This window comes from Lepisma saccharinum, chromosome 1, assembly GCF_977018435.1.
Source record: "Lepisma saccharinum chromosome 1, izLepSacc3.1, whole genome shotgun sequence".
In the NCBI taxonomy this organism is placed as follows: Eukaryota; Metazoa; Arthropoda; class Insecta; order Zygentoma; family Lepismatidae; genus Lepisma; species Lepisma saccharinum.
Window position 1 is genome coordinate 75325759 of NC_139229.1, and position 72089 is coordinate 75397847.

Sequence of the window (72089 nt, forward strand, 5' to 3'; positions counted from 1 at the left end):
TGGTGCGTCAAAAGCGGAAATGTCCGTTCTTGGCCGAAACTTGAGCAAACGTTCTGCTGGACTACATCCGTGCACTGGAGTATTCCTTAATCTGCCTAAAAGCTCAAGAACGAACTTGTCCATCTCTCTCAACGTGATGTATGAACGATTCGAAAAGTTCTTTTGTAGTAAGTTCTTCACCACCCCAACATTCCTTTCAGCTAGACCATTCGATTGAGGGGTGTACGGAGCTGAGTGAAGAAGCTTGATGTTCTTCTTTGAGCAATAAGAATTGAAGTCTGAAGATGCAAATGGTTGGCCATTATCTGTAACATATGTTTTCGGATATCCAAAGCATGAGGAAAATTCATCTAAATGACCAATCATGGTGTCAAATCGCATATTCTTCACTCTCCACACAGATATCCAATGAGAGTAAGCGTCAACTAGCAACAAGAAATCCATGTCTGAGAAATGGAAGAAATCAAGATGAACACGCTCAAAAGGCTGCGATGCAATAGGCCACGTTTCGAATGCGGTACCTGGTACATTGGGCCTGTTATTGTATCGCAAACATGTGTCACACGAAGATGTAACCCTTTCAATATCTTCATTCATCGTGTTCCAGAAGAACGATGAACGAGCTATTTCCTTCATTTTGCATGTTCCCTGGTGGAATTTGTGTAATAGAGACAGGACACTTTGTATACAAGATTCAGGTACAACTAGTCTTTCGCCCACGAAAATACATCCCTTCTGTATGTGGACATCATATCGCCTGTCGAATATTTTCCTGATAGGATGACTTTTTGTTCTCCCTATGGATTGTGGCCATCTCCTTTGAACATATTCGAAGACTTTAGAAAGCTCAGGATCACGTTGTGATTCCAGCGAAATGCGCGTCAACACCGAAGATTCAATAAGATTAAGGACAACTGGCTCAGCTGTCAACTGACATGCGAAATCATCATGATAATCATGAACTGGATCATCTGCAACACAAATTCTAGATAGAGCATCAGCCAACTCAACATGCGGCGTGTAAACAGTTCTGAAGTCATATTCTTCCAATACTAACTTCCATCTGTTGATTCTGCTGATGGCTAAAGCAGGCAAGTTACTTCTAGGATCCAACAGGTGAGATAAAGGTTTCGAGTCGGTGAACGCGACAAAATGTCGTCCAATAAGATACTTGTGAAAGTATTTGACTCCACGGACTAATGCAAGTGATTCCCTTTCCAATTGAGTGTAGTTCCTTTCCGCAGCGGATAAAGTACCAGCCATACACATGATAGGCTTTAGGACTCCGTTTATCTTGTGCATTATGGCTGCTCCCGTAGCGGTAGGAGATGCATCCGACATGAGGTATAAGTCTTTATCAGGATCATATACTGTGCGTACTAAGTCCTTAGATAGCAGATCCTTGACATCCTGGAATTCCTTCTGATGAACATCTGTCCATGACCAGCGCACCCCATTCTTCAACAAATCATATAAACTGGCAACACAGTCAGCTAGGTTTGGCAGGTACGAAGCGTAATACGTGACCATACCGAGAAATGACTTCAATTCGCCGACATTAGTGGGTGGCTTACATTGAATTATTTTATCAATGTTTTCTTTCAGAGGACGAATTCCCTCCTGTGAAAGAGAATGTCCCAGATACTTCACATTTTGCACAAAGAACACAGACTTTTGTTCATTTATGCGGACGCCATAATCGGAGAAAAGATTTAGCACCTTTCGTGCGTTATCATAGCACTCCTCAAGAGTAACTCCTCCCACCAAAATGTCGTCTTGGAAAATGGAAACCTTGTCTACACCCATCAATATCTGCTCCATCGTGGCTTGAAAAATTGCACTGGCAGAGTTTACTCCGAAGGGAAGCTTCAACTGTCTGAATAACCCGAATTCCGTGTTGAAGACAAGGATCTTCTGAGCCTGTAGAGATAGGCGTAACTGAAGGTAAGCCCTTCGAAGGTCAAATGAAACGAACCAACTACAACCAACCATCTTGTTGAAAAGGTCCTCTATTTTAGGTAATGGATGTCCCATCTTCCTGAGTTGCGGATTAACAGTGTTCTTGTAGGATACACATAATCTTAATTCACCGTTTTTCTTACGAACAACAACAAGAGGAGAAGCCCACGATGATGATTTGATAGGTTCAATAACTCCGTCACTAACCAACTTCTGTAATTCATCCTTGACTGGTTCCTTAAGCGAGTACGGGACGTCGTAATATCTCTTGAACACTGGTGTAGCATCGTCTTTCAATGGCAAGTCTATCTCGAAGCGCTTGATCGACTTGGACATGTCACCATCAAAAGGTATAGGAAAATCTTTCCTTAGATTCGTAACCAGTTCCTTTATTGCAGATGATTCAACAGTAGTTGCAACCATCCGAGGAACATGTGAAACAAAAATGTTTCGCCATTCAGGCATGAAAATATCAATCCAAGATAAACCCATAATCGAACGATTCAATTTTGTCTTTACAACAATCATATCTAAGTTATGTTTCATTCCTTGAAATACAACTTCAACGTTAACTTTTCCTAAAACACCAAGATTATTACCATTTGCTGCTTTCAAGATGATAGGAAAATTGTGTATAGTGCAACCTCGCAATGAAGACTCAAATTGTCTACTGTCAATTAAAGTATAAACAGAACCTGTATCCACTAGGAATGGAATCTTAGAATTGTTGACTTGTAAGTCGATAAACAACGATCCCTGTGTATGCCAAACAGATTCACTTTCTTTAGTAACGAAAGTAGTGAAAATTTCTGGACACTGAGCGTTACATTGGATACCAGCGGCGCTGTAATCAACAAATTCGCTCTCAGATTTTTCTTCTTGAATATCTGCAAATTTGTGATCTATGGGAATGCACGGCACATTAAAATCTGAAAAATCAATGGATGATTCTTGGTTTACATGTTTGAAATTGCTGTGATTGTTAGGTACAATCGTAGGTTTTGAATTAGCCGGAACATTGATAGATTTTTCATTGATACGTGTGTTAAGCACAATGTTAGTGCCAGAAACCAATTTGCTTTTACTAGAATTGTTAAATTCTCTCTTCTTGCAGGCAGTCAAGAAATGATTTTTCTTTTTACAATATTTGCAAGTAGCCCCAAAAGCTGGGCATTTCCCGTTAGGATGAAAAGAATTACAATTACCACACGGTTTACCAGAATCATTGTTTGATTTGTTACCAATATCCCTTGAATCAGTTCTATTTTGTCTGATGTTCATTTGGAATTTGTCCTTGTACCTGTTTTGTATTTGCGAAGTGACTTCAGTTGGAGTTTCAGAATATTCCACAGCATTCTTTGAGCGACTTTGATTAATAATTCCCTCATTTAATTCTAGCTCATTGAGATACATGGCCGTATCTATAGCCTTTTTCAAGGTCAAATCAGGATCTGATAACAGTCTGTTTCTAACGCGCACACTTCTCATACCAAGAATAAATACGTCGCGACACATTGAGTCGATGAGATCACCAAAATCACATTTTGAAGCTTGTTCTTTGATTTGCACAATGAAATCCGGAATGTTATGATTTTCTTTCTGTTTAATAAGAAAGAACTTATGCCTTTCAAGCACGAGATTTTTCTTGGGCTCATAATGGCGGATCAACATTTGTTGAATTTGAGTAAGACTGAGCTCTGATATTGATTTAGGTTGTATGAGATTGTACAAATCAGCATACGTTCTGTGCCCTATTGCAGCTAATAGAACATGCTTAGCCTTATCATCGGGAATGTCTGAAGCTTTGCAGAAATGCTCGAATCTATCGAAGTATTGTTTAATACTTTCCTGCTCCCTGCAGAATTCAGAAAATTGAGACAGCTTTTGCATTGTGTACAGACAGCTTGAAGAACAATGAAAATAAATATGTAGACTTACGAGAAATAGGTATCAAATAAAGTTTCCAAGATCCTCGTCGCCATTGTTGAGTTTCGGGTTCTTTCAGTTCTTCAATTTCACAAGAAATGGAGTCAGGAATAAAACAGTATAAGCAACACGAACGTAAATGTATAATTTAGGAACACAGTAACATAATCAGCACAATAACTTACATTGTGACATGAAGATACAAAGTTGCGTCGCACAGAACGGCTATATCATATTGGACATGTTTTACAGGAAGGACGCACAGACTAAACACCAACAACATTTAATAATCAGGTCTGGCGTTCGAGTTCAATCAGCATACGACACTATCTCTCTCAACGTGATGTATGAATGATTCGAAAAGTTCTTGGAAATAATTCAATAAAAAGTTACATCACATGAAAAATTCTAAAGTGCTCGTGCTCACAAAACTATTCGCATCATACAAGGAGTGCAAAGAAAACTGGCAAGTGTGACATTCCTTTGCGTGGACAGTACAATCATTTAATTTTTTTTTTTTAAAAAAATGTAAATTAGCAAAAATTAATGCTGAAAAGGTCAGAATCATCGGTTTGATTATTACCACTCGGTCAAGAAAAATATACGTGATGAACTGGAGGTTTCTTATCATTTAGTGAGAGTAGGAACTTAGTGAAAGAAAAAGGATTTCTGCATGATTTAACAAAGGGAATCAATCACTAGGAAACTGGAGCTGACAACCAACTGGACGTGGGTACCAAATAAATCAAACCCTTTGCAATGAGACTTTGCAAATCTTTAATTGTTATACCTTGTAACTTTAATTTCTGGTAAGTCAAGTATTAAAATCCTATGTTACTATATTTTCTGAATTTTTTATAACCCAACTTTAAAAAAGAAAAAGAAAAGACTCCATTTTTCTAGGTATACATGTAGCTTAACGTTACTTATCAACGTCACAAATTAGGTCACATATGTTACCTCATATTGACCAAAACGAGTTGAATCTAAAAGGTGAGATTTTTACTGTGAGTCAGGTTTATGCAGGGCTTCCCTTGTGCCAAACTTCAGAATTTTTCAAGAGGACTCATCTGAGATATTTAACCCCGAAAACTGTCAAGATTCCATGAACGGCCATATTTGAGCCCATGCTGTAAAAAAGGAAGCACTGATATTTTATTGACAGACACCCTGCAGATAGGTCGGCACATAAAATAAAATTCAAGCCATAAACTAAAAATCCAAATTTTTAACTATTGTTACCCAAATTTCCACCATAATTTTCATACTTAGGATGCAACTTTAAGCAAAAAAAATACATATCACATAAAGTATGCTTTATTACCTACAAAATGAAATTTGTTTCAGGTCTCTAGCTCTAATGGTTTTTGAGATATTAAGGTTTCCATAAACTGCTACATGAGCAAAAAAAGCCCTGCGCCATGTTGGAAAAATGGCTGCCCCAGGAAAACTAAAGACAATACTTTTTTTGGGACATTGGTTTCGATATCTAGAAACATGTACAAATGTATGTACTAAAAATTATTTTTTTCTAAAATGGTCATGCAACCACCATTGGATGGTTTGGTATGGAATGACCAATTGGTATAAAAATAAGCTTGTTGTGCTTGGCAGAATTCAAATGAAGTGCGCAGTAACAGGTAAAACAAAGGGAAATGGTCACCAGACTTTCATTTGTGTGCACGTTCTGGTGACATCTGTCCTATCGTGAAGGAAAATCCCAAGTGGCAAGTTGGTGTAGTGGGTAAGGGAAGCAGCTTGGAGTGAGGGTATAGTTTTATGTCGTGAGTTCGAGTCCTACTGCTGACTTTTATTTTGTTATCGTTCATTTACCACGATTTTGAGATTGATTATGTATTTATTTAAAATTTATTAAAAATTGTTGCATTTTTATATCATCGGATAGATATAGTGTGTAAAAGTTGAATACAAAATGTGAATGTTCAATGAAAAATATAGAGCTGTAAATCGAACATCAACAAAATCAAAGCAGGATAAGCGCAGCACAGCTGTTGAGTGCCATGTGTGCAAAAATGTGTTTAAATCATCTGGTGTCCGTTTGCGCCGAACCACATGTCCATTTTCCCCGAACCCCATGTCCGTTTGCCCCGAACATTCATGGCAAACACTGCAACACCATGTGATTGATCGGACTTTTTTAAGACAGACGTTCCTAATTTTAAATACTATATTCTATTATGTGTTTATTGAATGTTAACACCCTATGTGCCAATCATTATTTTCAGTTTTCAATGTGCTTAGGGTGTCTGTTTGTCCCATCCTTACCCTATTTAGTGTATTCATACAGGTCTGTTTCCTGAACTGTTCAAGTATGCCAATATTGTACCGATCCATCCATCTGAAGACAAAAACTCTGTACAATGTTATAGACCAATGTCTACTGTTAGTTATTTCTTTGTTTCATTAATTTTTCTTTCCTTTTTTCATAGATGATCTCTCTGACAGACTGTCTTCTCTCCCTATAAATGCACTTATGTTTGCCGATGATAAACTCTTGAAGGAAATCTCATGATTTAGTAATCTACTATAACATTTTGTAATTTTAAAGCATCTGAACCACCTTTTATTTCCCTAAAAAAACGTTTAGGTTATCAGCATGTAACAAACAACAACACTATACATAATATCATGAATAAAAATTGTAAATACGAGTAAAATTGGTCCAAGAGGAGATTGTTGTGGCACTCCACAAGTTATTTTTGCTATCTCAGAGGTGATTTGTCCAATTTTAACTCTAAACGTAATATTCACTAACTCTCAAATCATTTCAAACATCTGGGTGATATTCCAAGAAATATCCAGTTTATGCAAAAGCGCTTTTAATAATAGTAGTAGTAGTAGAATCAGGAGTAGAAAAATACAGGGTGCCTAATCGCCATGAGGCCTGAAAATGTTCACCTGTCGCCTGAATTTTCAAATTCAGTTGTAAAAAGGGGTATTTGTTTTATATTTCGAGTTCGCTTATGGAAATTTCCATTACCTTTTTTTAATGACGAGTACAGTATGTGTTTCTTAACGTTTGTGTGGTTTCTGTGTCACAAGTATCATTAAATCGGAATAATGAACATGTCATTATTAATGTTTGCAATTTTGTTAGCCGAATTTTATAATCTGAAGCGATGTGGTAGAGAAAGCCACCTCCGGCGTAAGAATTAATAACTTTTAATTAAATCTTATACTAATAAAAAAGTATTGTGCCCCCCTGTGCTTTCCACTACGCCATGAAGGCATATAGGGGGTGTGAAGTTAGGCCCCACACATTCTTGATCACTACCAAAGGTGGGGGTGATGTGATCAGCACCACGCCTCTGGCTTCCTTTACCACCAAGAGTTTCCTCCAGGTACCAACTTTTATACGACGCTGGCTGGGCGCCGGAGCCGCTGGGACAGGTAGAAAAGTTCCGGTTATCCCCCGCCGGGGATCGAGCCCGGGTCTCTCGCTTGGTAGTCAGACGCCTTAACGACTTTTCTTTTTAAAGGAAGACCCCTTCCCTTCCCCATACATCGAATTCATACATGTCAATTTCATTCAATTCTCATTATTCATCAGGACAGACGAACACAAACAACCATGTCCGTTCCGCTGCACTAACCAGTCTGCCACGGAGTTCGACAAGACTGAACCTACGCGACTCGCGTAATCTTGTATTAATTAATAAATTAAATGTTTTAAAATGTGAAGCTTCATTTTGTTTGCATTCATAACTTTATTAGACTGTAGGCTCCCCCTCCCAAATACAACCTATCTCCTTAGAAAAAGGGAAAAAAAGAAAAAGTCACATATGACTGTGTCTGAATAATTTTAGCTTTTTCCTACCCCTCAGGAAAAGATCCGATATTCTTGCATCCCTCCCGCCTCCCACGCCAAAAGCAAAATGCGAACTCTAATGGATCACCTACCTTTGTCAATTACAGGTCCAGTTCTTCATCTGCATGATTCACGGGGCGAACACCGTCACATATGACTGTGGCTATCCCAAGAGCCAAGCCATCCTCATGATCACGGCCACTTGCCTCCTGACAGCGCTCTTCATGAACTTCTACGTCAAAACCTACTGGAAGACACAGAGAGAAGATGTTGTTCAACACAAACTTAAAATATCATAACACTAAGTTATTATTACTCTACACATATGTATTAATACATACTTGTACAGTATTGCGCACACACATACAAAATACAAGGGAGTGTCTGGGAGAACTGTCAATCTTAGAGACTAAATATTTACAAGGGAACAGTGTGGAAAATTTGGTGGTACTACAGAAGCTGGCAAAGCTGTTGGTTATTAATATTACTCTTATATTTCAATATAATGCTATAATTGTATGTGAAGTGCAAAATTGGTGCTCAATTGTTAAGAACAGATTATATTTTGTTAATAAAATGCTTTGTGAAAGTGGCGATTTACTTCCTTGTGTGAGCAAGCAAGTGAAAGCCTTGTAGTTTCAATGGATGGAATTTCCTCTGTATGTATGCTATTAACTAGTGATTTCAGCTTATTTACTGTCCTGGTACTTTAGTAGTATAAGAACTACCTCCTATTAGTACGCTATACGTACCTAATCTAATTCAACCTAACCTAACCTTCATATCTAATTATAACGCTATATGAACCTAACCTAACTTATTAGATATGAAGGTTAGGTTAGGTTGAGTTAGGTTAGGTACGTATATCGTACTAATTGGAGGTAACCCGTATAATACTAAAGTACCACTGTCCTTTCCAGGCTAACTCCACTGTGCAGTCAAGTTGAAAGTGCGTGTACTCGAATTGTCCTTCACAATATTTGTCTAGTTGGGTTGGTGTAAGGGGTGAACCTTTCTCAAGTCACCCAAGTGTAAACCTCACTTCCACTCCATCCCAGGAATCTGAAGACTTTGGCCGCGCATAACGTTAGAGAAGGAGAGAAAGCGAGTGGGCGGAGTGAAGCAGTACACGCTGCGGCAAAGACTGACAACTGCAGTCGCTCTTCCCCCTCCACGCTATCACTTTCCTTAGCCCGGGTTCATTGGTCAAGTCACCACTTCCGCAGAGACTTGCTTTCGTTCGCTCGCTCTAGAGATTACCGAGACAGAGTATAGTACTGTAACTAACGAGGCTCTGGCGCCTGTACCTGCAGCCAATAACGTCCTCTTGCGAATTGTGTTGCGTCGTCCATGTGTTAGAGATTGTTTCCTTATCCACTTCATCAAACTTCCATTCATCATCATCTTCGCAATTAGCCGAAAGGTAAAGGCAAAGATCTCCGTCCATTAGCACCTTGCCATGAAGGCACATTTAGGGGATATGGGGATAGGACCCCACACATTCCCGGCAATTTTGGACGTGGTGTGATCAGTACCACGCTCTGACCACCTATACCACCAAGGGTTGCCCCCAAGGGAGCGTCAAGTATCTGAGCGCTCAGCGAACAACGTGATCGCTCAGCTGCTTGACGGTCAAATAAGCGTTGCTCGGCGAGCGCTGCTCACTTGATCGCTGAGCGGACTTGAACCTTGCTCGCCACAGGTTTAAGGCACAGAATACAGCGTTTCTGCGTTTCGATCTCGTGAGGAAAAGAGTAAAACTGTGCGAGGATGGTGAGCTGGCGGCCAATGAGATAAAAATATTTATGATGAACGACTTGCGATATGGTGTAATTAAAGAGGAAGTTCAAGTAGTAACAGAAGGGAATATATGCTAATATCAAATTAAATCAAATGTTGTTTATTCCAAATATACACCGTAGTTTCGGAAAGTTGTGCAAGGGTGTGCAAATGAAATATCGACAGTTTTGTCCATATCAATTATTTATTTCCATAAATAACAGCTTCTCAAACTGAAATCTTGTCCACTCGACGCAGCCCCATTGATCACAGATTATTCAAAGGCACTGATATTTTGATCAATGAGCACACAGCGTCAAGTAAATGATCTGTCTGCTCAATAAGCGAAAATCTTGCTCAGCGAGCGCCGCTCATATACTCGCGCTTTAGGTACCCATTGATTTGAGGCTGGGTGAGCCCCAGAGTCGCTTTATGCGGGGACAAGGCCGGAAAAATTCCAAGCTTAGATCATCCATCCCGGGTCTCCCACGTGGCAGTCGAACGCCCAAGATCACTGCAGCTCTAAAAGTGGCAGAAAAGAGAAATCAATTTATTTATTAATTGTCTCCTTTGTTTTGTTTAATGTGAAGTTCTATAATTGAAACAAACCCTTAGCAAGGCGCACCCCAACATCCATAATACTACAAATCGAGGTCCAAGTATCTTCGAACTTGACTGTACGCCGAATGGTGTAACAAGCTTTTAAGGATCCATGCCTTATTAACTGTTATTATTTATGTCTGGAATACCGCCAATGCCTAATCCATTGCCCCACAACTCACAACAGAAAAAAAAATAAAGAAAATCTGTCCACCACTTTTTCCTTAAGCCATAATTTTCCGCCTCTAATAACAACAGAAGCCACGTCAATATACGTGTCCAGGAAGAGCAGCCAATGTTGCAATGGCATTGAAATCCCCATTCTTCTTGTTCAATGTGAAGATCTCTTCTGGAAGGTTTTCCCCCATTTCCTGCAGTTTCTCCAGGGCAGTGAACTCGCATGACGTCACGACCTTGACAGAGAAAGCCAACGAACCATTTCCTCGAAAACGAACCGTTGTGGCCAAGAGGTTTATGTAATTCCATGTGAAATCAATCATCCACGGCCATAATGTAGTCGCCGTGTAATCAAGGCCCCACAGGTTTGATTTCCGGTGCTCGCGCATTGAGCAGCGAGTGAGATTCCTCTATAAACTTGTGGAAATTTCAATGCAGGGACTGTCTGATCGATGTGGTTTATTTTACTTCGCTTTTCTGCCACTTTTGGCTAATTGTGAAGATGAGGATGATATGGTGGAATTCATGAAAATACACTAACAAAGAATACCTATGCACAGGCCAGGATTCGAACCAGGGACGAAGGACCAAATGCTTGGGAATTTGAAATGTTCATAAATGAGTTAAGTAAAGGAAAAAAATTGAGGTTTCAAGTCCACTCGATGCAAAGATAGGCTAATACGACCTACAGTTTAAAGTAGGACCCAAAGCACCATATTCCTCTTTCAAACCCGGGCCCCTTGATTACAAGGCAACGACGATACCACCAAGCCATCTGCGAAATCCAGTAAAGACAGACAAAGATAAAGACTTTGATTGTGTAAGTGGGAAGTCTCCCATTAAGTGATTACTAAATCCATGACGAAGGAGCCAGCTATACTTTGGGACACGAAATAAGGCGGTTGGCAGAAAATGAGCTATTGCCACATCGGTGGTAACTGGATTTGGTCGAACGTTTACGACAATGTATCTTCTCTTATGCAGCCAGTACTTGTCAGATATCTTATACAAAAATGCTATCAATATTTATTGGGAAGTTCAAGGTATAACAACGGTCTATTCCTCATTGGATAGAAAGTTGACGCATTGACTAGGCAACGCTGTGTGGTGAACGTAATCATCATCAGATAATTTTATCCTGGTTCACTTCCCGCCACTGAGTGGTCCGTCGTCTGCTGAGAAGCCTTACCATCGTGTGAGTGATTGCATCCAATGGCAGGTACGCTTTAGATGCAGTGCTGTGTTCCGTGGTACCGGAGCAACTGTCTCACTTATCGCACACTTCTCAAACACCCCTTTTTTGGCGAAGCCCCGCCCTTCGTTTTCTGACGGCAGGCAAAATGCATTCATTGTTGGGTTAGGCATGTTAGATTAAGGGCTCTTAACATAAATAATGTATTTCTGGTCAACTCCCGCTCTTCGATTCATGATGTCATAAAAATTGCAGTGTACGTACAAACGCTGGTCAAAGTGTGTTGCCTCCTCTGGTGATTATTTTGAAGGTAATTTGTTATTTTAGGAAATAAAACAAGTAAAGTTCGGTTTTTTTATGGGCGAATCTTGTATTTATGCTAAAAGTCCACAACCTAACATGCCTAACCTATAGGTTGTTATAACAACGACAGCAAGCAGAAGACGAAGGGCGGGGCTTGACCAAAAAGGTGTTTTGGAAGTGTGCGATAAGTGAGACACCCAAAGCACTAGGTGAATTTGAAACTGGGGCCTCCCCGATGGCGCAGTCCCGATTAGCCTTACTGTGCATAAAGTGGACTTAAAACACCAACTCAAACCAAATAAAACCGAATTTCAAAATGCGGTTGCCACATTTGCAGTGAGGGCAAGGGAAGGCCACATACATGGAGAACGCGCCAACAGAGCTTCTGTTGTCTGCTTCTATTGAAATCAAATTGTGTAACGCCCACGGCAGGGAATCGCGAGGAACCGAAGCGGGGATTTCTGTGCCAGAAGTCTGCAGGTTATGTTAAAGGTTGTCGCCCACATAGACGCCGGAAACGGGTCTGTTGCGTTCTGTTGCCGTGTTTCCCTGCGTCCTAGTAGGCAGGGCCGGATTACCCTATGGGCAGCTGGGGTAATTGCCCCGGGGCCCACACCAAAAGGAAGCCGTGAAGGACCTCCACCAAAAAAAAAAATTTAACCAGCTGGCTATGCTTATGAAAAAGTACATAAGAAGTTGTATTTTAAAAATAATAAACTTCAATATTGTCGTATGTCTACACTCTTCTTGAACCAATTGTAGCACAGCTGTCAGTCGATCTGTTTGTATGCCCCGTGACAGGTTACGTTTGCAGCAACTTTTCGCATATAGCCATGTGCTGTCATCTTGTGACCTCTTTACGGACTACGTTGTTTCATTGCTATAAATATACATCTCTAATATTAGATAATTTTCTATTTTCCTCCGAAACCTGACGTGATAAAAAAAAAAAGGATTTCGGTTTTGGATTCGAATTACTAAAGAACAACCATCAGCCTCCAGTCAGCAAAATGGACGTAGACGTAATTACAAGTGTATATATTTTGGTTATTGCGTTTTAGTTCCTTTGCTGTTGAATTGACGTGGATTGCCAGCGGCGACGTGTGAACGTTTTACTTGAAATTCACTTAGCTTCAGGGTATATGTTGAAATGTTGCACGAATGACTACTGATTCTAAAATCAGGTCTACCATTTCAACTGCTGAAAATTGGTGGTTAACATATTGAGCTAATAAAGCTCCTAGTAAAAAAATAATAATAATAGGGGGCCCTCACAAACCATTTTGCCCAGGGGCCTCCACAAACCTTGATACGGCCCTCCTAGTAGGAGATATACTTTAATCACTTGTGCATATCATTATTAGTAATATGTGGAATACATTCCATTCGATTCACATGATTCCTTCATGTTGATGTAATTTTTACAAACAGCAGCGTATGTACGGGGAGAACCGACTGATGCATTTTTTTTATTCATTCGGAAGACACAGCTTCGCAGTACATGTTGCGAGATTCAATTGTTGTCAAGATTCCTTTTTTGCTTTCCAGTAAAATGGACACGAAAGAAACTATGACGTAACGTTACGTAAAGGAAACAAAAAGACACCACTTTTTTAAAGAGCTGGTGAAAGTAGATAATTTTCTCTTCCTTTCGTTAATAATTATGTACTGTTTATCCCAAGGTCAAACATGATCATGGGCATTGCTTCATGTGTTTGCAAATCCTTGATTTATGTGGCGTAGTAAGGAGATGAATGGACCGATCTGCAAACCATGTAGGACACTAAGAAAATATATTTTATAAACTGATCTCTCTCTCTCGTATTCTTCTTCAGTCCATCTCGTTTCTTTCTCTTTACTACTCTCTTCCCCTATTTTTCTTTTGCATGACTCATCGCACTAAACTCAAACACCATTTTGGTCAGTCGCCGTATTTAGTTTTCTGACCGGCGCAATGCTGTTGTGGGTAGGATAGGCTTGTTACGTTTAAATCTCCTAGCATAAATATACTGCAACGAAAGTATTTAGAAAGGCTTCAGAGGACCAAATACGGGGCTTGACCAAGAAGGTGTTTGAGTTTGGTGCGAAAAGTAGGGCTAGTATTTCTCGTCACTCTAAACTTCTCTACGCCAGTCTTCCTTCTCACCTTGTCTTCTTTGCACTCTGCTCAACTTCCGTGGCGGAGTGGTTATAACAGCGCGCACATCAGCGAACACGGGTTCGAATCCCGGCCTGTGCTCAACTTACTTTCCACTACTTTACCTCGCCGACGAGTCACGTGCTGAGGAAGGTAAAACCAACTATTCAAGAAACCATCCCTAACAATACAAATCAAGAGGTTCCCGGCTCGATACCCGATGGAGGCACATGGCATAGTGGTTCGGATCCCACTTTAAACTGTAAGTCAAGTCCCGATTAGCCTTTCTGTGCATAAAGTGGACTTAAAACAACAATTCTACAACCAAACTGTAACTCAGTTACATTTTGAACCAAACAACTGTAACTCAATTACTTTTTGAACCAAATAATAGTAACTCAGGTAGTTTTTGAACCAAATAACAGAACTCAGTTACTTTTTGAACCAAATAACTGTAACTCAGTTACTTTTGAACCTAATAACAGTAACTCAGTTACATTTTAAACCAACTAACTGTAACGAAGTTACTTTTTGAACCAAATAATAGTAACTAAGTTACTTTTTGAACCAACTAACTGTAACTTGAGTTACTGTTACAAAGAAACTTCCTGAATACTGCCAAAATAATAGGCATCTTAACTTTTAAACCACACTTTAGAAGAGCACTAACCTAGTGAGTTCAAGAACACACAAATTTAATTACAGTCACAGATAATCAGGAAGGAAGCAAGACAACAACGTCGCCATCATTTTCAAGCCAATTCAATAATTAACTCCCAGAAAGAATTCGTGAAAAGTTACCGGCTTGTTCAACTCTACAATCTTAACTCGTTAACCTTGAAGCATCGTGGGAGTAACAAAGGAAATTTACAGGAAGTACTTAAAGTTCTTTTGTGGCCTCTTCTTACACACGCGACTTCTAATGGTATTATTAAACTCCTTCTACACCTGAACGATAGTGTAAACAAAACAGTAACAAACACCATCTTATAACACCGGTGTCAATTGAGGTGCTAGGTCACCTTTGAAATACTACTGAACTTTCGTAGAAAAACAGGACTTCCTAGTGCTTTGCAATACAGGGTGGCCACAAAGTCCCTTTACCCCTATAATACGCAAACAAAATTAGTAGTTTTTATTGATAACAGACAATGAATTTACTAAAGACCTCTGTGATATAAACCATTAAGTATCCAAGGGATCAGTCTGTGCACCATCATTCTCATGGCAAAGGATAATACGCAGCCAGGTTCTGTGCGACATTTTGCGAAGCAATGCTGGCGTTATATGAGTGAAAACCCGTCTCAAAGCTTCTTTCAGTTCGTCAGTGGTACTGTACGGTTTAAAACGGAAACAAATATATACTTTTATTATACTTTACATAGGGGTAACGGGACTTTGCGGCCACAATGTAGAAGAAACATTATAATTAAGCTTACAAAAAAACAAACTATGAACTGTCATAAACTTGCATTATCTTCTTACACTTTGCCTGGGTATTAAGCTAAAAGTTCTAATTTAGTTTATACTACATATACTATACATATGTATATGTATATTACATATAAATATACACCAGAATTTCATTTCCTAAACCGCGACTAGACTGGTAGGTCAATAAGAGACAAGTAACAGGCATGGTTTTTTTTTTTTTTTTTTTTTTTTACATGTGGCACCGTATGGAGATATGGAGCGTGTATCACGTATTCGCAAACTCGAATTTTCAATTGAATGTAGTTTTCTTGGAGTAATACCCTAAACATTACAATCATGCATGTTACTTATCTTTGGACTTTTGAGTTCGCTCATTTCTTTATTTTGTCAACTATGTTCTGTGTCACAGACAACCAGTATCAGAAGGACAAGTGTATAGACTAACCTGTAGATATAATCTGACAACGAGATTTACAATTGCCGAAGGTTAAGAAGAAATTTTTTGAAAGAGTGGAAAATATGGTGTAATAATTCAGTAGAAAATGTCTGTGAAAGCTTATGTTGAACACACTAGGAAAAAACCTTGGTTTTTATAATTGTAAAGGACTGAGTAATTCAATTATTTGAATAAATAGACTAAGAAACAGTCATGCTAAAACTTATCATCCATCATGTATTTAAAATACACATTTTAAAATCTCCAAATTGTGACAGTGGTAATTTAAGGGTTAATGCTCATCATATTATTGTTGAATGTCCTATTTACTCAGAGAATGGAAATACTTTATACAAAACATTATCAAAACGTAATGTGTCTTTTCCCATAAATTGACTTCATTACTGTATAGTGGAATGCATAAATATTAACAAGCAAATTCTCCATCACCATATCTCTTCTCTTTGTTTTATGCAACATGAACTTCAAAAGGTGTAACAAAGCGCCCAAAAAAACGTTGACAATCTTTGTACAGTAGGATTCATGAGTATTACCGTGCAAATTGTCATGACTATTTTCATTAATTTTTCTCTTACATCCTGTGTTTTTGAGCGATGGATTTTTATATATGCTGGTGCAGAAGTTGTCAACAGCTTGTTTTGATTTTTTTTTAAATTCTTCAAGCTCTTATTGGGTCAAATAAAGTGCACGAACATGGTGATGGACAATTTGCAACGGTAATACTCATGGATCCCACTTTACCAGTATACATAAAAACCATGTTTGTAAAAACACGTAGGTTGGAGGACAAAAATTAACGAGAAAATGATCATAAACAATTTAGCGAACAACACTTGTGCATCCAACTTGTGCGTCAGTTACAAACATGGTCAGCCATGGACGTATCATCGCATTTGTCCTATCCCCATGTCATAATCGCGATTAACCCAATTGGTAGAAAAGTGACTTAAATATCATAAACAGAAACAGAGACATACGTATTTTTTACACAGTAAACTACAGTATCGTTCTGGAGCCATTTATTGCTGGGAATAAGTTGCCAATTTCATTTTAAGATGGAAAATACTTTACTTATCGGAGATTTTACAAGATTGTCAGATTCTTATTATTAAAATAACATTTGTTTTAACTTTACATCTTAACCCTTCCCTAATATTACGCCCTTGGTCACTATAGCTTATTCTGTGTTGGGCGTAATATTACGCCCGCAAACATCTCTGACTGAAGTAACCTGTGTTGAACGGAATAATACGATTTTTGTATTTTGTATGTTGGTGAAACATATGTTTTGCTATTGAAGAAACAACGACCTTTTATTTAGTCACAATATTCAGTGCCGACAAAGAAGAAGAAGAAGAAGAAAAAGAAGAAGTAGTAGTTCAGAGGAAAGTAAACGACCTTTTATTTAGTCACAATATTCAGTGCCGACAAAGAAGAAGAAGAAGAAAAAGAAGAAGAAGAAAAAGAAGAAGTAGTAGTTCAGAGGAAAGTAAACTGTTTTTGTGTTATGCTGACAACTAATTAATAAAATAATTGATAATATGCTTGTAATAAAAAAATTAAAAACCATTGATTTAAGAACTTATTAGTTACCACTAAGTCCACAACTTACTATTCTACTTAAACTACTTAAATAATTTAAATTCAATGAAACATTGGAGAACAAAAAATAATTAAAAAATTTAATGGAAATAAATGACAAAATAATAATAAATATTCACGAATATTACTTCTTCAACAAGAAAATACACCAGAAAAATATATTCCATGCTGAGTATAAGAATATAAATATAAAGTGTATCCAGCACTTAAAAAAGAAAGTAATGAAACACATACAAAACTAAAGTATGATCACCCAATAATTCTATTTAATAAACTAATCTCACCCAACAAATTAATAGAGGGTGGAGCGGCCATATTAGTAATTCTTAATATAAATCATCATAAGGATAATCTAGGAATATAATTAATTATTCCCTTATTAATTAATATACTACGACTACCTAATCGTTCATAAGTAATATTTACTAGACAAAATATTCCAGAAGAACAAAGACCATGTGCTACTATTAGGGTAAGCCCACCATTTATTCCCCACGCCCCTATAGTTATAATTCCTATTAAAACAAGACCTATGTGTGCTACAGATGAATATGCAACCAAGGCCTTTAAATCAATTTGACGTATACAAACAAGACTAATTATTCAAATACCAACAATTCTAATACTAAATCAAAAAATATTATATTTAACAGCTAATCTCTCAATACAAGAAATAATTCGCAAAATACCATATCCACCAAGCCTTAATAAAATTCCAGCCAAAATTATAGAACCACTAACTGGAGCCTCCACATGAGCCCTAGGTAGTCATAAATGAACCAAAAATATAGGTATTTTTACCAAAAAAGCAAATATTATTCTAACATATCAAATAAAATAATTTATATTAATATTAATATATCTAAATATATATATATATATATAGACCCCCACCCTATAATTTAATATAAAAATACCAACCAAAAGGGGTAAAGAAGCAAGTAATGTGTAAAAAAGCAAATATACCCCTGCTTGTACTCGCTCTGGTTGATATCCCCACCCCAAAATTAGAAATAAGGTAGGCACCAATGATCCTTCAAAAAATAAATAATAAAAAAAAAATATTCTTATAAAAGTTAATATTAACAGTAATAATAAAATAATTAACAAAAATATAAATCTACAAGGATAAAAATAAATAGATATAATACTATATCTAGCTACTATTATTAAAAAAATAATTCAAATACTAAGAAAAATTAAAGAATAAGATATTACATCCAGGCCAATAAAATAACCAGCCCCTCATACCCCTATACCAACCCACACTATTAATAAAAACAAAAAACAACCAAAAATAATAGAAATTTGGACCACCATTCACAAAGAACTATTAAATCTCAAAAGGATTAAAAATACAAAATAAAAAATATATTTTAACATTTCAATAATACAAAAGAATTAAAATAATCATTACCATGAGTACGAGTAACTGATACTATAACAGATAAGCCAAGGGCCCCTTCACATACACAAAATGAAATAAATAATAAACAAAAATAAGACTCCTCCTGATTATTAATAAAATAATAAGTTATATATAAATATAAGGATAATACAATGAATTCAAGTCTTAATAGAGTTACTAATAAATGCCTGCGTTGAGAAATAAAACATAAAAATCTAATAAATAAAATAATTAGTATAAATAATACTCTTAACATAAGTTTTTATAGTTTAATCAAAACAATGGTCTTGTAAATCATAAATGAATTAATAATTCTAAAAACATCAAGGAAGATATAATTATATCATCAAAAGCTCCGAATTATTGATGATGCTAATGCTTGAATTAGGAAGTACTTAAGTGATGCTTCTGTATTTCGTTGATTATTTGGTGTAGAAATTAATGGAATAAAAGATGTTAAATTAATTTCTAAGCCTATTCAGGCTCCATATCATGAGGTGGAAGAAATAGAAAGGAGGGTTCCTATTGTGAGGGTCAATAGGAATATTATTTTTTGGGGGGTTGTGAGCATTAAAAAGGGAAGGATTAATTATAAACCTTCATATGTGGGGTATGAGCCCTCTAGCTTAATTAGCTTACCTTTTTATTATATTTTGGTGTATGATGTACAATGGGGTTTGATACCAATGGAGAAAGTTTAATTCTTTCAATTATAAAAAATGAATTTTAAAATAATAAGAACATGTTAAATTTCATGTATACTTTACCCTATCATGGTAATCCTTTTTCAGACATCTTATTTATAAAAAAATTATAATAGTGGGTTAATAATATTATTTATTGGACTTTTATTTTTATGATTAATAAGTAAAACATATTTATTAAATAATATAAAATACTTGAGAATTGTTTTTAATTTTATCTATTTTTTTTTTAGTTTTTGTAGTCTAACTTAAAGTAATTGACTTAATTAATATGTCATTTTAAAACTTATTGAGTTTAGAGAAAAAATAAGTTAATATATCTATATAGAACACAATTTTGAGGGAAAAAAAATTGTGTTCTATATAGAACGGGAAAGTGAGTAAAAAATTAAATGGGGGGAAATTTTCGTGAGATAATTCCTAATTATAATTTAATTTAATTTAATACATATTATATAATAATAAAGAACCTCTCTTTATATTTTAAGGTTAAAGTTTTATTCTAGCTTAAATTTCCTTAGTTAAATTTTACATATGTATTTGTTAAAGAGAGGTAAAATTTCTATAAATTTTTTATGGGTTGAAATGGTGTATTTGAATTTAGTTCGCAGTGTGTGGGTTTGTTTAATTTTAATGTAAATTAGATTACAGGATTTTAAATTTTAACATTTATTTTGTCCGGCTAAATTCGTGCCAGCTGCCGCGGTTAGACGTGGGGACATAAGTGGAAAGTTGTTGGCTTAATTGTGGTAATAATTGATTTTTGGTTGTTTATATTTTATTTATTAGGTGAAATTTTTAATATAATTTGTTCTTTATTTTTATTAATTCTATAAAGGTAATGTATTAAACTAGGATTAGATACCCTATTATTATCATTGTAAATTTGGTCTGAGTAGTATTAGTTATGATCTTGAAACTCAAAGAATTTGGCAGTGCTTTATTCTATTTAGAGGAACCTGTCCCGTAATCGATATTCCACGTTTTATTTGGCCTATTATTGTAAATATCAGTTTGTATACCGCCGTAATTTGAATATTTAAATATATATATATTCTTTTTTTCTATTGAAATATATTTCAGGTCAAGGTGCAGCTTATTAGTAGGGGGAGAATGGGTTACATTGTGTTGATTTGGATAATATATTGAAAATATATTTGAAATTGGATTTAATTGTAATTTTGTTTTAGAATAGCATTTTGTTTTATTAGCTCTAGGGTATGCACACATCGCCCGTCGCTCTCATTTATATAGGTGAGATAAGTCGTAACATAGTAGGTGTACCGGAAGGTGTGCCTGGTTTGACTAGTATCAAAATATTTCTGTTAGAATATTCATTTACATTGAGTAATTAGTCGTGCAATTCGACATATTTTGATAGAAATTTTATTACTATTTAAATTTTGTTTATAAATTGATTATATATGAAAAGTAATTTTATTGGGGTTGGTTGTATATATTTAGTATATATAAATTAGTTTGTTATAGGTTATTAGTACAGTGTTGGGATTTATTAAATATATGAAATATTAATTTTTATTATAGGAGATGTTAATAATCGTACCTTTTGTATCAGGGAGGATTAAATTTTAATTGAATATTCTGTTTTCTCGAAAGGTGAGGAGCTAGTAGGTTAATTTTAAGGTAAAAGTGTTATATTTTTCTGTTAAAATTGCTATTTGTAATAAAATGTTATTCGACTTGTCTTATATCTAGTTATTGGGGAATTATATTTAATATAGTTTTACATTTTAATATTTTTATATTAATATATATATTATAATATTAATGTTTAGTTATGACCAGGGGGATGTGCTTCTGGTCAATATGTTGGTTATAACTTTATAATAAACTTATTATATTTGTTGGTTTGGAGATTGCTAGTTTTTGTAATTTTGTTATAATTTATGTGGAATTTTATTAAAAAATTAGTTTGGTTTTACTTGTTTACCTAATTATATGTTTTAATTATTTTTATTTAGAAATTATGATTCTATTAGTATATTTATTTAATTAATTAGAGGAATTAGGCAAAATTTATTCTCGCCTGTTTATCAAAAACATCTTTTCATGATTTTATATGAAGTATAACCTGCCCAATGACGATTGTTTAATGGCCGCGGTATTTTGACCGTGCGAAGGTAGCATAATCATTAGTCTTTTAATTGGGGGCTAGAATGAATGGTTGGACGAGGAATAGACTGTCTTTAATTAATTAGTATATAATTTTACTTTAAAGTGAAAAGGCTTTATTTTTTTAAGGGGACGATAAGACCATATAGATCTTTATATTATTTTAATAATATTTTGATTAGTAATATAATTATATATGTTATTAAATGATATTTTGTTGGGGTGATGGGAAGATAATAATTAACTCTTTTTTATTTAATATTCAATAATTTTTGTTATTTGGATCCATTTTTAGTGATTTAAAGAATAAGTTACCTTAGGGATAACAGCGTAATCTTTCTTGAGAGATCATATCGACAGGAGGGGTTGCGACCTCGATGTTGGATTAAGATATCATTTGGATGTAGCATTTCAAATTTGATGGTCTGTTCGACCTTTAATTTCTTACATGATCTGAGTTCAAACCGGCGTGAGCCAGGTTGGTTTCTATCTCTTAATATTTAAAGTGTTTCAGTACGAAAGGACCAAATACTTATATTATATATAATAATATTGATTAATAATAATTACTATTATGGTAAGTAGAAGTGCATTGAATTTAGAATTCAAAAATAAAGATAAATTTCTTTTTGTATTAAATGATATTAGACTTATTTATTGGAATTATTTCTTTTATTATTTTACTTGTATGTGTTTTAATTAGAGTTGCTTTTTTTACTTTATTTGAGCGTAGGGTTTTAGGGTATATTCAGATTCGTAGGGGTCCTAATCGGGTTGGGATTTGTGGTATTTTTCAGCCTTTTGCTGATGCAGTTAAATTATTTACTAGGGAGCAGACACTACCTACTTTGAGAAATTATTATCCATACTATATATCTCCAGATTTTAGTTTATTTTTGTCCTTGTTTATTTGGGTTGTTTTTCCATATCATACTTTGTTATTTAATTTTTATTTGGGGGTATTTTTCTTTTTATGTTGTATGAGAATGGGGGTATATAGAGTAATATCTGCCGGGTGATCATCTAATTCTAATTATGCATTGCTTGGAGGTCTTCGAGCAGTTGCTCAAACTATTTGCTATGAGGTTAGATTGGTGTTAATTTTATTATCTTTTATTTTTTTAATTGGTGGTTATAATTTACTTTTATTTAGTATTTTTCAGGATTATTTATGATTTATTTTTATTGCCTTGCCGCTGGCCTTAGCCTGATTGAGTTCTTGTTTAGCTTAAACTAATCGAACTCCGTTTGATTTTGCTGAAGGAGAGTCTGAACTTGTTTCTGGGTTTAATGTTGAGTATAGTGCTGGTGGGTTTGCTTTAATTTTTATATCTGAATATGGTAGTATTTTATTTATAAGTGTTTTATTTAGAATTTTGTTGTTGGGTGGATACCATTTTTCTTATTTCTTTTACTTGAGGATTATTTTTTTAGGATTTATTTATATTTGAGTTCGAGGTACACTACCACGATTTCGTTATGATAGGCTTATGTATTTAGCTTGAAGGAGTTTTCTTCCGGTTTCTTTAAATTATTTTTTTTTGTTGTTGGCTTTAGGGGGTTAGTCATTATGTGTGCCGCGTTTAGTCAGTTGCTTTATGTACATTCTTTTGGTGTTGCGTTATTTGAACTGTTGGTGATTTATTTTTTGTTTTTGAGTTTCTGAGTTTCCAATAGTATCTATTAGTATTGTCAAACAGGATTGCGAAATATTTTTTCCCTCATCCCTCATACCTATTCAGGATATTGCAATGAAACTTGGCGGTTCAAGGTAGATTACAATCGGGTACCTATATCCAGGGCCGGACCAGAGGGTCCCAAAGTTACCAAAAGGGATTTTTCGGAGGGAAATTTCCCGAATTATCCCCGATTTCCCTTTCCTCATACTTGATGTACACATGTGCGTGATACCATTTGAAAGCCTGTTCTATTCTGAAGAGAAAGACGTATGAACCATGATACTCGGATGAATTGTGCTGAAGCAGTAGCTACTTAAAAATATTACTACGCAAACTAAAAAAAAAAATACACAGAACAGGAAACCATTTTGTCAGAAAATTTCACAGGGAAGGGGTTTGTTCACGCGCTAAAATGAAGAGGGATTCAAAAATACAAGTCATTGTATACATACAACCAATTTTCTTTTCTGAATTGAAACGTTCCATAATATTCCCGGTAATAAAGTTCTAATAAAAATGGTAAAAGGTTGCTTTTTCACTCTACATGCACGTGACAGGTTCCTGCCATCATCATCTTAATCATCATCATAAGAGACATAAACTGCACCCACGTATTTTACTCTCTTGAAATGTCCCAAGAATAGTTTCAGTTCTTCCTCAATGTCGATGAGTAAGCCCGTAAACAATTCAAAGATTTCCAGTGCAGGATTTTCTATGGCTCCGTATATTCTTTGCCAGAAATCACCGCTTCTCTCCACTAAATCGTTCAATTCTAATTATTTTCAAGTTCGGAGCATTTTCGAAAATCCTGGTTACCGCTTCCCCTGTCACGCGGCCATCGAGGTACACCTGAAGTAGGTGTTGCATTGAAGATCCACTCGTTATAGCTCGTCCCCAAACGAAATATGTATATGTCAGGGAAAGGATTGCCAATAGGGGCAGGTGAGAATACGAGATAGGTCGAACGACGTAGTTTCATCAGAGGATCTCTCTCAATCTCTCCCTTATTTCTGGCGACAATTCACGGATATGTATATTATCTGTGAACGCAGCACTATAAGAGAAAATTACAGGTGCCTCAAGATGTTTCAGTGGATTTGACAGGATAAGGGGCAACGAGTTCCTGCCCCTGTCGTTGCAACGTAACCTACGAAGTTTTGGGAAAAGACGGTTTACCATCCTTAGCAACTCTTCTTGCTCTAAAGGCACAACAACAGATTGAATGATGGAAGCTAAAATCCGATCTCAGAATTGATGCCGGCTGTCAGGTCATCGTCGTTGCACAACTTCTTAAATTCTGTGAATTGCAGCACTTCTAAGTTCGGGATCAGTTCTAGTAATGCCATAGCTGTTTTGGGCGGAATATAAAATCGTGCTACTGAATTTTCATCAACCTTCCGAACCCCATAAGAAGTTAACGATCTTAGTGAGTTACATATTGGGCTTCTTTTTCTTTCAAAGTTTTCCACCGCTTCTCCACGTGGGATCAGTTCCTCCAACGGCAAGAAGATGCCTGGGATTCTCCACAAAGTGCTCTCCCACGTTTGGTCCTCACGTCTAGCACCAGGCGGTAACCGCACTACGTTTTGAGTCAGGAGTTGAATCTCTTTCTCTGTAAATGGAGAAGAGACTACGCTGAGATCCTTAAGAGAGAAGCAATGCTCGCCGATGAGTTGCAGCACGGTCTCATCGCAGAAAGCCGATGAAGATAATATAACTAAATTTTGGGCAGCAACAAACGTTCGTCTCAGATGATCATGTTGGTTATCATTTGGCTGAAATTTCCTGCGTGCGTACCGGTATTCAGGCAAAATCAAAGTACGTAGGCTTCTTCCCTCAGCAGAGACAAGTCGCAGCAGGTCTTCAAATCGCACCTTACTTCCAGTTTCCTCACTCCTTCAGTAAACAACACCTGTGTTGAGAACAAGCACAAAGCAGAATCTTCATTTGAGCCATGATTTAATAACCTAAGCCGTTCGCGACATGTGACCGGGAGCTGAGACAAGAAGTCCTTCCACGATTTCTTGGACTCGGCCAAATTGAAAACTTTACCAGACGCGCAGATGAGCAAGCGCTCTAGTCTCGAGTAACAAACCTCCTGAAGGTCGTTTGGCTCTGATTCAGGCACCTTGTGCATCACGAACGAGTCGTCAATGTCATGTTTTAGTTCCATTTCCAAAATTCTGAGAAAAGAACAGAAAACGTTTTGTACAGAATTTAATTTATGTAATTTGGAAAAATTGGCCAACAGTGTAATTTTGAATTGGATTCTTGATTTAATGGTGCTTGTCGGGATGTAAAGAGTTCAAGTATGGTCCACCATGCGGAATGTGAAGACCGTAAAGAACCCCAACGTTCTTTTCTCTCAAAGCCATTTACCAGTTAAAATTCTTTCGATTGCTTTATGGTTGTCAGTATTAGATGTTCATCAGACGGTTATCTGTGTCATCCTAAGGTTCTATACCTTATTGAGGCACATAGTGGTTCAGACGCCAATGTAGGTCCAGTCCCGATTATTACAAAGTGATCTTAATACTCAACTCTACTGAAGCGTGGTATGCTAACACCATTGAAGTTAAACACTGGCCAAAGTGTGGTGTGAACCTCCAGGAGCAGCCGAATGTGTTATTTTAACCTCATTTCGAGGGGCGTAAGGTGGTGACATTTTCCAAAGACAAGCATGCATCAACCTCCCTTCCACGTAGTACATGACGACTAGCGAGTCTCTGGCGTCTGGACTCACAGTCAGTATAATCCTCTATTGTGTCGTCCCTGTATGATTGTGATTGTGCTATCATCCATCTCATCTTATAGCCATCCCAATCTTCGCGATTACCCAAAGGTGGCAGAAAAGAGAATAAGAATTAATCAATCAACTAATCTTTTACGGTTTTCCTGAAGATCAATGCCTAAGTGTTGCTCAGAAAAATTTATAAAAAAAGGTGAAATTTGGCGAAATATCGGGAAAATTTTGGACCGCAATTATGAAAATAACACTAAACATTTTGCTTACCAAGCCCATTTTCGCTGGTAAGCTCCCGGTGACCGGGCCAATTTTGAGGAAATTACAGGGTTACCATCAAACGACTATAACTTGGTGACTAATTGCAGTAGATGGATAATTTATATAGCATTCTAAGCGGAATGAACCATAAAATCGAACGATATAAAATTTATGCGCATTCGGTGTATTTGTGGGGGTGAGGTGGCGGGAGAAACTTATAAATTCCAATATTTCTTCCCCCCGCGCCTCTGGCAACAAAGTACTCATTCTATACTTATTTTCCCTCCCTCTTCTTACTCTGTTTCTCTATCTTATTCTTTACATTTCTCTCTTTCTCGATCTAATTTTGCTTTGTTTTTATATCTCATTCTATCTCTCTCTATCGCTGTTTCTCTACCCCATTCTATCTATTTCATCTTCATCTGATTCTATGTATCTCTCTTTTTGGCCTGTTTCTCCATCTTATTCTATCTTTCAATGCCTTTCTCTCTCATCTTGTTATGTTTCTATATCTCATTCTTTCTATTTCTTTGTCTACAAATTCTCTCTCTTCCCCAGTTTTTCTTACTATCCACTGTGTCATTTTCTGTCTCGCTTTCTATCTTCTGTCTTTCGTTTTATTTTATCCCTCTGATTCTCTTTCTGCTTTGCATTCCGTTCCTTCAACTTTCTCAGTTACTTTTACTACTTTAACTGATTCTGAAAATTTCTCGTGAGGGATAATTGGAGTAGGGTGGAATAAGATTGTTTCCCTTGGGCTACAGTCCACCTCCTCCCCCTTTATCTCAGTTTGACACGCCCTGAGACTAAATAAAGAGCAAAAGCACAGACACACTTGTTTCGTGGTAAATTCCCATGTCGTGATGGAACATCCGTTTCTCTTATATAATGAAACGGCCCAGAGAACATGAAAGAAAGATGAAAAGTTGTACCCAGTAACCTCACATTAACTACAAAGAACGACACATAAACGTACAGCGAGGAAAACAACATAAGCGGTTTCATGTCAACAGGCATATTATGGAAAACTAAGTATGCTGACCAAGGCAGTAATTTAATTTATTAAAAACATAAACTAAACGTAACGTTTCAACCTTCTAGCAAGGTCTTCATCAGACTCTGTATCAAGTACAAAAAAGTACAGAGTCTGATGAAGACCTTGCGAGAAGGTTGAAACGTTACGTTTAGTTTATGTTTTTAATAAAATAAATTACTGCCTTGGTCAGCATACTTAGTTTTTCATTATCATGGAAACAAGGCTTAATGGTGTTATAATAGGCATATTATGGAGACAAAGATTCCTTCTGCTGCGTTGTTCTCCATCTTCTCATGAACCCATCGTCGTAAATTTTCTGTACGCTAACCAACACTCTATCAATAGCACCATGTTTTCTTTTTTCCAGTCAGTCTGTTTCCTTCCTCAGCACCTGAAAATGCATGTTAATTTCTCTCATAATAGTTTCATTTTCTATTAATAGAAACCACGTATGTCACAAATAGACGCATTCTTTCTGTGAAAAATCCCATGTTTCGCACATCGTGCTTCTCCATTTACTGTTATTTGGACATTCACTTGGAAGTTAAAACTTAGCTTTGTGTGTTTGTTTTCACGTGCATGTGTGTGAGAAGAATGGTGTGAACCTGTGTTCGATGTTTTTGTGGGCATTATTTTCTTTCAAAGCATTAATATAATTGTAAAATATGGAATTTACTGTAATGCAAGGAGTGAAAATATAAACCCAGTCCGTCAGGTTTGTTCCCAAACAACATTAAATAATGGAACGTAACGTGGACCGAGTATTATTCCATGTCGAGAACACGAGACATTACGATCGACAATCTTCATCTCGTATTTCTCTTTGGCATCACTACTCAATTTACAGAGATGTATAGCTGTGACTGGTATACAAGCCGCAGAATTGCAATGCTGGTTGGGTTGTCTAGTCACAAGGCGCTTGGTGGTCAGACATGGATGACTTGCTTCAGTGCTTCTTCAATAGGGTCGTTACAACCCAGAAGTGTCCGTGACTGTACATACAGCGGGTCTGGTCAAACCGCCTTATATCTGGATGCGCGTTCTCGTACGAGCGTGTGGACTGCACAGCGAGCAGCGATACTGTAACCTTGTTAGAAGGGCGGAAAGGAGGCTTCGTCGGTCACGTTCGTGCACTGGAAACCCTCTGGTCGTCTGATTCATGAGCAACAGTGCAGTGTAGCACCACAGATCTTTATCTGTGGTAGCACTGTAATCATCGTAGAAAGAACAGGAGGTGGTTCTGTGAAAATGAGGGGTACGTTCCCTCAAAACTCATGCGGGAATCTCGCACCGCATGGAGCGGTCGGTGGCATTCACAAGTGCTCATGTGTCGCTCAAGGCTGGTGTAAAGCTACACGCCCTAAACAAAGGCTCGATAACCGAATTTCCTCTAAACCTTTCCTCCTAAGGATCAAACACCATACTCTGGAAAGTAGTTGACCTTGGATGTGAATTTCTGCTAACGGCAAAAAAGAAATTAACAACACTCATCTCAACCGAAGATCGGCATCTCCACCCCCCAACATAGGTTCATAGAATTTTCCTGGTCGGAACAGTATTAAGTTCTTAAAAGAGAATTGCGTTTCCATTTTGTAATTTATGCTCCGCCACGGGCATTTAACATCCTTAAAATATGATTTACAATTTGTTTCACATGAAAGAAATTGCAATGTTAGACTATAATCAGAGGATTGTTGAAAATACACCTCACTGTAGAGTCACAGACACTTCCGGGTTGTAATGATGCAATTGAAGGTCAATGAGGTTGTTATAACCCAGAAGTGTCTGTGGCTGTACCATGACCATAATTTCGACATTCTCTCACAGGTAAGAGGTTGGATGTGTGATTATAATCGTTACTATAAATAGTATTAGTGTAAATAATTTCGGGCACATCTTCAGGTAAAATTTTGTTTTGATATTTGCATTATAATTACGTGATCCAGTCGATTATTTATTGCGCAATAATAAAAAGTTTAATTGTTTCACTAAACATAAATTACATAAAATCGAATGTTGCAACGAAAATGTGTTGAATTTAATGTTCAGATCTTCACTACCCAGTGGTAATTAGAACGTGTTGCAAAACCAGAGGTCTTGGGTTCGAATCTTCCAAGGTTTCGCATCATGTTCATCATTATTCTGACCTTCGCGGCAGAGTTTATAGCACAGCGTGCCACGACATCAAGAGCCCCGGGTTCGAACCCCGGCCTGAGCATGAGTGTTCTTTGTGAGTGTTCCTTCACCAATTTAATCATATCATCATTCATCCTCATTTTTGCGATTAGCCAAAAGTGGCAGAATATGGCAGTTTAATTTCGGGAAAGCAAGCTGTGGATGGTCTACATTTCGTGCATTGTGGTGTTTTGTTTACTGCCACTTTGTCTAATCGCGAAGATAAGGATGAGTGATGTTCTGATGAACTTAAAGAAGTGACACTCACAAAGAACACTCATGAACAGGCCGGGATTCGAACCCGAGACTCATGGCGTCGTAGCGCCATGTTCTAACCACTCCGCCACTGAAGTCGTATATTGTGGTGTTTTGTTGGGGAAATTTGTTTCAGCTAGCACACATTCATTTCTACCTTTACTTGGAATGCCATTGTAATGCAATTTAATTTTGCAAGCTTCAAACACATTGCTGCAACATAGAACAGTCGTTTTTACGAACCCAAATCCCATAGTTACGAAATTACATTAAACCATGGTCGTCGCCAGAAATTTTTACAGGGGGAGTCGGGCAAATGATTAAAGATGAATATTAGACAAATAATAAGTATTATTTCCACGGTTATAACTATTATTATACAATAATAAATATTATGAACTAACAAAAATAAATTGTATTCGAAATAATAACAATAATAATTATTATTATTATATAAATGCAGACTCGATCCACCATACGAGTGAATACTAGCACAACTCTTTTCCATTATTTCTTTTGCAATTTATGAAGTTAGTATCTGAAATGCATTTTGAACTTTTGCAAGTCTCGTTCAAGAAAAGACTTTAAATGTTAGAGGAAATTGTTTTCCATAAAGTTCGTTGTGTGACCTCTCACCAACAACTGTATTTATTGGAATTTTGAAAACTGTGAAACCATTTGTTCTTTGGATGAAATGGTAGAATATAACCTTGTTCCTGTATTTTTCACTCAATGTTTTCCACCCAATGCATTTCTACTTTGATTATTCTGTTCGAATACTAACTAAATGAACTTCAGTTCTGTTCGTAACAATAAGAGTAACAAACGTTCAGCTTTCTTGTATCTTTAAATGAACGATGTCAATTTCCAGGGGGGGTCCACCGACCCGTAACCCATGATTGCAACTGCTAAGATATAACATTTTCAGTATACGCACATAAATGCCCACACAATATTAGTATCTTAAACATATGTTTATAGACGTTGCTTCATTTATTACCGTCCATGGAATAATTAACACATTTTGCCTTTTTGCTATCGTTATGGTAATGCAAAACATGCTGCAACATTTCGCAAGTTCCAACAGCTGATCGAGACCTCGCCGTATCGACTGCACCATTAACCTATATACACCATATAATAAACAGTGGGTTGTCCAGTGTACTTCGTTTACGTATAAAGTGGCACTCAAGTTGAGGCGGGACTGTCCCACTTAACACTGAACAACTGCAAGATGGTGTTAAGTGTGACTAATTCGGACAACAGGTAAGAAATTTGGCAACAACTTTGGCTTTGTATCATTCACTTTAATTTAACGCAGAAAGTACGTTTTCTTGTCCAAATAATGAACTCATTTAAATTATCGTCAGTTTCCTTAACTGCTAAATTAAGAAATAGGATGGATCAGGATACGCTTCAAGCTTGTGTGAGGGGGAGGAGGAACCCAGAGAAAGTTTCATAGATGATGTCAGCCGGCTCCTGTGGCGGAGTGGTAGCACATCGCGCTACGACGCCAATGGTCCCGGGTTAGAATCGCGGCCTGGACATGGATGTTTGTGAGTGTCCATTCATCAATTTCATCATATCATGACTCATCCCCATCTTCGCAAATTAGCTAAAAGTGGCACACAGGCGAAGTAAAATAAGCAAATCAATCAATATTTCATTGATTCTCATAATCTCATTCTTAAAATGATAGTTATTTAAACCTAATTACACTAAATCGTATCAATCCCTAAGATCAATCTGTTAAGATATAACAGATCCCCTCATTCTTTAGAATGACACGAAATATAATTTAATTACATATCAGGAGTAAGGGGCAATTTTAAAATATTAGTATTGCTATCATAATTGTATGCCTATGGCATCCCCATTCCGTGAAGTTTGATGTCCCCCCCGGAGGACTCGCCTTATTTCTATTCTACAAGCGTCTGGCCTCGTGCTTACCTCGATTTTCAAAATGTATTCTCAGCCTCTGTACAACCCCTAATGTCAGAACCGAGAGCTATTTTATTATCTGTCCACTGTGAGAACAAAGTCGATGATAGCAAATGCAAGTGGCTTGCGAGAAATTCTATTGGTGTTCCCATGGCAACTGTGCAGGTATCTTGCGCGTAGGAATATAGTTCATGTGACAAAAGCCATACCACTCAACGTACCTTCTATACAGGGTAAGTCAAAATGATGGACCCGATTTCAGACATTTATTCTGTGAAATATAATAAACAAATGTTATTGTGAGAGATGTGCTAAGAAAGGTAAACTGTCAAAGTTTTTTTCAAACAAATCACAAGTGTTGTATGTTAGCACCTCGTGTAACACGACACACATCAATCCGATAGTCTATCTCCTGCCAAACCTTGTGTAGCATGTTGCGGTCAATATCAGCAATGGCTGCTGTGATGCGGGCACGCAGGTCATCCAATGTTGTTGGAAGTGGTGGTAGGTAATCATGATCTTGACAAAACCCCACACGAAGAAATCACATGGGTCAAGTCGGGGGAACGAGGTGGCCAATGAAAGAGAGGTCGATCCTCCGTAGATGCACGGCCTATCCAACGTTGTTCCAATGCCCCATTGAGAAGGTCCCGAACGCTGCCATGGTAATGCGCAGCGGCACCATCCAATTGGAGAATGAAATCTGCGCTATCCTCTGCAAGCTGTGGAAGGAGCCATAGTTGCAGCATATCAAGGAAAACAAGTCCTGTCACAGTACGTTCATGGAAGAAAAAGGGCCCATAAATCTTTTCATGGGAAATGGCACAAAAGGCATTCACTTTGGGAGAATCGCGTTCGCGTTCCACAAATTCATGGGGGTTAGCAGTTCCCCAAATCCTTACGTTGTGTCTATTCACTTTCCCTGAAAGGTGAAAAGTTGCTTCATCACTGTAAATTAACCTCTCAGAGAACCCATCCGTTTCCATTAATGCGAGGAAATCAGCACAGAAGGACACGCGCAAAGAATAATCAGTGTCTTTTAAGGCTTGAACTAGTTGCAAACGGTAGGGTTTCATTTGTAAACGTTTCTGCAGAACCCGCCAGACAGTTTTCTGTGGAAGTTGAAGTTCTCTCGCTGCCCGGTAGGTGGACTTCTGTGAACTCCGCACGAAACGTGTGCGCGCTCTTCCCCAGTCGACGGACGGCCAGTCGATTTTCGTTTACAGATGCAGCTCGAATCTCTGACATGTTCATACCACTTACGAATGGCCTTCCCCGTAGGTGGTTCTCTCCGATATTTGGTAGAGAAATGTCGTTGCACACTAATCACAGACTGGTTCACATGATAATCAAGCACACAGAAAGATCTCTGTTCTCCAGTCAACGCCATTTTCCTGCTCGCTGCTGACTCCTAGCGGTACAAAGTGGAAACACTGCGTGGAAACTTAACTTTGAAAGTTAACCTTTCGAAGAGCATGTCTCAAAATAACATATGTTTATTAGATTTCACAGAATAAATTTCTGTAATCGGGTTCATCATTTTGACTTACCCTGTATATATACAGAACCATCTGTTGCAAGACTACGATCAATATATTCATGAGCGAATAACACCGCAACTAACACATAACAAAGGAACTAATTTTTTCTTGGGTTATCCGAATGGCAGCTATTTACCCGTAAGAATGTAGTGCATGTGATAAAGCCTTACTACTCAACATGCCTGCTATATTGAAGTTGTGGTACTACAGACATTCCACGGTGGAATGAGTTGTTCGACTCTGGCTAATATGTTCATGGGCAAAAGAACATCAGTCATAGCAAAGGAACTATTTCTTTTGAGAATCCTATCGGTTGCCCTAATGGCAGACGTGCAGAAATCTTGCGCGTAGGAGTAGCTATAGTGCATGAGCAATACCACTCAACGTAGCTACTGTATTGATGTTGCGTGACCTTGAGGTGTGCAGCTACAACCAATGTATTCATGGGCAAAATAACACCAGAACTAACATGTAGGAAAGAGACTATATTTCTGAAGTCACGTGGTGTTGTTTACATTAATATCGTTTTTGCAGTGGATGCATAATCCGATACTTAGCTAACCAACTAAAATTGCCAACCACCTGTGGAGAATGGAAAGAGATTTTACCAGTGAGCTCCAACAGACCTTGTGAAAAGTTGGCTCTACTGATACTGCCAGTTCGTGACACCAGTGCTTGACGGAAGGGTAGAACGTTGTTCTTTATTACCATGCTTTTGTTGTGTGGCAATCGACAGTCGGATGGACAGTTTCGAAACGAAAACCTGCTAACCCTCAAGCAGCCACGCTCCGCGGAAGGTCGATGTCCCGAAGATCACCTGATTGATAGAGACATTGTGTGGGAGCTATCCACAGAAACGCTAATCGGGACTGGACCTACAGTTTAATGTGTGATCCGAATAGAGCGACCACACGTCCCGGTCATCCCGTCCATATTATTAAAAAGCCACTATTTGTCCAGTTTTATAAAAGTCATCTTGAAAACAAAGTCTAAATTTCCGACATATTTTATGCTAAGAAAGATGCATTAATTTGTATGTCCTCCGTTATTTGTAGAGTAGTGAATAAGCATAAAGTTTCTTTACGGAATTGCAAAAATAATTTAAATTTCCTGCGTCTTGACACAAACCCAAATGAAAAATCTAGGGTTGTGTCTCTGATATGGAGGGAAAGGTTTTCGGTGAGATTTATGCTGAGTTGGTGTTTTAAGCACAGCAAGGCTAATCGGGACTGGACCTTCAGTTTAAAGTGGGATACAAACCACTATGTGTCTCCTCTGGGAATCGAACCCGGGACAAGGCGACGACGATACCATTGCGCCACCGGGGAGGCTTTCGGGGAGTTTATAAACGATTGATAAAGAATAAACCTTCTCTCAAGAAGATTGGGTCTTCTTCTAAATACTTCTGGCATTACTCAACTTCAGCATAGGACTAACATCAAAGGGTGATCAGCAGGGAGCGGAAGTTGATGAAATGTCATCTTTCTTGTGTCGGGGGAAACCACCAGTTGCCCGTCTGGGGCAAACTCAGATTTAAGATCAGATAAGGAGAGGCTGGAAATACCCTAACCAGACCCTGTTTCCATTGGAAATCCTGGTTGCATAATTTAATTGAATGTGCATGTGGTATCATTTGGTGCCTTTTTTTTAAAGCAAGATTGCATTTTGTTTAATTTCCTTTTCATTTCAATTTTTGATCTGGAACTAACAAATGTAATAGTCATTTTTTGCATTTTCTACGTCATTTTTCCCCATTTTTTAGGACATTCTATAGGTCATATACCTATATTTTTACGTCATCATCTTCCGCTCCCAAGTGATCAGAAAGGACGAGAAACGCTGTTTAAATTATACGGAGATTTTAAGACAACGGGACAATTCATTCATTGTTTATGATGTATCATTTATGTAATCCATCCTTTAATAAATAGCAACAGTACGTTAATAATAACGATAATTTTATAACTAGACCTAACCGATTTTTCAGGAAGGCGATTGTAAACTGAGCTCCTTGGGATGTCCCGTTTTTTGGGTCAAAATATTATGGTTGCCCTAGGGGAAGAGGGGCGTTTAGTTTAGCAAATTTGGGGTATGGTTATGGACTTACCTGCTCGTTGCAACATACTTCGTAAGATTAACTCTTGTTGATGTTACACGCTAAAAGTGTTGGCTATATAAAGTTTATAATCTAATGTGTTATTGTGTTAAATGAAAATAGTGTTTATTAAAAAGGTTTAAACTTGTAATTCAGCTAATGTTATTTATGTTAATTATTATTTATATAGTTAGTTATTTATATTAATGTTAATGTTATCTAACTCAAATGCAAATACACGAAAATACATCGAAAATACGTTAAGTAGCTATTATATTTGAATGGTGAGATGGGCCATTAATAAGAAGCCTATTGATTTTTTTCGCTATATTGTTCTACTGATTAACATAGCACGGTACGAGATCATATAGTTCCTCTCCTGGTATTCTAGCTTATAGCCCACTCAATAATAATTATCATTTTTGTAATTGCTTTCTTTAAAAACAAATGTTTATATTTGGTAACGCTGCTTTCCTACCTCTGATGGTAAATTGCAGCTATGTGGTTGAATGAATATGAAACATGCATGATGCTGTTTGACTGACTTGATTAATTTTAATTCGCTTTTCTGACACTTTTTGCTAATCGCGAAGATGAGGATGAGTACACTCACAAAGAACACCCATGCCCGGCCCGGGATTCGAACCCGGGACCTTTGGCGTCGTAGCGTTCTGTGTTAATTACTCCGCCACGGAGCTCATCACATGCATGATGTAGTTGGTAGTCTATCCCCGGGCCGATCTCCGTGGTGGAGTGGTTAGCACAGCGCAGATTTACGACAGTAGTCCTGTGTTCGAATTCTGGCGGTGATGTGGTTTCATGTAATCGTTAACATTGAAGCAACAATTATGCGGCATTTCTCCATTGTGTATCGAACTCGAGACCCTTTGATTACAAGGCGATGACATTACCACTAAGCCATCGCGGAGGTGAGAAAGAGCTAGCGAGATCACTGATTCTACTCTCGAATAAGCTAAGGTTAAGGTGTACCAAAGACGAACAAGATGTTGACACACGCAACAACCGGGGAAGTAGCCAATCACATGATTTAGCAACAATGAGAAGAAAGAGATAGTTTTTTGGTCATTAGCTAATTCCTGCCCCCCCCCCCCTCCTTTCCGATCACCAAACAAAACACGACTTGCGCAAAGGATATAATCAACCAACGGGCTTCTCACGTAACATCAGGAACCTACCTTCCCATCGTGTCAAGGTCAAAGGGTGCCCTGGACGAAATCCCAATGACGTTAACAAAGAAGAACTCGCTGTGGTGACGTTGGGTGCCGCTTCTCCCGTCTGTCCTACGTTGCGAGAAAAAGAGAACTCCACGAGAGTTGTTTTTGCACTCATCAGGTTTTTTCCCCTCTGTTATTGCTGTGCGAAAACTACGTCACTCAAATGGAGCGTAAGGTAGTGTAAGAGGCAGCGCCAAACAGGGCAAATCTGTTCATCTTGGACTGTTGAGTGATCTCTGCACCAGAAGCGAAAAGTCGATGGAACAGAAAGGATAAGTGAAATTTGGACCTTAGAGGCAATCTGCCAGGATGGCTACGGCACAGGTACTTCATTTTTTAAAAAATTAAGTGCAGATATAAACTTTTCTCTGCAAGGTACGGAGAGTCCAAGAGTAAGCTAGGTTCGGTCTGGTAGGAAGAGCCGATGGAAGTCTTGAGATCTTGCATGAAAAATGTTTTGGAGACCCATAACTCAAAATTATTGCTCGAAGCTCGCGGACGTCAACAATAATTTCCTATTGGTAGCCTTCCACGCCGTAACGCCGTCGCCTTGTAATCAAGGACGCCCGGGTTCGATACCCGGCGGAGGCTTATAATGCGTCAGATCCCACTTTAAACTGTAAGTCCAGTCCCGATTAGCGTTACTGTGCATAAAGTGCACTTAAAACACCTACTCATAACATACAGCAATCAAGGCCTGCGATGTTCTATTAGTTTTTATTTTCTTTCTTTGTGTATTTTTACGTCGCTTTTCTACCTCTCTAAGATAATTTTGACGATGAGGATGGACAATTACGTGTCCACTGTCCAGATTTCATTTTCAATCCACAATCAAAGTCTTATCTTCAACATCAGCAAAATAGGTTGAGTTGAGTTGAGTTGGTGTTTTAAGTCCACTTTATGCACAGTAAGGCTAATTGGGACTGGACCTACAGTTTAAAGTGGGATCCGAGCCACTTGTGCCTCCACCGGGTATCGAACCCGGGACCCCTTCATTACAAGGTGGCGACGCTACCACTGCGCCATCGGGGAGGCCCATATCAGCAAAATAGGAATCAAAGGTTGTAGGAACTACTCGGATTTAATTTTACCAAATCTATTTCATGATAAAAAAAATGGAGAAAGTATAAGTTTCTTGATTTTATTCCTAGTTAATTCATTACATGAAAAAAAAATGTGAAATTTAAAGTTGTTAGTTTCATTCCTAGTGAATTGATTGCATGATGAAATGTATGCATGATGAAATGAGAATGTAGAAGTTGCTTAATTGTATTCATAGTAATTGATTGCAGGACAAAAGAAACTTGTAAAAGTAAAAGTTTCATTGTTTTTTTCATAACACTGCACAGTGACGGCGATTAGGGCTGGCAGAGGTGCAGTTGCCATCCCATTTAGTTCTCCCACATTATGGCCTCTTAATGCTAAGCCTTGTCTACAATGAAAGTGAACTGTCCTTGCCCACCCCCCCCCCCCTTCAGTTTTGGCATTCGATCGTCGCTACTGCCACTGTGATCAAAAAATCTTGAGAACTGTTGCTTAGTGTGTATTCAATGTACTCGTAAATTGATTGCATGATAAAAATATTTGAGAAGTAGAAGTTGCTTAGTTGGTTCATAGTAAACTGATTGAATGATAAAAACGCTTCAGAAAGTTGGATGGCTCAGTTTCATACTAAACTATGATCACAGGTATAAGAAAGCAGACGTTGTTCAGTTGTATTCATACTGAATTGATTGCACAAACAAAAGAAACTTAGTTCGCAATAATAAACTGATTGCATCATTAAGAAACTTGAGAATCATCACATGCTCAGCATTACAAAATATAATACTTGTGTATCTGTGGATGGGAGAAAACTGACAAAAGTATCCACATTCAACCTCTAACTTGACCGAGGAACTGCAGTTCAGAAGAAACCTGTTTGCCTTGATCTTTATATTAGTTGCCGTACGGCTCCCCTGTTCTTAGCACTCGAATGTCGGATTGCACGTGTATCCGTGCTAATTATTGCTGGGAAGCGCCGTAACTGTTCTGTTAGTCACTTTTTCATTAATAGTTAACAGCACCACTTCCGCACGGTAATGTAAACTTATTTATACATTGTATTCTAGCCTTGCAAATGTGTAAATGAAAAGGATGCCGTTGGAAATTGTCAAGACACTGAATGTGCATCATAAAAAACACCCATTTGGTAAGATGGAAATACATTTACAACATTACGACCTCGAGGAAGCACTGTTAGTAACAAATAAGTTATGATAGTGATGAAAGGAAGACTTACAGGATATGTAAATATAATATCGATAGCTATGGCTCATATTTCCACGGCCTACAATTTTAAAATATAACATAAAACTATCGTGCCTTGCTTTATAGCATATTATTCATAATTCTTATTATATCCATTCATTAAACCTAACACGTTTCCAAGACAATTACATAAAGGTAAACAAAAATTTGTTTACAGGTATCGGTATGATTTCAATCGCAATATCTGCCAAACAGCTAAAAGAACTAAATATATGATCTTAAATATGCCTGTGTACTATTCTCACTCGTATGTGAACTTAAAAATGAAATATTTCATTTCTATTTTTTAACGCATATGAGTGTGAAAGCTAAATGTTGTTACTGAGGACTATTTTGTGTCATACAATTCTTTCATGTCTCTTTTAAGAGTGAAATAAAAGCAAATGTAGAAAGGAATAGGTATAATGATAATTATAAATATGTCACCTCGGTAGCCGAACTCGACGAACAGTTATCTCAAGATGTTCACATGAAGGTTACGGGTTCAAGTCACACTTGCTACATAAACTTATTATTTTTATACGTAGTCTATCGACATGTGTGTGCATATGTGTGAATTTATATCTATGTGTGTTTATATAAATGCTTCATTTGTTTCATAATCATTCGACCAATTAAGAAAAATTCGTTTCCATAACCTAGACATCCACCGATTATCCTACCTCAGCATAAAATATAGGTAAATCTAAATTTGCATTTTAGACATCGAAGGGCTGGAAAATATGTCACATAATTATACTAATCAGTATGTGTGAAGTGATTAGGTAACGTCTGTCAAACTTTATCTTCGTTTTTACAGGTTCAACTAATTAATGAGGTGGTCGACCTTTCGTCGAGAGCTCAGAAATGGTTCAATTATTGGATGTACGATATCGCAGGTAAGAATATACATATTTTTTATGCAATCGGTGACAAGCCAAATAGACATTTTTTATAATCTGGTAAGTTTTAGAAGACTGTTGACTAAAAGTCTCTTAACCACATGCAAGTTTAGTTCATGTTAATGTTTTTCTTATTTTATGCTATTATTTTTTTGTTATTTTCTGTTGTTAATACGTTCCAATGTAAAATGGCTAACACTGTATTTGAAATCTTCCATTAAATAAATAAATATAATGAAGGGGTGCGGTAGCAGTGAACTTTTAAATACAAAAGAATTACAGCGCAATTATTTTAAGTAATCATATATATATATATGGTGGCCGCGGTGGCTCAGTCGGTAACGCGTCTGACTACCATGCTCAAGGTCCCGGGTTCGATCCCCGGCCGGTTCAAATCCGGGAACTTTTCTAACGGTGGAAGCGGCCCCGGCGCCCACCCAGCGTCGAATAACATGGGTACCTGGGGGGTAAAGGCGGTTAGGGGCGTGATGCTGATCACATCACCCCCACTCACGACCGGATCAAGAAAGTGTGGGGCGTTACCCCCACACCCCCTATACGCCTTCATGGCGTGGTGCTATGCACAGGGGAACACTTTACCTTTTATCTTTTATATATATATATATATATATATATATATATATATTACATATGGTTAAATATCTAAGCTACTCCAATAAAATTACTGGTTTATTGGTATCGGAAATTGTGTTCCTTCACGTCACAAGGAAATATTATCCAACGATTTCTAACGTCTTTTCTAAAGTACACTAAAATTTACCAAAAAGTAAATAGGTAACTAATTGTAAAATTATGAATTATATTTATTCGCTTCTAGTAATGCACTTCACGAGTGGAGATTCTTTTGCTACATAAAGATAGCCAAATATCACATTACACTAAGGTGATTACTAATCTATCAGTTTATAAACAGAAATTAACGCAGGCCAATTAACACAGACTTGTCTGGAATGATAACATCACGATTAGCTTAGAAACCCAGAAAACACGCAACAGAATGAAAGCATCTTAAGAGATGTTAATAACAAAAAGCACTGGACTTCACATCTAACAATAACGTTTGAATAATAGATTACCCCAAAAATGGAACGTTTTTCAATGTAAAGTTATTTTACAAAATATTACCGTCAATTCGATTATATCATGGTAAAGGCAAAATCCAGAACAATATAATGAAATACGAAGTGTTAATTTTAGTTTGCGAAGTTCTGTGAAGTATGTTCTACAGTTAAAATAATAACTTCTAATAAAGACAACTCTATTATTTGTACACTCCTGTTCACATAAAGTGGCACATTTTATAATGTTGAACAGTTGAAGTGTGTACATGTCACTTTATCTGAAAAGAAGTGTACCAAATAATTTATAAATAAAATTACATTATGCATAATTAAAATAACTCATGCTAATAGGTAGCTCACAATAGGACCTAAATGTAAAATAATTTTAGTCTATAAATAGGTCATTTAATATTATTATTGTTTTGTTCTCTTAACCAGATCCAAGGACTGATGACTGGTTCATGGTTAGTTCCCCGTTCCAAGTATTTGGATTGGGCATTTTCTACGTTTATTTCGTCTGTTCACTTGGACCAAGACTAATGGCGGATAGGAAACCATTTCAGTTAAGGAACTTCATCATCGCCTACAACTGTGTTCAAATAGTCACCAATTTTCTTCTATTTTCTGAGGTGGGTTTGCAAAATGTTCGCAATATACAGTTCCGCTTTGAGGGATCGAGAAATAAATGATCACCGTTTAAAAAAAGAGGAAGATATTGTTACGATTTAAATTTTATAAGATTCAGAAACTCTCCAAGTTTATACACCAATAGTGAATACACGTGCTTGCGCATGCGCGCCAATGTGTAATGCGGGAACAAACCTGGCACTATTCAGTAGAGCAACAGACCCGCGACGGAAAGAATGTGGACGCCACAGGAAAAGGTTCAGTGTGTGCTTTGGCTAGCAGAAGATAAATCTGTTACGCAGCAAGAGAGAGTTCACACAATACAAGAACTGAGGCAACGCATTACAGATGCAGCTGCGCTAGTCGGTCCACAGATGCTACAGAACACTTGGCGGGAGCTTGAATACCGTTTACATGTCTGCAGGATAACTCGAGGCGCACACATCGAGTTGCATAGATCATTTTCCTAAACTCGCAGACTCTCTACATTAAGGTATGTAAAAATGTGTGTTAATAAACCATTATTTACATTTCAAATTATAAATTACCGGTATTTCTCGATCCCTCTAAGAATAACACGCTGAATTATAAAAATATGAAAGAAATTTCTAATAAAATCGCATGCCAAGACTGTAATTGCATGAATAATGTATCATGTAACCGTAACGATGTGCAGACTATAAGGTGCCCAGGGAAACATAAATGTAAAGGAATTTGCATTGGATACTCGATATAACAAGCTTGGACATTGAGGGAATAGGCATCTTCTGCCTAGAAGAATTATAGGCCTGTAAAGTTGGCGTCACTGCTTAAGACTATATTTTACAAGTTTTACTATAAGTATATATTAGCAATGCCCCTGCAATGGAGCAGCTCTGGGGTTCATTCGGCCTCTAATAAATGGGTACCGAGCATCCCTGGGCGGGACGGGGGGGGGGGGTTTCCGGTGCTTATCACATCAGCTTCACAAATGCCCAAATGGGCTAGACTGTGAATGTCACATCCACTACATATGCTTTCACGTGCAAGTGGTAGCTTTATATATGTACATACAGTACATACATATACACATAAACACACACACACACTAGCATATATTACACCGTGCGTCAGCAGAATCCTGACAATGTTCAAGTTGAAGTTCGCGCTAAATTTGACTTCAGCAGTTGTTGACGCGTTGAGAGACAAGACTTGTGTGAAAAACGTGCAGAACGTCAAATTGGCCTGTTATAGTTTGTGGGGTCGAGTAGGCTATACAATCGGAGAGCGGCAATTATTGAAGGTCTTCGAGCTGATAAGGTCGCCGACTGAAGTCATAAGGATCTTCGTATATCCGAGATAGATTGGTACGACATCGTTACACATAAGTATGTGGCCTCGGAGAAGTCCGAAGAGGGTTCTGCAAATCCGACGAGAGAAAAATCATTCGAAGGAGAAGACAGCAAGGAACCCGGCAGTTGTTCAAAGATCCAAAGAGCTTAATTTGGAAGACCCAGGGGCGTCACTTAGGAAATTTATGGCAACCTTGAGGGGGGGGTGAGTGAGGCCGCCAAGCGTCTTGTTGAACCTCAGCGCAGATATTTCCGGAAGTTGGTTTTACAAAGAGTAACAACACGTGTTCACATTTAACATTTTATTAGTGTCCAACGCGACCGACCGTGACGCGATGTACAGTGCTACATTCTTGGTACACGACAACCTTCTTGGAGAGCATTCTCCACTGACTACTCACTACAGAGCAAATACAAATTGATAAGTCAATTTGACCATGTTCAGAAAGTGTGTCATTTGTACAACGTTCAACACGTCTGATCGCTGAAGAATGCCTCAGATACACGTCCTACGTGATCAAGGTGCAATAGATGCTGTCTGAAGCTGCCGAGACCAAGAGAGTTGCCCGCTGCAAGTTGCTACTGGCCTCCGAATTCCCCAGATTCAAATCCTAACAGAGGCACCATTCTCGGATGAATTAAGAACAGCAAAACAGGGCTTACTCGCGCTTCAGGCAGAGATTCAAGGCAGTGATTGAAGCGAAAGAGGTTTACATGTAATATTAGCACTCAGTAGAGATCCCTTCAGTGACATGTAAATGCTTGTTTGCTAAAGGTAAGTTTTGCTTACATTATAGCATATACACTTGCTATAATGCACTGAGTATTTTGCCCGGATTTTTGCTAATTCACTCTGTATATGTACAGCACATAACACATTAGTGAAAGTAAATTAGCACTCATGGTACCTATAAATTATTCTATGTGTGATTTTATGCGTAGGAGAAGAGATCATGTGCGAGAAGGTTGTAATATATTTTGTACAAAAAAAGTAATGAAAGAAACAGTTTATACTAATCGTATTATTTTTCCAGTTATTGTACCTATTGCCAAAAATAATCACAGACTGGAGGTGTCAAGCAGTGGATTTTTCTAGAAGCCCGTTAGCACTAAGGGTGAGTATTGGTATCAACGTAATAATACTTAACCAATCAGAATGAACATACATATTGTATACCCACCTGATTTTTTTTAGCGTATTTGTTTTCATCTTGAATGAACGATATGTTCTTTATCATGAAAACAGCGCGATATTTCCAAACATACTTTGTAAATACCGTGCGTCCATTTCGATCTGCAGCCGAGAGATCGGGAGAAGCGTGGCGGGCGGCGCTGGCGGAGATGCCGACATTTGCGGCCTGAAATGCCCGCTTATTTTTATGGACATATGCAGACATTTATATAAATATTGCAAAACGAGCACTAACCTGTGTTATAAGAGTATGGTTTTAATTTTAGTAGCTTAGTGGCTGTATGTGCTGATGATTTTGACACTCCCATCTCCTGTGAAACACGGCGTAGAGGTTTGTTTGGATAACTTTCTAACGCTGCCCCAATTTCATCGAGTTCATCGAGGAAGCTCACGAAAACCATTGACTTTTAATGGTTTCGTCGGCAGCGTAATCTTGATACAGTGTTGCACATTCGAAACCTTCAAACGATCCCCATCGACACAAAACTCTTTCAAGGATATAAACTTAAGCAGGACGTTGCTGGTCAAAACTATGATTAAAATGTTTTATTATCTGTGACTCTTATCGTCACTTCTAAAGCGTATTTTTTTGTGTATATAATTGCAGAACTTGGATGAATTACAGATGATGAATTATAACCCAGGTTAGTGCTCGTTTTGCAATATTTATATAAATGTCTGGATATGTCCGTAAAAATAAGCGAGCATTACAGGCCGCAAATGTCGGCATCTCCGCCAGCGCCGCCCGCCACGCTTCTCCCGATCTCTCGGCTGCAGATCGAAATGGACGCACGGGTACTACATATTTAGCTATAAACTTAGTACCTTTTTGTACGGTGTTATACATTAAATTAAAATTTCTGATCCACTTACAATTTTGCAGATAAAAAAAAGGAACACGTAGTCTACGCTGGTGGCATTACTGGTCCAAATTATTAGTTTGGTTTGATTTGGTGTTTTAAGTCCACTTTATGCACAGTAAGGCTAATTGGGACTGGACCTACAGTTTAAAGTGGGATCCGAACCACTTGTGCCTCCACCGGGTATCGAACCCGGGACCCCTCGATTACAAGGCAACGACGCTACCACTGCGCCATGGGGGAGGAGGCCCCCAAATTATTAGTATTAGTCGGTATATGATAGGATTTAACGCCTCTTTATCTCTCATGTTTGGCTAAACGCGACGATTGTGATAAGATGAGACGCATGAAGAGACAATTACAAACACAGTCAGAGCCTCGTCAGCCTGCAAGGCGTACTATGTGGAAGAGAGAGTGACATTTGAGTGGCTTTGAAGCAGGGTGGATTGATTTAAATGAGGTGATTTTATTTTTGAAAATCACTGATTTAAATCACTCTAAATTATTAATTTTTAGTATAATGTACATAAGGATTTTGTAGTTATCAGAAACACTTTTGGTGAAAGTACATTACTCTCGTAATCATTTAATGGTGATTGTTAGGCTCTAAGATAGGAAAATAAAGGAAATGAAATATATGTACTGATGGTGTGAAGCTCATACGAAAGGAAATGTAAACACAGGATTTCTCTTGATTAAAAATTCAATACTTTTATGGGCAAAAATAGCAAACATTTTGTGTAGAAAAATTTACAAAATACTAATCATGTTAAACCATAAATAGTGTCAACATCATTAAACTGTAGCTAAATAAACATGGCAGATGATAATTTTTCACACTATCATTAAAAAATCTCCAAAATTCAGCTGCAAAGACTATAAAACTATTTACAATTATATAGTACATCCAGAATGTTTTATTTTCACTGGAAGGAAAGTAACTGAAATCATTATTAGTTTCATTAACACACTCAACAAACACTTCCATAGTAGTTACAGTATCAGAAAATTGTAGCTATGTTTACGTATATTTTTTTTATTTGCTTTAATCAAACTGTTCAAACATTTTACAGGGCGTTTACTAGAAAAAGCCTTTCTATAAAAAACATATATCTATGTGCATGGTGCCAAGCAATTTTAAGCGTGTTTCTTAAAAATATTAAAAAAATCGATTTAAATTAAATAAATCAACAAAAATCATTTTTTTAATCAAAATCGAAATTTTTATCCACACTACGTTTGAAGACAGCCCGAGCAGCTCTTGAGTTATAAATAGCGAAAAATATTGTTTATAAGTAGTCATGTTTTAAGATTTTAATTAATACTGCATTATTTGCGTTGTGTTGGGAGAGCTTATAGTACGACTGAGACGATACCAGCTTGAACCAACACTCTTACCGATTCACAAGGACAGTCATAATGGAAAATTGTAATAATTAAAAGTTATTCAAAATATTGATCAATAATAGTGTGCGAGTACTCTACCGCAACTATCTGCACCAATTTAGCATTAAAATATTGACGAATTGCGTCAGAATATTAAAATACATTTTACGTAATCACAAAATCCAGTTCTCATACAAATTTGGTGCAAAAGAAAAATAAAGAATTTTGCCCAATTTTCAGAATTCGCGAAAGTGTAACGCGGCATTTTTTGCAAACCCCGTGAAAGACCAAAATGCCGGAAAAGTATCGGCTGGTAACCGTAAACGGATACCGTCTAGGTTTTAGCAATATTCGAACTGACAATAAATGTGGATAGAATTTTTTTTAAATTTTCTCCTCAGGTGTTACAACAGCCACATTGAAGTTTTCAAACAGGCATTTCGCAAGGATTTTACATGCCAGTGATACAATTAAATCTTACCCTCTCTAGAATTAAGTTCTAACACTGAAAAATATTGAGAAGTAATAAAACAACCATGACAGTACAGTCATCCGCAATAAAAATGTGATGCGGAGGTTTTAAAATATGCCTAACTCTACGATGATACACGGACCTCAATAGCAAATCCGCATTGGCAACTTTGGACTCCGCTGTAGAGTTAGTCAAAACACAAAACATAATAATATTTCAGGATCTAGGTGTGGCATTTTTATTGCACGTGGCTGTACATGAGATGGGAGAACTACCTTACATTAGTTCAGAGCCTGGAAGGGCGATTTGGCATTAAAAATCACTATAAAATAGACCTTTGTGTAAACGTTTAGGGTATACCTGAATAATTTGGATGTTGTTGATGAGGGAGTATTGGGGTGCATAATTAAGAGACTGCAACTAAAGCTATTATTATTTTTATTACAGACGGCTGCAGTGTGCTGGTGGTATTACATGTTGAAGATATCTGAGCTTACAGACACAGTAAGTTTTATTTACCTACACCTACGACATTTTATTACACGACAATTCTGGCCGGACCCCTTGGCGAAGTGATTAGCACACTTGAATTAAAAATTAACTTAAATTAAAAATTCACTTAATTTCACGAAATACCATGTATTTCTACATCATTACAAAGGGTGCATGTTGCCAGTTTAGTATGGAAAACAATATCTGCCAATGTGCCCCCAAGACTTGCTCTGCATGTAATCACTCTATCGATGGAATTACTGATGACCAGGGAACGGATTTATATGTAAATACATATTTATGTGTGAAGCTGAAATCATCCTATATTTTGTATTATCTTTGTACAACATGGCGTGTAGACTCGGAAAATTCCGTTTCTATTTTCCATATATTTATGCATATAGTACAGTAGAGCGTCGCTTATCCGAAGTAATTGGGGGACATGGGTGTTCGGAAAACTGGTTTGTTCGGATAATCGAACTGTACATGTTTATTTGCCAAAAAGAAGTACTGTACAATAAATTTATTCATAAAAACAGGCATCTCTTTAAGTATGTATTACAAAGTAACGTACAAAGGCAACTTTAGTAGGAATATATAGTATGTGGTACAGTTTATTAAACAAAAATATGTACATATTACATACGCATTTTGCATGAACAATACACACAGTACACAAAATTAACGTTTAAAAAAATCCTTTATTTTGGTCTGTCTAAGCAAGCCTACACGCTTACGAGCAGCTAAGTCACGTACTTTTTTCATTACAGATATCTGAAAGTGAGCAAGTACACAGTTCGGTTAAGCGGTCGTTCGGTTGACCGACGTTCGGATAATCGACGCTCTACTGTATTAGGTTTTGGCTCATATTTTACAGGATTTAGTTATTTTTTAATAATATTTCCATATCTCAGAATTGTTTTCAACATATACTCCATACTCGCGGAGTAACTACACGTCCCAGTGTGACCAAAAGAGTTGGGTGAATTTCTTGCGAATAACTGACAAAGTGTGAAGCAACGTTAAACAAACTAAAGTTTATACGACCATTTTTATAATTACAAGTTTTCTGTCATCCGAACAATATTTTTTTCTTAAATTTTACATTTCCCAACTGTTTTATTTTGCTATTGTAAAACACTTGAAATTCCTGTTTATTTACAATTGTTGTCAACAATAAGAGAACGAGGGCTCAAGCATCGGCTCCTAGTTGTTACAAATGTTATTTTAGTAACGTTGGAAGAGAGTCCCAAGTCGAGCAGTCCACTGGTAACCCCACCCTAGCTACTAGTTGAGTGTCCGACATCAGCGCCAGAAGCAACGATTTTGTGGCACGCGTACGGGATTCGCTTCTGGTTTCTCTTCAAGACAGTCACGACAAAAGCGCCAGAAGCAACGATTTTGTGGCACACGTACGGGATTCGCTTCTGGTTTCTCTTCAAGACAGTCACGACAGAAGCGCCAGAAGCAACGATTTTGTGGCACACGTACGGGATTCGCTTCTGGTTTCTCTTCAAGACAGTCACGACAGAAGCGCAGAAGCAACGATTTTGTGGCACACGTACGGGATTCGCTTCTGGTTTCTCTTCAAGACAGTCACGACAGAAGCGCCAGAAGCAACGATTTTGTGGCACACGTACGGGATTCGCTTCTGGTTTCTCTTTAAGACAGTCACGACAGAAGCGCCAGAAGCAACGATTTTGTGGCACACGTACGGGATTCGCTTCTGGTTTCTCTTCAAGACAGTCACGACAGAAGCGCCAGAAGCAACGATTTTGTGGCACACGTACGGGATTCGCTTCTGGTTTCTCTTCAAGACAGTCACGGTAATAGTTACAATGCAGAGATTGTTTATTATGTAGCTCGTGTAGCGTCCTGTAAAAAAGACATTTTTTTTTACAATTTTAAATCCATATTTAACTCCACATTTTGGTGAAAATAAGTAATTATGTATTTACATAAGTAGCACATTTTTACTACATGTAAATCTGGTCCCTGCTGATGACTTTACACAGACTTGCTACTCGATGTGGCCGATGGCACGTCGAATGTACTCCTTGAGTTCTGGTAGGGTTCTGGGATTGTTTTCATAAACCTGCGACTTCACATATCTCAAAAAGGAATAAGTGGCAGGGTGTCAGGTCACATGACCTCGCCGGCCAGTTCTGGTAGCCGTTGTGCGGAAGGACTCGACCCGGAAATTTTGTCGTGCAGCAAGGCAATCGCCTCGTGGGAGGTTTGGCAAGAAGTGCCTTCCTACTGGAACCACAAGTGTTCAATATCCACACAGGGGTGAGTCAAGTATCTGAGCGCTTAGCGAGCAACATGATCACTCGGCTACATGACGGCCAAATAGGCGTTGCTCGGCGAGCGCTGCTCACTTGATCGCTGAGCGAACTTGAACCTTGCTCACCACAGTTTGAACCACAGAATAGCGCTTTTGTGTTTCGACTTCGTGAGGAAAAGGGAAGCAGAGGAAAACTCTATGAGGATGGCGGGTTGGCAACCAATGAGGAAATATATATGATTAACGGGTTGCGAAATAGTAATTACAGAGGAAGTTCAAGTGACAGAAGGTAACGTAATATTGCAGTTTTTTATAATTGTATTAAAATAAAAGTGTTGTGTATTCCAAATATTAAATATACACCGTAGTTTTGGAAAGTTGTGCTAGGGTGTTGTGCAACTATTCTATTTCCATAATTAACAGCTTTTCAAACACCGAAATCTTGTCCACTCGACGCAGCCACATTCATCACAGATTATTCAAAGGCAATGCACTGATATTTTGATCAATAAGCAAACAACGTCAAGTAAATGATCTGTCTGCTCAACGAGCGAAAATCTTGCCCAGCGAGCATCGCTCAAATACTTGACAGGCCCCAGTACTTAAATACCGTATGTAGGAACAGTGACGCCAACCCAACAACAACAAGACAGTGGGGCAATTCAAATCCTGCGTTGTAGTTGGGACACCCTTTATATATATATATATATATATATATATATATATATATAATATATATATGTATGTATGTGTATATATATATATATATATATATATGTATGTATATATGTATGTATATATATATGTGTGTGTGTGTGTGTGTGTTTATCTTTAGAAATGTACAACTCCAAGTCATGAGCTCCCATTGTGCTTTCCAGGTTGTGTTCGTACTGAGGAGGAGGCAGGAAAAAGTCACGGTCCTGCACGTGTTCCATCATGGAGGGATGGTGGCGATGACATGGGGAGTCACTAAGTATTTCCCAGGTAAGTTGTCTTCTTCAGTCAGATCTATTGAAACGCTATTTCGAACCTTGAACCCAAGGGTGCCCCCCCCCCCCCCGGTCTGAGATTTATGGAAAGAGTTAATGTAATTCGAGTAGTGAAATTGCAGCGATATTTTATAACAAATCATATTGTTTTCTGTGACTTACAGGCCGTAAGTTCCACCAACTATTATTAGTATTATTATTATTTGAAGTATGGTTACATTTAATCTTACAGTCTATTTAAAACTGATTATGTAACTATAAAAAACAGCTTTCTGTCCTACATGAATTCACATGTTAAGTGTACAATTATGCAAATTATATACAGATATACAGAATATGGAAATTATAAATGTATGTAACTTAAAAAAGAATTAAAGTAGAAATAATAATAACAGTAATAATAGCAATAATAATAATAATAAAAGTTTCTATGACATACAGTTTCTACATACCAGTAACTGTAACTCGGTTACTTTTAAGAAGTAACTTTTCGAAGTACTGATTTCTGCCAATTTGAAGATGGGTAAATCTTTGGTAGTGGCAAATTCTTTCTTTCAAATCTACTTTCGCAGCTTGAAGTCAGATCCGTATCACCGAAGAGCCATTTCAGGGTTACTTTATGAAGTGGTTGTAGATAATTGGTTGTGAGCCTCTATGTAAATGAAGTTACTTTCAGACAGTATCACTATAGATTATAGTACTGCAACGGACTACTTTCGCTCGCTCGTATTCATTCGAGTCTCCCACACAAGAACGTTTACAATGGAAAAACATATTATTATGACAATAATCGTGTGAAATACAGAGTGTTCCGTTCAATTCTCCCTAATTTCAATTAATTACTGTGAACGAAGTACGATGAATTGTGAAATAACTGCAACACCAAATGAAAGGCCAGATCTTCAAGTTTTGTTTTCATGACTTGAAGTTGTCCGTTTGCTCACTACGCAGCGCCACGGTCGCATAAATAGAAATGGCGACTGTTGAACAACGCGCGCAGGCAGTGGTGTGGTATGCTGAGACAAAATCTGTGATTGCAACGTAACGAGACTTCAGACGAGTGTACGGAGGGATTGCACCTGATACTAAATCAATTAGGCTGTGGTTTAGTAAGTTTCTAACAACCGGCAGTGTCCTAAAACAATCTGGTGGAGCTCGCCATTGTGTGTTGGAGGAAAAGGTGGAAGAAATTCGAGCGGGGTTTCCATACCAAATTCTTTGTGACGCGGCTTATCATCTGGCTTCAATTGTTTCACAATCTGCACTTTATACGGATACAACCGTAGCCGCTTGTCCAGAACTCGATGGATTGTTGTTGGAGGCACATTGAATTGCCTAGATGCCTGGCGGATGCATTTACTCGGGCTTCTCTGAAACCCCGCTCGAATGCCTTACACCTTTTCCTCTGACATACGACGGCGAGCTCCACCAGATTGTTTTAGGTTACTGCCGGTTGTTAGAAACTTACTAAACCACAGCCTAATTGATTTAGCATCAGGTGCAACTCCTCCGTACCCTCGTCTGAAATTTCGTTGCGTTGCAATCACAGATTTTGTCTCAGCATACCACACCACTGCCTGCGCGCGTTGTTCAACAGTCGCCATTTATATTATGCCACCGTGGCGCTGCGTAGTGAGCAAACGGACAACTTCAAGTCATGGAAACAAAACCTGAAGATCTGGCCTTTCATTTGGTGTTATTGTTATTTAACAATTCATCGTACTTCGTTCACAGTAATTAATTGAAATTAGGGAGATTTGAACGGAACACCCGGTATATCCACCTTGGCAGTTTCAGCCCACAATCATCTGTTTCATTTTCATATATCGCTGTATTGGTAAGAGACACTCCTTACAATCTGACATGGAAATGATGACTATGTTCACTTGAGTTTCAATTTCACTGCGTCTTTAACCTCACGATCCATATACGATGGACCATTAGCACAGACAAATGACGGTTACACGTGTACTATTGGGCTTCGAGTGTATACCATTCGTTTTGCATGTTAGAGCGTTACTCGCTCGACCGAATAAGCTCCCCATTCTATACGCTATCTAGCGTCGTTGGTGAGAACTATTTGGCGTTCGAGCGAAATCCTCTCACTCCAGCACTGTACTATAGATATTCGGATGCTCGTATATGGATATTTCAAGGTATTGTTTGTTATAATTCATTGAGATTTTTCTCTAAAAGTATTTTTCTTTTATTATTTTCAGGAGGACAGTTATGGCTTGTTGGTACTTGCAACACGTTTGTTCACGTGGTTATGTACTACTATTACCTGAGAATGGCGATGACGTCAGGCTATGACAAGGAATTACGTTGGAAGAAGAGTCTCACGCGATTACAGTTTGTGAGTATTCAAAAGACAATTTTCACATGAGTTTCATTTTTGGCAATTTTACATCATATACGAACTTACTGCGCATTTACCATGTATGTTGTTTTCAATATCCTTCACATCCTATTCAACTTAGTGTACCTTCACTTACAATTTTTGATCACTTTTCGCAGATCCAAATAAACAGGAATGTGCCATTTCTGACAATTTTATATCGTATTTGAGCTTATTGTGCATCTATCTGATATTTTCAGATCCGTTTTAACTGACTAGAAGCTCTCACCACGAAAACAGTCCAGTCAAGGTCACGCCACCCATATACAGTGTTGCCAATGAGCAACAATTTCAACCGATGAAATAAACAGCATACGTAAAACACGCGAAGTGTCGACCGAGCAGCTTAGAAGTGTGGCAACCGTGGAGAGCCAGGGGTGTGGGGTGGAGGAGGCAAGGGAAAGCTCCGATCTTGACTGGACTGTTTTCGTGGCGGGAACTTTATAACATTTTGTTAAAGCTTCAGTTGCATCTCAACGTAAAATGTCATTTGTGACAATTTACATTATGCTTGAATTTGATATGGCGTTAGCCACACGTACGCATACAAAAGATGCACCAGAAAGCATCGGTTAAAGCATGAGTTTTGGCTTTAGCCAAAAATCAGTTTTAGAGTTTGATCCATTTTGTATATATGTAAAGTAACGCCCAAAGTGCATCATACAAGTGAGTATTTCTTTCTACGTTGAACTGTACTTTAATGCAAGAAACCATGAGCGTCGGGAGGGGAGGGCGAAGAGGTCCGTCGACCCCTCTGGGAAATTGGAATTGTTCATTTCAAGTTACAAATATCAGAAAGCTTTCTTTTATAACGGAAATAAGTTCAGTTAGTTATTATTCGAACAGAAAACGAAGTAAAAATATGCGTTAAATCGAAAAAAATTGAGTGCAAAATACTGTTGTTCTATTCTACCATTTAAACGAAAGAATAAATGGTTTCACAGTTTTCAAAATTTCAAAAATTACACTCAACATAAAACACTATGGCTAAACTTGTCTCCTAACTTTTAAAGCTTTTTCTTGAACACAACACAACGAGATGTGTAAATACTAATAAGAAAATAAAATTACTATGTATTTCAGTAAACCAAATGTATGAAATGTAAAAATAAGAAGAAGAAGAAGAAGAAGAAAACAGTTTGCTGGATATTCACTCATCTGGTGGATCGAGTAGAAAAGTCTCCCCAAGAATATATTACTACTAATAATAATAATAAATGCAGAATAAAACATGATAATAATTAATATCACTATTCCTTCTGTTCAAATTTTATCAATTGCCTGACCTCCCCAACAAAAATTTCTGGCGACGCCTATGGTTTGAACTACAGACTTTATGAAATTTTGTTTCAGCCAATGAATTTATTTCCTTCGTGTACTATGCTTTTCACAGCAATGCTCAAGCCGACATTTGTACATATTGAAATAACAAAAACATCGACAATCCCCATATCAATTCTAACTTAGCATTTCACATGACTAACCCTAGTTAACTAACTGTTGTCTCTCTTTTAACAGACACAGTTCTTCGTTTGCTTGGTGCATGGATCTAATGTTCTTTTCTACGATTGCGGATATCCGAAAATTCTTGGTGCATTTTGTATAATGGTCGGGTGTATACTCATTGGGTTGTTCATCAACTTCTACATTCAAACCTACAAGAAGAAGAAGAAGCATATGGAATGAGACAGGACTACAGACAATGAACATAATGCAAAATTCTCTTGAGAATAAGAAAGTGGTGCTTTCAATGGACGTTAGAACATTTGCAACGTGTGATATTTGTGATTTTTCATCACGAATTGTGATATTTATTATTTACTTCTGTGCATTATCCAACTCGTATATGCACGTTAAGCGTTTAACACTTGTAATACATGTCCAATTATTTAAATGTTAATAAAATATTTAATAATAACTTTTATTTGTGAATTTGTTTTATTATCCATAGCTTTGCTGCTATTTCTGGCCATGGACGTCCGGAAGAGGCGCATGAAAAACTAATGTTGTAATTATGTATTTATGTATTACGAATTATAATTTCCTTTCAGTGACAGTAATTTATGTTAATTATTGGAAAGGTGTTGCAAGAACATGATAACTTCAAACTTAAGGGTTTTTTTTATGAGATGGCAACACTTCAGTAGGTGAAAATGTGCCTCGTTTTCTCCATAACCCACCTGGAAAAAAAATACCTTCCTTGGCCGTAGCTGGAACAAATCCTGCGGACGTCCATGTTTCTGGATAATCGCGAAGATGAGGATGACTGGGTATTTGATGAAAAGAATGGAGGAGGACTGGCTGTTGGTCAAGGTGTCAGAATCTCGTTTGCCTGCAGGAATACAGTTATGGGATGCACCCTTCCCAAAAAGACACCCTTAAACTCCTCAGTAGCACGAGTGTCTACATATACGCATTTCTATAGCATTCCCTGTTTCAGTAATATAATTCCTTTTTATTGTAGGGATCAGAGATAGAAAATAGACGCAAAAAAGCTAAAAAAATAGGATGCAACCTAGCCATTCCTGGTTAAATCTTGTAGTCATGAGCAAACTGCGCACTTCTTCCACTAATTGTGCGATCAAAATTGTCAGATATCTTGGGAAAATATTATTCGTAATTACATTCGGTGCTTGTACCGTCGGTAGGAAGCTAGATTGATATCCTCGAGACCCTAGTTCGATTCCCTTAGTTCGGTGACGTGTGTGTGTGTGTGTTATTGCTGTCTCAATATTCTGTATTTTAGATTACTTTTGTTTTATTTAGCGTAGTGATTTCGGTCACTTTTGGCTATTTGCTACGATGAGTATGAGTGATGATTAGGTGAAATTGATGAAGGGGCAATCACAAAGAGCACCCATGCCAAGTCGGAACTCGTGCACTTTGGAGGCGAAATCAAAAGCCAACCATTTAACGCCCTCGGCGTTGTTTTAGTAAGAGCTGTTACACAACAATAATACACAGTTGAACGAAGAATAACTCTGTATGAGGCACCGTTTACTCATTCGTCTGATACAAAATAATGGTGATCTCAGATTCCATCTAGCCGAATTCTTTTACAGTTAACGCAGACCTATGGTTTGAACTACAGACTTTATGAATCTCTAATCATGGAGTATTTGGGGTGGGGAGAGGTAGCCGGAGTATGGTTGCGATCGCATGTCACTGCGAAATATGTAGGCGGTAGGTTACATAACTATACAATAATAATAAAAAGAGAAAATATATAATCCGTTTTTCTACTTCTTGAATAGATTAACGACGACATGATTATGGAACAAACACAAGGATGAGTCATTCCATGCGAAATCAACACAGCCTCCAACCTGACCATCTCCGATTTTCATGAAATTTGGGGAGTTGAAACTATGCATGGAACTTAGTAACTATGAAAATTTTTAGTCTCGTGCGTCTTGTAATTGTTAAATTATTCAAGGTCAAAGTTAGCAGAAATTGCCCTTTTTGAGTCCGCTTAGCTATACTAAATGTGCTGTAACTCCGCCACTATTTTGCCTAGAAAGGTCAAATAAAGCTTATTGTACAGGAAATTGAACAAGCTTTTCAGTGATATATATAACAAGCCCACCTTTCGATAAAAATATAATTTTGTCACTTGACCTTGACTTTTGACCTTGAATATCTCAAAACATGTCATCACCAAAGATCGTGAAAAAATATATTTGGTCCCTCATGCCATACTCTAAAACATATCAAAAAATCATTCTGGGACTACAGTGGGATCAGAAGATACAAAATAATATGTTTAACTATGTGACTGATAAAAGCCTCATTACATGAACTATGACGAGTCAAATGTCCTTTAACACCCCCTACAAAAAGGTAAAGGAGTTATCCTGGGTATAATTAGTCATGAAATAAATAGGTTAGGCACAGGGAGTCAAGCGCAGGTCCGGCATATTGTTGACCGCCATTTTGAATTCAACGCAAACATTTCAAAGGAAAGTGGGTGATGTGAAATATCAAATCAGGCTAGAATTTCACGAGAAATGATGTGACGAAAGTTCTCCAACGTATCTTTAGCCTGGAAAACGTTATACGCATATCTTTCACTTACGATATATGCACATTGTAGTGTTGTCAATATTCCTGTGAGCAGACTCGTTGACGTCTCTCACACTCACATAGAACATTTGGCAATGTAGCAGGTGCACCATCATCGCAAGCAGCAACTATGCCTGCACTGTGCATGCACCATTCTTTTCAAATGTTTCTGAAGGTAAAAGTCCTCCTAAGATGTTAGATCTGGGAAATGTGCAGGCCTTTTAATAGATCCCCATCTGCCCATCAATCTACGTAGAAATTTACCATGAAGAATGTTTACATAGTGTGGTCACACACTGTCCTGTTTCAAAACTCTGGAAAAGTGCCATACACCGTAAGCAAGGATGAAAAACGTGTTCACTTAATATAACACATCCAAGAAGCCCTCACTATTTAAGGTTCCGTTGTTGAATGTGGACCAACCATTCCCATTCTCCATACACTATACCACATCATTAGCTTACCATCAACAACCATTTGGCTGGGATCTCTCTACTGTAGATTATCAAATCACAGGTATTACGTATAATTTTTATTAACTTTACCGGGAACATAAAAATTAGCATCTTCACTGAAGAATTTTTCATTCCAAAGGAAGTGTCACGTAATTGTTTGAGATACTTTTCCCAATATTCTCCACTATTCAGGTATTTGGTGAATGTTGCTGATTAAAATCATATGCAATGGTGCGTATACTTCTTTCTGTCCCAAGTTGTCAGCGTGATCTCAACGAGTTCCTAACAAGTTACGAGCATTCTTAATTCTTTGTTTTTAACACCTCGTAAAGGAGAAAATGATTACAACCATGCAGTAATAATTTTTTGCTGGTTAAATATACTTTGGAAAAACCTTCGGTGCTTCATTTCTTGTGAAATTCTAGCCTGATTTGATATTTCACATCACCCACTTTCCTTTGAAATGTTTGCGTTGAATTCAAAATGGCGGTCAACAATATGCCGGACCTGCGCTTGACACACACAGCTAGAGATCTCCCTGTGCCTAACCTATTTCTTTCATGACTAATTATACCCAGGATAACTCCTTTACATTTTGTAGGGGGTGTTAAAGGACATTTGACTCGTCATAGTTCATGTAATGAGGCTTTTATCAGTCACATAGTTAAACATATTATTTTGTATCTTCTGATCCCACTGCAGTCCCAGAATGATTTTTTGATATGTTTTAGAGTATGGCATGAGGGACCAAATATATTTTTTCACGATCTTTGGTGATGACATGTTTTGAGATATTCAAGGTCAAAAGTCAAGGTCAAGTGACAAAATTATATTTTTATCGAAAGGTGGGCTTGTTATATATATCACTGAAAAGCTTGTTCAATTTCCTGTACAATAAGCTTTATTTGACCTTTCTAGGCAAAATAGTGGCGGAGTTACAGCACATTTAGTATAGCTAAGCGGACTCAAAAAGGGCAATTTCTGCTAACTTTGACCTTGAATAATTTAACAATTACAAGACGCACGAGACTAAAAATTTTCATAGTTACTAAGTTCCATGCATAGTTTCAACTCCCCAAATTTCATGAAAATCGGAGATGGTCAGGTTGAAAATTGCACATATCTGTGTTGATTTGGCATGGAATGACTCGGATATATCTTCTATCCAGGGTTCGAACCTCGGACCTTTGGCTTCGTAGCTGACCACTTTTTTTCTTTAGGGAATACCCCTATTCGGCAGTATCCCCCGTCATTCACACATTTCTCAAACTTTCACATATGCCAACTTTTACTGCATTCTTATTCTTACTCATTTCGAACAAACACAAACATCCAAGTCTTAGCAGGGATTCGAACCCGGTACCCCTGGCTTCGTAGCGCGCTATTCTAACCACTCCGCCACGGAGGCCGACGTCAGCCACGGAGTTCGGCGAAAGTTGGGTAAATTTGCCTGAAATCAAATGTGTAACATATCAACTGAGATAACCTGATCGTCAACATAACTATTTCATTAATCTTTATCAATATGGTATGAGAGATGAAGGGAAATATATATGAAGTTCTAATAATTTCAAGATATTTTGTCAATGAAGGAAAGTCATTCTGCAACAACAATAAACTCTAAGGGTAAACAAACGTGGAGAGACTAGTTGCAAATCCTTCATAAAACCTCTATACATCGTGTAATCTGACACTCTCCATTATCGAATAATTTTTTAGGAAATATCATCCTTCGAATGGAGTAGATACACGACAATATCAAGGGTTGATTTTATGTTATTATTGCCTTGTCTTCTTCAAAAGGTGAACATGAAATGCGTTTATTGTCTCTCATTCATATCTTACGACAGGGTAGGATTTGTGATTTTATCGGAAGAGGGATGGACTTCGTTTACTATTTTAATGATGTTAGCTAATAGCTCGCAAGGAATATAGGTTTCCGTTCATTAAAACATCACACGCAGCATCTCTTTTACGTATATATTGTGTACGCTTATAACTGGACACTAATGGCTTCAAAATATAATTCTAATATCGAATGAACACAAATCAGCACCAATCAAAGTTAAATTCTAAAAACAAACTGTTATAGAAATTAAGATTTCGATTTACATAAACATGCAAGGATAAAAGTATTAGAATTATTTTCACTGCTAGCGTGCATATGATTAGAGTAATAATTCACATGCTTGAACTTAGTTTAATTTGAGTACTGCGTAACAAACTTAAAATGTTAAATAAAGGTAAAGTGTTCCCCTGTGCATAGCACCACGCCATGAAGGCGTATAGGGGGTGTGGGGGTAACGCCCCACACTTTCTTGATCCGGTCGTGAGTGGGGGTGACGTGATCAGCATCACGCCCCTGACCGCCTTTACCCCCCAGGGTTTCCCCCAGGTACCCATGTTATTCGACGCTGGGTAGGCGCCGGGGCCGCTTCCACCGTTAGAAAAGTTCCCGGATTTGAACCGGCCGGGGATCGAACCCGGGACCTTTAGCATGGTAGTCAGACGCGTTACCGACTGAGCCACCGCGGCCAAAATGTTAAATACAAGTAAGTTAATTCAGATTGTATTACTTTAAGTCCAATACCTCTGCATACAGAAACAAAATAAGAATACATAGTAATGTATCAGTGCTACAAACGTTTAGTAAGTAGCTTTCTATCTTTTAGAAAATAGTTAACGATATAACATGCATTTTGGTTTATAGCTAGGGGCTTCTAAAATTAACTGATCTGAAACTCTATGACATTAAATAATGTAGATTACATATCCAGTGGGTGGCAAATAATTATCCCTTGTTGGGATATGTGATTTATAACCAGGGGTTTGGATGGTTAAACATAGAAAGGGGAAACTTCCCATCCCCTTCAAATCGCAACCTGTCCAATGGCTATTGTATCAAACTGGAAGTACTCAGTAATGGTGAATACGAAAATTGTATTGTAAAGGGTGTCCCAATAAAAGCAACGGATTTAATATGATTAAGAAAATACGGTATATTTACAAAATGGCAAATATTTTTACATCATTACAACGGGTAAATGTTCCGAATTAAGAATGAAAGATTTCTTTGGACTCGCAATAACACTGTCACGCACAATAACGATGTTCTCAACAGACCGGCTAGATTGAGAGCGCGGTGTTTTAATGTCTGCTGTCTAACCTGTTTCCTCGAATTTCTTGATCAACTTGCGAACTTACTCTCAGTAGGTGCACATTCACGTCCAAGGATTGCACAAAGCTTCCTTACAGTCTTTGCATAACACTCGCCATTCTTGTTATGAGTTTTCATTATCAAAACTCGATTTTCCTTTGTGTAACCCCCCATGTCAACTAAGCTGCAACAATCCCTGATAAGGTACTTGTTAGAACATGTTGCGTAAATCAAACTTGACATCCTTAAATCGGAGCATTTACCCGTTGTAATGATGAAAAAATATTTGTCACTCTTCTTTAAAAAAGTGTTCTATTAAGCATATTAAATCCGTCGGTTTTTTTTGGGACACCCTACACTTATGCTATTTTATGTTCTTTTCCATCATCACTTAATCGGGACGATGATGAGTGCAGATGATGATGATGGTGAAGAAGATGAGAGAACAAACAAAGAAATGCCGAGCCTTGCCAATAATTCGAACCTAGAGTTCCTAACTACAACATTTTATCTGACACATAAGAAAATATCTATATAATGTAGACTGTCATGATACCATGTAAACATATTCCTTTTTGTCTGTAACTACTCCACGCCCCCCTCCCCCCAAGAGAAATTGCTTAGAACACTGGATTTGTAATAAAATCATAAGTCTGCAGTAGGTTCGATCCCCACCACGGCAAAAAAAATGCTCACCAGGAGAGAAGAGGTGCTATCTCAAAACGTATAGTCTTAAAAAAGCACTAGACAATGCAAAATATCCAATTAGCCTTGCATGCTAATGTAGAGCCCTTGTCACTAACATTCAGAGAATTAATTAATTTTTTTCACAACTCGTTTTCCGAGGGGGACCAATGCCTGGATATGCCCACGATCTGGTAAGTTAGGTTATACGACAAGTGTAGTTTGTAATTAAAATGCAAATTAAGCACAAAAGAAGTATAGGCATTTTACCTTTAAACAGGATAGCTACAGTATGTAACATTCTTATTCGTACACACAGATTTTCAAAGAAAATGCTTTAATATCTGAAAGGAAATACACTCTTTTGAAATTGTTTCTTTACAATTCAATAACTCATATCATTAGGAACATAAAATCTTACCCAAATTCTGTATAATCAATGACAATAATAAATTAAATGAAACTGAAAGAGAAACATGCCATTTTTTGTACAACTTTTCTATTCGTACACTTAATAATATAAAAGAAAAAAGTATATTCAGAGCAAATTGGCTGACAGTTCTAATATTTTGATGCGTATCCTTTGGCTTTAATTACTGCTTGACACATGTTCTTCATAGATTAACCAGTTTCCGACATGTTTCAGAGCTTATTTTATTCCACTCGGCTTGCACAACAGTTTTCAACTTTTGTTTGGACTTGACGCCTGCTTTATGGATTCGCCTCTTCAAATTTGCCTATAAATGCTCAATGGGATTTAAGTCTGGACTTTGAGCTGGTGTTTGTAGTAGTTTGGGCACATTCCATATTAACCAATTCATGTTTACTCGAAGTGCTTACTGTCATTTTCTTGTTGGAATCTGTAGATAGGCGGCATGTCCATTTTTTGGGCACTCTGCTTTACATTGTTCTTCAATATGTCCAAATAGACATATGCATCCATGGTACCATCAATAAACTGGACGACATACAGCCCCAAGTTATTAATGACACACCACCGTGTTTAACTGTTGGAACTGTGTTAATGTGATCATTGTCTTTATTTGATTTTCTCGAGACCCTATTTATCCCATCTGACCCGTATATATTAATCTTGTACTCGTCTGACCATATGACACTATCCCAAAATTTCTGGTCCTTGTGGTTATGCTCTTTCTCGAATGAAAGTCTATTCCTGCGATTCACCTTATTTACATACGGTCTCTTTCGTGGTATTCTGCCATGATATCCATGCTTCCACAACGCATGTCGGACAGTTTGATCGGACATCATCTTGCCAGCAACATTTTCTACTAACGGTCGTAACTGAGGAACACTTAGTCAGGGGTTTTCTAGCACTCTTTTTAAAATTAAGCGTTCATCACGTTTATTCAACCGTCTCTCTTTTGGTTTTCTCGTCACATTCTGTGTTGACCCTTCCTCTCTAAATTTGTTTACTATGTATTGAACTGTGGAGTGTGATTTATTGACTGTTTGTCCAATTTTTCTTAACGAATAACCTCTAAGGGCCAAATTTATAACAACATCCTTGAGATCGGAACTAAGTTCCTTCACCTTGCCCATTTCGAACACGCTGATAGATAGAAGATAGGCCTACAACAATATCTACGCCAGCTTGTCGCTTGACGGGGAGCGCGCCTGCATGTTGAAACTTGTTACGAAGTTGCAAACTGCACGAAATCGGCCGAATAGCGGTGGCGCTGTATGCGAGGAAGATGGAAACTCTTGCCTGTACGAATAACAATGTTGCATGAAACAGCGTGTTTTTCTCTTTTCACACAGATTATATGCTCTGTTTATACACTTTGAACATACATTTTTATTGACATTTGTTGGTGAAACCTTCATTAACATTAATTTCCAGGTACATATGAAAATGATTATATTTACTAGTAGATATGGCATTTTTTCCTCGCAAATTCTATGTGTACGAATAACAATGTTACATACTGTATCAAAACTATGGTTACGGTTAGGCCGGCTCCTGTGGCGGAGTGGTTAGAACATCGCGTACGACGTTAGGGGTCCCGGGTACGAATCCTGGTCTGGGCATGGATGTTTCTGAGTATCCATTCATCAATTTCATAATATCATCCCTCATTCCCATCTTCGCAAATTAGCCAGAAGTGGCACAAACAGCGAAGTAAAATAAAGCAAGTCAAATCAAAATTAAGGTTACTTGGAGGAATTGGTTCTCTTGTCTTCTCAAAGATGTCAGCACCAAGCAAAGCATTCTATTCTGCCATCTAGTGGCTTTTTGATCAACTGCCTCTGCCACAACTATGTGTTGTAGGCACATTTTCTACTTCTGATTCTGAGGTAAGATTGATGGATTTGGTTTATTTCACTTTTATGCCACTTTTGGCCAATCGCGACGATGAGGATGGGCGATGATTAGATGAAACTGATGAAGGGGTACTCACAAAGAACATACATAGCTAGGTGGGACTCCAACCTGGGAACTTTGGTGACGAAACAATTACGTTAGATAAATTGGATGAAAAAAAATGTTTTTTGTTTGTCGAGGTGAATAGCTAGAAAAAAGCAGTAACTTCACCAAAACACTGTTTCGGTAGCAAAAAAGTAATGTCACTGGTAATATAATTCTGAAGTTTTTATTATTTCCTGTTCTTTATTCTACGCGATTTCATGTAAGGAACTCTTACGGTTCGGTAAATATAACTTTTTTCTTTTTTCGACTTGTGAGGAAATCTATCGCGTTCATGCAATGTTTGTGTTTATTAATAATTCAGTTATAATATCGATTTAAACTCCTTCATCAATGTTAATCTCAAAAATGAAACAAGCCTACAAGTACAGAAACAGATTTTAGAACCAGCAATAAGAAATCATTTTACAATTATAATCAGCTTGTTACATTGGTTGTACCTAAATATCCATTACGTTTTCTCTCTATCTACAATACAAATGCTACATTGGGTTCGATGCTTTATTTCATCTCTAAACAATTAAGGCCTGAATGAAGGTTATATTCCTGTAATTACCTTCACAAAAAGTACATCTCTCGTTGAATGTGCGTACATGCAAGTATTAACCCTTAAAAACTATAAGAAAGCCAGTGTTGTTGCAAGCAGCCTGATACCTACAGTTGCTTTCCCACTTCCACGAAATCCCCTGCCCTCGCACTAATTCATTGGCCGAGCCCTCTCGAGTCACTACTTGTGCAGGCGCTTGTTTTTGTTCGCTCGCTCCAGAAATTCGTGGGACAGAGTATAGGAAGGCTGAAAATTCACTAAGTGATATTTTATAACAGTTGCCACTGAATAATAGCATTTTGCACAAGTCTGTACCAAGAGGTTCAGTAAAGAATAAGATTCCGGGAAGGGAGAAGTATTTCATTTTGTATTTTTGTCTATGCTGGGTGTGGGTGGGTAAATTTTCACCCATCCTAGTAATACATATTTTTTCGGTACAATATTTTCCAATATTAGTTCATGAAAATAACCATATAAGAAAGAACTGTCCGATTGTGAATTGTGTAAGATTTAGATGACGATAATGTGGATGTTGATTCTGAAGATAAGCACAGGGAAGGAGGTCATGCAAACAATGTACGTGGAATTAATTATGGCACTTAGCACTTTTTTCTGTAAGATTAAACTTTTTCTGAAAGCTTCTAATTATTAAGTTTCAAGAGTATAAATGTAATTACATAAAACGAAAACGAACAAAAAAGGTTAAATTTTTAAAAAGCAATACATTGATGTTATAAACAATATATATTGTTAATACAATGTCATTCTCTTTACCCTGAGAAAAAAAATTATGTTTTAAATCTATTTCTCACATGACTACAAATTTTGTACATAAGATTTAAGTTCACGTACAGTACAAAAATGAAAAACAAAATTAAATGGGTAAAAATGCACCCATTCTAGTAATTGTAGGAAAGGATAACATCCTAGTGTTTAAGGGTTAATGACTGTGAATGTATGTAGTAAAGGGGATTACACTTTATTTTTCAGTTTGTTGCCTTCAACAACGATTTGAAAGTTTTAGTTTTTTGGTGTTTTAAGTCCACTTTATGCACAGTAAGGTTAATTGTAACTGGACCTACAGTTTAAAGTGGGATCAGAACCACTATGTGCCTCCACCGGGTATCGAACCCGGGACCCCTTGATTGCAAGGCGACGACGCTACCTCTTAATGCTGAAACTTGTATACCAATAGAAAGTAAACCTGTCTTTGCCCACCCAATCGATGCTACTGTCCTTAGCCAATGCATTTTAAATATACCACAAAAGAACACCTAATAAACATCAATGTAATTACATGATCTTTCACATAAATTAAACAAATAATTTTCATTAAATCAATGAATGTAAATGTATGTAATTATTTATTTTTAGTCTTGCACATATAAAATTATGGTTTACGGTTATAACCACACACACTATTACAGAATATTATAAAAAACGCTGCATACGATTCAGTCTTTTAAAACAAGACACGGGGTTGCTACTTAAATAATATTAAGATGAATAACTTTCACATCACACGGTTTAAGTGTGTATACATTTTTATGTACGAAGGTGTGAAATTTTAAAACTCTCAAAAAATGTTTTACTGAAGATGGAAATAATATATTAAACCTTCTTTCTGTAAGCTTGCCTATAGAAGGCCGAAAACAAATACAAAAATAGAAGGACATTTGAGAAGTAAAATACTGCCAATCCTTTCGGGAAATTGCAGTCGCTTGTGGCGAGGACTGATATATATGCCAACATCAAGATGAACTGGATCTGAAAATAAGGAAGCACAAAATATTAGGTTAATTACATCATAACAATACATACTTAACATTAAATTATTTCATGTTTAAGTCTCAAAATACTTTAAATGAAATACTCCAAATATGAAATGATACTTCAAGGTAGTGAAGAAGTTAGGAACTTCAGCCTCAGATATCCTCGATAAAGTGTAACTATCAATAGAGAAAATATGTTCAGCTTGAGATATTTTCAAAATAGTTTTAATTCGTCACTTGGTAATATCATACGTATTAGGTTTTCAATAATAATACATTAAACGTTTTTCTATGTAACTATAAAGAAATCATGATTATGTTCAACAATTTGCAAGATGATGCTAGGCTCATATTTTTCACACTTTTCGGAATTGTTATTGTGGGAACAAAAGGAAAATAATTCAAACAATTTATCTATTTCTAGGACTGATACAGTCTAAATAATTAGTAAATAAAGGAATGAATACACTTCAGACTGAATTCATAGTTTGTATACTCACCAACTGCATCCAAGTCATGTATTTCTTCCACCAGAGGAATTTTTGGTATTCGGGTCCCATGGCAGACATCAGGTAATAAAAATACATAACCACATGAACAATGGAATTCATAACGCCTAGCGGTATGATCTGTTCACCTGCGAAAAAAAATCAACATTAAAACAAGCCTAGAAAGGCGAGCAAAAACAGCCTAAATTTCGATATTGCATTCGTGATAAAGATGAACCAATCAATCTGTGAATGTTTGTGTACTTCTTTTCTAAGTTTCTACCAGCACACAGAGATTGAAATTACATAAGCACATCACTTCAATCTACGTTACAGGCACAAATATGAAGCGACAGCAGCATCTAATCTTAAATTTCAAACACACACGATTACCAGATTACCAGAATTGGCACGCAGCTTCTTACCTGGCAAATATTTCAAATACGTCCATGATACTAACATTGTCATCGTATGGTGATACACATGAAGGAATGTCACTTGGCTCTGTTTTTTCCTTAGTACAAAAAATACCTGTAACGAAAACATATTTTCAGTATTGATGAGCTTAGAGTACGCGAGCATACATGTATATTTTCCTAATGTTCTATAACTAAGATGATGCCAAGTTCTTTCATGTGTATTTTGATGTTAAATAAGTAAAAATTGATGCGTAAGATTAAATAGTTAGCCTTAATTTGTGTGGAAATAATATAAATACTGCTGATAAATGTTTTGTTTTTTACAGTTTTTGGCTATGTCAAAAAAATAGGCAGTTTATGGTACATACAATCCAAATTAACTGAAAAGTTGGTATATTTTAATGAAGCCTGGCTGACATTAACGTGGTGAGAATACGCTAATGAAAATACGAAAGAGTGGTTGAGTCACTAAATTAAATTGATTACACAATTCTTTAGCAAGTAAATAGAAAGTAAAGGAAAATCTGAAGTTTATTAAATGAGAAAACAATATCAATTCAAAGGTGAAACTGAGACAAAAGCACAAAGACTTCACAGTTACAGAAGATTCTACGCTATGAACTATGTATCCACTTAGTGCTTCATCTTGAGACCCCTTGCTCCCTCTGCCAATCCACATGAAGTGAAAGTGTTGCCGCTCACCTCTCTTGCTCGAAAACAACTTCTGAATTTTGTTTATTCATCAACGTACGTCAGTGCATGCCAAACATCATATTTAGACAATTACTAACAGAAAATTGCAATGAGACGTACTACATAATACAAGGAATGCACTGAAAAACATTCGCAGACGCTTATTCAAGTTGTAGTTCCTCAGTGGTACTGCTCAAAGAACCTGCATTCTCTTAAACCTGAACATAATCTACCTCCCAGAAAAAAAGAAAGTTGCTCATCATGAAAATGAAAGTAATCTATGTCCTTGTTAAGTTTGCAAGTCCAACCAATGACAATACTGTTTTCATTAAACGTAAAGGATTACATCAATAAAAATAGTTATGATGTTCTGATGGCCGTGATTCGTTAGTAATACGCACAATTCAATTATACACAATACTTCTTTGCGGTGGTGAATTTAAAAGAGTTGATATCCGGACTGCAACCAATCAGAAATCTCATACACACAAACACACACACACACACACACACACAAACTTTAACACTTGAGGGCAAGTTCATGTGCGCCAAAAAATGGTAAAATACACACTGAGACGCCACAAATACTGGGTTCCAATCCTGTATAAGGCAGGCCAATACTGGTACAAACTAAAATTCTGCTTAAAAACATTGATATGATGACTGTGACTTGTGAAGTTTAGCTTGTGCTACGGTATGCGAGATTCGCAGTTGTACACTTATGAGCTTGTAACTGTCTGCGTGCGTTTACTGCTGCATATGCTGTCCTTCTTCAACCTGGTAACAATTAATGTGAGTTGGACACATTACTAGGAGGTATCCGCAAAGTGACAGAGGTTCTCTAAATTTGTTGGACGACCACAGAAAATTTCGAGAAACATCGAAGTGGATTGCTCATAGCCTGGAATATTCTTTAGTCTTTGCTACTAAACACTAAATTCTACTTACAGTATCCAGAAGTTCGACAACCTTGGCAAAGAAGTACCACCATACTCCTCCTTCGATCTGAGAAAGAGTAATGAATAAAGAGGAATAAATGAATTAGTTATAATTTTTGGGTGCGTCGGCAGGTATGTGAACCCTTCAAAGTGTAAGAGGAAAAATTCTCTTATCTAAAACCCTCACCTTAAAGTTAAGAAAGGTGTGTAAAAATCGTGTCCTCCCGTTTCTCCTTATCCCATTTCGCCTTATTGCGTGCTCACCTCCCCCAAAAGAATTTAAAATGATTTATGTGACACGAACTTTCTAAGGCGAAACGTTCGCCTTATCCTGTTTCGCCTTACACACGAAAAGTTTCCCACCAGGGAATATTATAGACATGAAAGGTCATTATTATTAATGTAATAAAACACCATGCTACATTGATATATATACTTTTTTATTATGTAAACGGATTTATATTAACTCTATTAGTAATTTTGGTACTATTTATCCCGACATTTGTAAGAACAAATTTTAGGTTAGGTTAGGTTAGGTTTGTGTGTAAAGCGAAATGTTATGTCCCGTTTCGCCTTAGAAAGTTAGTGTCACATAAATCACGCGAAATTGTATTGGGGGGGGGTGAAAACGCAATAAGGAGAAATGGGATAAGGTGAAACGGGCCGTAATCGTAAAAATCCCCTCGAGAAAGTTCAAGTTTTTTTAAGAGAGCTACACAGGACAAACAACACATTAAAAAGGTAAGGAAACACTAAACACAGCCTCACAAACGATGAGCTAAAACATATTAGAAACACTGGATAACTAGAGTATTATTCTTATTTATCGTATTTGGTAATTCATTCTTTCTCTTCCTGACAAACTGCTGTAAGTGCAATAGTAACTGGTACAATGAAAGTTAAATAATGAACGTAAAATTACACTATCAAGAACTACTTTAGAAACATAGAGGCTCAAACGAACATATGACATATTTTAAAAAAAATATTACATGATCAAATCCATCCTTTAAAAATATTTCTGAATTTACTGAATATAATGAAGAAATTTAAATGTAGTGCACTTACCTTTTCGCGAAGAACATGATATGATTTATCCAGAGGTTTGCAACCATGGCTTAAAACTGACGTAATGGCACCTTCATTGAGAGCCTTAAGGAAATAAAGCAGAGTGAAAAAAATATCAGAATGTGTATATATTTTAATATTGGTGACAATAACATACATTTGCATGAAAATGACAAATTCTTTGTTTAATATCAGCAACTCCAACATCGTGAGTTATACATACAACGTACAGAGATAAAAATAAATGCGTTCATAACAAGTTTTAATATACGCGCGAATGACCAATAAAAGATATTTCTCGTAAAACTAAGAAAATGATCGAATCAATACTCACATAAAGTGTAATCCAAAGACTGAAGAGGACTTGATACAAGTTGTAGAAAAGGAGCACCCTTTTTAGTTGGAATGCCTGTCTCTTTGCCATCATCTGAGGGCCTAATTTGAGAACAAAATATAAATAAAGCCCAGCTATAGTTAGCACAGGCCAAGGACTGCTCATCAATAGCCACGAGTCGATACGTCTGCCTGAAAATCGAGAACTATTATAACAATACAAGTCCTAATTATATTAATTAAACTAATGTGGATGAAATTTATATTATGAGTACTCAGTTTCGTGGAATGTAGTTCAGCGTTATAATCACAGGTTAATTATAAAATTTCGATCGCTACACTGCAAAAAAATTGATGTCAAAGTGGCTTCAGAAGATCCACACTACACGTTGATCAACGTTTAACTTCAGTGGTGTTCAAATGGTGTTATTTTAACACCACTGAGGTTACACGTTGACCAAAATATGGTGTGAACCTCCTGGAACCGCTCTGAGTGTCACTTCAACACCAGTGGTTTTCCTGTCTACCCTAAATTCAGTTCAATAAAGGATTTATCAAACCTGCGGTTTACAAAACGAAAGTGAATATTTTCAAGACATTGCCAATTCAACTCAGACTATATGCTGCTGGTTTCTTTTTTCCTTCTTTTCGAGCTACTGCAGAACATTGCCAGCAATGCTTCGAAACTGAGAAAACACTTTGAATGAACAATAAAAGCCAATGTACGACCATGAACACAAAATCAAAACTTCATATTTTCCACCAAAATGAACCGAAACTTCATAAACACCCTGTGTATCATAGTTCTATACCATGGTTCTATATTTTGTAACAGCGTGGCCACATACTAGAACCTCATGGTTATTAAACTCTACAGTTAAGAGTTTTAAAACTAATATTAATTACATCTAATTCAAAAGCGTAACTTCCTACTTACCACCATTTTCACTTGTCATCAGCTCACTGTAAGTGTCCATGTTCGAATTTCTAGAACGTCTGCGTAGAAAATAAACCTATAAAATATTGTTTGATACAGAAAATTATATGTTCCTTACTGACATATTTAGTTATTGTACCTGCACAGGAATGCTTTGAATCAAATAATCTCTTCATAAACAAAATTGTTCTTGATGATTGAGAATTGTGAAATGACAGTATGTAACAACGAGCATATGCATATTTGTAATACTTGTCTGAACGTTAGTAGCAATGTTTCTCTATTATCTTCCAATTTTAATTCGTTAATTCGTTTATCTTTCACGTAATGTAACACCATGTTTCACCTCTCGTCAACATTTTGATGATGGGTGGAGATTTGACTATAGCAGATTTATGAATTAACAATGAAACAAGCGTAAATTGAATCGACATGGAAATATGAACCAAAGATCTATAGGCTTAATACGTGTGAGTATATAATTAATTGTATCTTCTACTACAAGGGAGAGTCAAATGAAAACCTTCATTTGTTCTTGTTTCTTATCTAGTAGATTACTGTATGTAGTGTTGCACAAGTTTGCTGTATTTTAGCACAGACCTATTGCTCCCTTAATTTAAAGTTTGAGTTGGTGCCTGCATACCTGAAGAAGAATAAGTCTTTGAGGTCCACGTGCAGTCACTTGTGAACCACTGTTAAGGCCTTTCCACCCATCTGCCTGCGAACTGAGGCCATTGTCAAACATTCTGGTGTGGTAAGCATGCACAGAGATATTGAATTTTCATTTGCCGAGAAATTTCTGTAAGTTTTAGGCTGATAGAGGGAAAGAAATCACTCTTCTTTACTGGTGTAAGTGTGAAGGAGGTGCCATCTTTAAAATAACAAAAATGGCGTTTCGAAGCTACTTGATTAGTGTTGCAGCCTTGAGATCGTCTCGTAAATAACAGTTGATACGTCACGCAAATTTGAGCTGTATACAGTCTGCGATATAATTTTTATTGGACTTTAAAGGTTTTCATTTGATTCATGTAATATTATTAATTTTTACTCTTCAAATTTAAAGAGGATAAAAAACACGAAGATCGATGTATTTCCCTGGATCCGAACCCTAAAGTTGGTGTCGTAGCAACGACTATTACTAGCCACTAAGGTCGACTATCTCGGTACCAGTTGGTTCTC

General features: G+C 37.3%; 3 protein-coding genes and 1 pseudogene across 8 annotated transcripts in view; 2 read left to right on the plus strand and 2 right to left on the minus strand.

The window, feature by feature from the left end:
• The window catches only part of LOC145996585 (very long chain fatty acid elongase AAEL008004-like), a 74658-nt gene extending 66439 nt beyond the window's left edge, over positions 1 to 8219 (plus strand). For all 4 annotated transcript variants that reach the window (XM_083133132.1, XM_083133122.1, XM_083133141.1 and 1 more), the window contains exon 8: positions 7822 to 8219. In XM_083133132.1, the coding sequence (XP_082989258.1) occupies positions 7822 to 8013 (192 nt within the window). In that variant the 3' untranslated portion in view covers positions 8014 to 8219. The remainder of the gene's footprint in view (positions 1 to 7821) is intronic.
• A 9218-nt stretch (positions 8220 to 17437) lies between these two features.
• Positions 17438 to 36570, minus strand: LOC145983901 (NADH-ubiquinone oxidoreductase chain 4 pseudogene; annotated as a pseudogene).
• A 66-nt stretch (positions 36571 to 36636) lies between these two features.
• Positions 36637 to 54824, plus strand: LOC145996582 (very long chain fatty acid elongase AAEL008004-like). The gene is made up of 8 exons (XM_083133108.1): positions 36637 to 36925; positions 39711 to 39789; positions 41313 to 41503; positions 43867 to 43947; positions 47190 to 47246; positions 50400 to 50505; positions 52730 to 52866; positions 54427 to 54824. Exons 1-8 carry the CDS (start codon positions 36911 to 36913, stop codon positions 54592 to 54594), a joined length of 834 nt encoding a protein of 277 aa, XP_082989234.1. The 5' UTR covers positions 36637 to 36910; the 3' UTR covers positions 54595 to 54824.
• A 10812-nt stretch (positions 54825 to 65636) lies between these two features.
• The window catches only part of LOC145996647 (very long chain fatty acid elongase AAEL008004-like), a 6738-nt gene continuing 285 nt past the window's right edge, over positions 65637 to 72089 (minus strand). The window contains exons 2-8 of one of the 3 annotated variants that reach the window (XM_083133204.1): positions 70911 to 70986; positions 69975 to 70165; positions 69641 to 69724; positions 68583 to 68639; positions 66948 to 67053; positions 66535 to 66671; positions 65637 to 66029 (exon numbers count right to left, since the gene is read on the minus strand). In XM_083133204.1, coding sequence (XP_082989330.1) covers positions 65874 to 66029; positions 66535 to 66671; positions 66948 to 67053; positions 68583 to 68639; positions 69641 to 69724; positions 69975 to 70165; positions 70911 to 70950 — 771 coding nt within the window. In that variant the 5' untranslated portion in view covers positions 70951 to 70986 and the 3' untranslated portion in view covers positions 65637 to 65873. Of the gene's footprint in view, positions 66030 to 66534; positions 66672 to 66947; positions 67054 to 68582; positions 68640 to 69640; positions 69725 to 69974; positions 70180 to 70906; positions 70987 to 72089 lie in introns of those variants that run through there. The other 2 variants (XM_083133206.1, XM_083133207.1) reach the window with 2 other exon arrangements.

What these genes read in the sequence shown, in the direction of transcription:
- LOC145996582 (XM_083133108.1), top strand. An exon ending in AGTCACTAAGTATTTCCCAG is followed by an intron (nt 50,506 to 52,729) that starts GTAAGTTGTCTT and finishes TATTATTTTCAG; the next exon opens with GAGGACAGTTATGGCTTGTT. An exon ending in GTCTCACGCGATTACAGTTT is followed by an intron (nt 52,867 to 54,426) that starts GTGAGTATTCAA and finishes CTCTTTTAACAG; the next exon opens with ACACAGTTCTTCGTTTGCTT.